This window comes from Aulonocara sp. 'chitande type north' Nkhata Bay, linkage group LG16 (genome assembly GCF_057382095.1).
Source record: "Aulonocara sp. 'chitande type north' Nkhata Bay isolate Kocher_YH1m ecotype deep benthic linkage group LG16, A_spYH_male_GT1.1, whole genome shotgun sequence".
NCBI lineage: Eukaryota > Metazoa > Chordata > Actinopteri > Cichliformes > Cichlidae > Aulonocara > Aulonocara sp. 'chitande type north' Nkhata Bay.
Window position 1 is genome coordinate 24,044,673 of NC_141359.1, and position 72,089 is coordinate 24,116,761.

The following is a 72,089-nucleotide window of genomic DNA, read 5'->3' on the forward strand; positions in this document are numbered from 1 at the left end:
TATCAAATCTTCGTAACAGCTTTCAGTTTTTTGTTTTTCTTTCGTTGTTTTTGATGCATGAAGACTTTCACAAACAGATGAATGATCGCAGGGAGAAGAGTAAAATTGTGGTCTCAACTGTTTAACATGCCTTTAGAGGGGTTGCAGTTACGCTGGTACTAGCATTTGCGTAGTGTGATGATTTTTATCGGGTGCCAAATTGAAGGCCTATTTAAGTACAATCAATACTTGGGATAGCCCTTCAGCTATCTGATTTATACTGTAGTTATCATTGTCCGCACCTAATTGACCACCATCTCAAAATCTATTATATGAACAAAGAGTATTTCAAAGAAATACTGTTTACATAATGCAAAATCCAAAGGCACATTTTTAGTTTTTGTTTTGTTTTTTGTTTTTTTTCGGGGTTCTGCTTGATTGTCCAACCAGTCAAAAGATTACATCTGGATTGCTATCATGGAAACACTTAATTGATTTTCAAGGATGACAAATGACACACAAAGCCCCAGTGCCAAGGTAATTTTGAGCAAGAGATGAAAATGTACATGGTGCTGTCCCAAGGTTCATAGTTCTTTTCATACTCATCTCTCACATGTGCATTCGAGGCCACTTGACTTAAATTTATACTGATCTTTTATTTATACCCAGAAAAAATGGCAGATAAGAAACATAAGTGTTCTTGATATTGTGTTTTGTCATATCTAGCAGCCAAAGATTGAAATCCTGCGAAACAATTTTCTGAAGAAATGAAAGAGCGTGCCCTCCTGAACCCTGGAGGAAAATAACCCCACGGTGCGAGGCAGAATATGAAACAGAGGCACAGAATAAGTAAAATAGACAAGTGCACCAGGCTTGTCACTTTTCCATTTGCTGCCCCCGAGTGTGAGCACTTCAAAATTCTCCTCATCTCAGCTAAGACCTTCATCGTTATGCTCTATCTACTGTACTGAATACGAAAAAAGTACCATATCAGGCAAAGGTAATAAGGACGGGAGTTTTAAGCATTTACCATGTTTCTGTCAGTCATGAAGTAGAAAGCAACAGGAAGAACAACAAAGTCATAAATATGCAGCACATGCCATTGTGCACTGGAGACAATGTGGAAGAAAAAAATGCTGCAATGAGTGTCACAGAAGTAGTTAACTTGGTTGTGATATTAGACATTACCAGTGGCTCTTGACAACAGCATCATTACACAGAGCACAATCTCCTTCAGAGAAGCATTAAAATCAAATTAGATTATACAAGCGCTTGGCTTGATGAGCTGCGAGGGGTGATGGTTCCTAAAGAGTGGCTCTCTGGTTATTACTGTAAAGCTCTTCAGGTGCTTGGGCTTGAATTGCCACTTGATAAAGCTTACCACGAAAGGTCATCAGCTTTCAAGAAATTAGGGTTTTCGTTTTTCTTTTATTAATAATTCAAGTCAGATTAAACTTTCACACCCAGATGGATGGGCTTCCGTTTTTTCCCCCCACATTCTATCTGTCATATCATTGCATGCTGCTGAATGCATGATGCCAGCAATAAACCGCTGTGTTGTGGTTTATACCAGAGTGACATTCAGGGATCAGAGAGCATTGTCATTCTCTGTCCTATCTTGAACTCATTATACCACTTGAACGATGGCATCTGTTCGAGCACTGATGCAGTTTGACAGTTATTACAGCAAACAATCCACTTTCCTACATATATGCTATACTGGAAGAATAATATAGAAGTAAACTTTTGGAAAGAGTGCATGCAAGTGAAGTGGATAGTATCAGAATCTTCTGTATTATAGTGCTGTAGATTATTTTGATTTTAGACTTAGTGGTTTTAATGTTCCCATGCATGCATGATTTTGTGCATGAGGACACACGTATGTATAAATGTGTATATATATTGATTCATTTAACGCAGTGTAAGGATCCAACATGCCACAGGAATCAATAACATAGAAACAAGGTTATCCTGAATTTACAAATCCTGTCGTGTGCTGGGTAACATTTCAGCAACTATAGAGCACAATCAAATCACACAAAAAATTACATAGTTTAGTATGTAATGCATTTAGAACATATTTTGATGGAAAGACAACCAAAAAGAGAAGAGAGAGGAGAAGAAATGGAGAGCTACGACAACATAGCCCTTCACTATCTCATGTGGAAATCATACAAAGCATCCTGCAGGCAGCAGGTTCATTTTATAGCTTCATCTATTACCACACTGTCATTGTTAATTGTCTTCTTTTTACCTCTGCAGGATTCTCCAAATTGGTCCTATCGAATGTGACAGGAGGAAGAGCATTAAGCATCTGACAAGATGATATCTAAGTTCAATTTCCTACTCCTCACCTGATTTATACCTGCAGCAGATCATTTTCCTTTCTGTCATAAAGACCTCTATAAATCAGTGGTGCTTATGGAAGCACTACAGAACAGGGTCCCTGGATTTGTTTCCCCTGTGTTTGCTATTAGGAAGCCATTACAGCCACATTTTCCTCCTTCAAACAAAAATGATCAAATCTAATACTGGCAAGATTAGAGAGATAAAGAGAGAAAGGGCTGGCGGAGCCGTTCAACACAGTCCCCTATCTAAACAATATGCTCTAAACTCAATAAAAACAGGGCTTTTTGCTGGTGACACCATTATCCATCTGTTTGGACAAAATTGCTGTATCATGGTATAAATCTGCGATACAAGTGACATATCCTCTAAAATAAAAGGGAACATTAACTGCTCTATCTTCTAGAGGCCATGGGACTAGCTGGCTATAAGCTCAGTCAAGTGTGATGGCAGTTATACTGTGTTTTACTAGACTGCAGACAATTATACTTTGCTCCTATCCCCTAAGAAGACAAACTGCCTTGGCTTCAACTGAAATGATTTCAAATAGATTTTCCAAAATGTCTGTCGCCAGATTGCTTCCATACATTATTTCACTTAAATGGAGAGAAAAAAAGAGGGAGCAAATCCACAAATCAATCACAAAAGCCCACTTTACCAGATGGAAAGACGGCTTTCAGTGCATGTGTGTGTGTGTTTGTGTGAGTGGGTGTCTTGTGGAACCACAGAGAAGGACAGTTATAGGATGTGCAGTCCTGTCTCTGTTATGTCTCACTCATACTGAAGGATAACATAGTGTATCTGTTTCCAGTGTTGAGCTGGCAGTGCTGTGAGAGTGAAATAATGTGCCCTATAATGAACTGACCCGCCTGAACTTTTAGATTCTTAAACAATTACTTAATTGAATTACCAATCATGTGTAATCCAATAGGAAAAAAAACCCTTTAATGCAGTTATCTCACACATGACAGACAACTCACTGTTTACTGAGGAAGGTACTTGGTATCCCAATTTGTCTTTCATAGTACTAAGCTTATGCTACAGAAAATACAAAGGTTCTGTTTTTTAAGAACAATGTGTAAGAAATGTAGACTTATATATTGACAACAATACTCAATGCAAACTTAAATTGCTGCATGATCAATGTAGAGCAAGCTCAACATTCAGTTTAGCTTTATTTGTACAATTACAAGTGTCTACAGCACTTAGGAGACAAAAACGCTTAGTCTCAGCCAATAGGAAAACTGGATTTCAGCTCGGTGGCCCGTACACCCAATCAGAGCACGACTTTCGAGGTGAAAGTCAATAGTGTTAGCATTAGCAACAAGTTTTTAGCTGTTAGGGATTTATGTTATGTCAACATTACAGAATGCTGAAAGACATAGCATTTGAAAAAATTTTCTAGTCGGGAAAAAATGTAGCTCTGTTTTAAAATTCCTATCACTACTTTGCTAACAATAGCATAAGGAGCGAAATGAGCTAACCTTTGGAGCAGCTCTTCAAAGACTGACAGGTTAGTGCTTTTAAAATAAGTCTTGTATGTTGTACTCTCTGTGGGGGATTTTGTACACTTTATAGCAACTATGGTAAAAACTCTGCTTCTAAAGTCAGTGCTTAAGTCTTGGACGAATATAAAATTAGGCATTTTAAGTAATTAAAAGTTATTGCTAGAGGTATTACTATGTTTTTTGGCCATTTATATAGGAATGTGTCTCATTAATAACAATAAAGTCAATTGTTTATTTGGAGGACAAGAGCCAGGTTTTTGTGATTTTTTCTTTAAATAGTAAGTATAATTTTATAGCTTACCATCTTTAATGTGATCCATAACAATTGAAAATAATAAAAAAGGAGATATCTTTAGGGCAGAAAAATGAATTAAAAAAATGTAATTCAGCATTTAGTCTCATTGGGTAGGAGTTCATCTCCATTGCACATCTTTGCCTGGCAATATTTGCACACTATTTTGTGTAAAATCACTCCAAATTTGTCAGATTGTGAGGATTTTGTACAGCCCTCTTTGGGGCACCATTCACATTTTTTGAAAAGTCTGGGCTCTGACTGGGCCCTTGCAAAACTTTAATCTTCTTCTACTGAAGCCATTTTTTGTCATCATTGTTGTTCTGAAAAGACAAATTTATCTTCAATTTATATATAGTGTTCAGCTTTCTATCAGATGTCTTTTTGTCTCAGAGTTGACTGGTATTTGGAGCTGTTCATAATCCCCTCCACCTTGACTAAAGCTTAAGAAAAACAACCCCAAAGTTGCCATCAGCATGCTTCTCCATAGGTATGGTCTTCTTTTGGTGTTGTGCAGAGTTGTGTTGGTGCCAAATGTACCTTAAATAACCATGTTTTTGCTAAATTTTTAATAATATGATTGTTTTATTATTATTATTGTTGTTGATTATCTTCATTGGGCTTCCTGGTACATTTTGATGACTTAGATAGTCTTTTGTACCCTTCATCTGACTGCTGACTTTCAACAATGATATCCTGTCAATGATTTCTAAGCTCTTTGCAGATCATGGCTTTTGCTATGAGATTCAACTAAATAAACCTCCAGAAAGTCCTAGAACAGCTGAACTTTACTTGATTTTAGTCATTATTTTGCAACATTTGGATTATTGGGTCAGAATTTGGTAATAAACAACATGAAAGCATTGATCCATTGTGCCTCGATCATTAACTGAACATTATTTCAAATTCACAGCATACTTTTCGTTGCTGACCGCGTCCATCCATTATCACCACAGTGTACAGTGTTTCCAGCACCTTACTGAATCTTTGCCACGAAGAATTAATGCAGTGAAGGTAAAAGAGGGTCCAATCTGGTACTAAAAAAGTGTGCTAATAAAGGAGCTATGGATAGGAGCTATCCATATTTAGCAGTTTTTAATGTAGATTAACTGTATAATGGGTTCAGTAGCCTAAACATTTGGCATAAAGTTCTATATTTGCAGAGTACAGCTACTTCATTATGTCTCCTCACTATCAAATGATTGCTAAAACGTTGCATGGTATTAGTTTTTTTTGTTTGATAATTTTATCAAGCTGCACAGCACCACTGTGCACAGCAGATTAAATATAATCGAGCCTGCTAAATACATTTTTCTGTTAGTTTTATCTCTGCTTTTTAATTCACCACGAAAACAAAAAAATAGGGGTGAAATAAAGAAGACGTTTTCTGTTTTTACTGTTTTACTTGTGCACTCATTTTATGTGTTTCACTTGGTTCCCAGTTTAATTCAGTTCAGATACTTTGTCCCTTGGGTGACAGTTTGAAACAAGCTAAACTGAAAATATGAAAGCAAGATAATTCATTCACTTTCATCTATTATTTTTAAGTAGAAACAATGCCCAATGACTTAAAATTGAAGTCAAATTTAAAAGGCAAAAAGTATCCAATACTCCAAAGTTAGATTTAATAGAGTGATTGGAACATCCGCTTGAACAGCAGCAGATGTGTTCCTGTTTTATCATCTTATGAGATCATGCTTGAGCAAAGCACCCACATTTTTAAACAAACATCTGCATGAAAACTTTGTGCCTTAATTATATCTTCCAGTCTGCTCTGTTGTCGTGTGTTGAAAAACAATTAACACCCTATAAAAGGATATAAAAGGACATTGTGACACGTTAAATTTAGTTTAAATGTCACTGACTGCACGGTTGACACATTAGCAGTATGCTTACAGAAGTCTTAGGCCTGTTTTATAGTAGGGTGATGTTTGATCCAATTCTCACCCCTGTGTAAGTAATCCTCATGTACACGCCTTACAAATACTCCACCTACTTTTTAATGTTCTCTGCTTGTACAGAGGTCCTATGTGTGATGCACTAAGACAAAGTGTTTAATATTTTATTGATATCATAATTCGTGCTCTGCTAAAATTATTTAAAAATTAAGTACAAATGTATGACCAGACTAACTATAGCATAATGTTTAGTTACTACATAATGACCTGTGTAAAAATATCTAAATTACAAATGTGTACACTGTTATCATACACAAGGAAGATCTTATCTGCCTTTAAAACTATGAAAATTATGGTTAGAGAGTATTATTGAATTCATGTGATGGTGTCAAATTTATAAATGTCTCCATTGCTAAAGTCTATTTAAGTGGCATCCATTGTTGTGTTTATATTTTGATGTCATGTTTTGTAGTTCTATGTGCAGGCATGAACATTATCTTGTAGCATCTTTTAACCTGCAAGGATGCAGTGCTGCATATTAAAGGTGCTGCAGTTCAGCATTAGCCATGAACATTCATTACATTTACTCTGAATAGCTTAAACAGCCATGCATGACTTAATCCATCTCTGTTTTTTGCAGGTAGGAGTTGTGTGAGATAAATATATGTAAAAAAAACAAACCTGCCACAAATGTGCAAAAATTTGTGCTGAATTGAAACAACAGATAAATTAAAGAGCTGCATCGGTGATTTCCATTTTCTAAATGACAGAATTACAGCCTCTCATGGTTCTTTATCATCATTTTGACAGTCTGTGCCTTTTTCATAATGTCTATATTTTATTGTAATGTCTGGAGGAAGATGCACAATCATCTTTCATTTTAACCAATCTTATGTTTGACCTGTGGTTATTCCAAATATACTACAGCTGAAATGAGCCTTGAAAAGGATTAGTTCAGGACAACATGATTACAGTGATGCGAGGATGTAATTCTGTGTATAAATTAGGCAAAATTGCAGTGATGGAAAAAAAATGTCCAGTGTTATGTTTGAGGCAGTGAGAAATATAATAATAGTCATTAATGGTATCAACAGAAGAGTCATTAATATGTAATAACTACACAGCAAAATCTCCAGTGTTAAATTAACACTGGAGAGTGTCTATATGGGTCCACACCTCTGAGTGTTAAATACAACACTGTTGAGTGTTAAATTAACACTTTTGACAGTGTTATATGTTTAAAAGTAACCTAGTCAGTTTTGAAGATTAACAATGGCTAACACTGAGCAGTGCTGATTTTCTAACACTGGAAAATAACTCAAAATGTTAGAAATATTAGAAAATCAGCACTGTTGTATTTAACACTCAGAGGTGTGGACCCATATAGACACTCTCCAGTGTTAATTTAACACTGGAGATTTTGCTGTGTACCAGTACACAGGGTTTATTATATGCACATAATTCACCTCAAAAGAGAGACTTGCATTTGCTTGAACAAGTTAAACCGTGTACTGCAATTATTTATATATTTCTGTCTGAAGTGAGTGTGGTCATTTGGCACTAGGTGATCCACTTTGTAAAACCCTCTTGAAGGAGGTCAAGCTAATGGAATCAGTGCTGAATCTTTTCTCACGACCCATAGTATTCCACAAACATGCTTTTATGTAATCATGTTTCTCTTTTCAAAAGCGGTTGTGTCTTCTTTTTCTTGTGAATGTTATCTCCTCAACTGTGACCTTTCTTTAAAACAGTCATAAAAACTTCAAAACCTTTTGAGCAAATAACAGCTGATTAGCTATCAGTTTATGACAAAGGGGGAATATTAATTTTCATTGTTATGAGCTAATATTAATAGTAAATACATACAATAGAAACAGTATTATGTATATTATCTCTATCTGCTCTGTCATTCTTATTGTTATGGATGTTTTTAAATTTGTACACTTCATAGACTGGTTGGTATTTCAATTTAGATTTGGTCTGGTAATCACAAAATGCAGTTAGTTCTTGGTAAAATTTACCCAAAAATAATTGTGTAAAAAAAGAAAGAAGAAGAGAATACTAATATTTCAAACATGATGAAAAGTAATAAGAGGCAAAGATAAGAGATTAAAAAAATTGACAAAATATTTAGTCAATATTTGAATGCCTAGCCCAATTGTGCATTGTCTTTTGAAAGGTTGGATGCACAAGTGCAGAAATGATTTGTAACACCCCTGCCCCCCCAAACTGCTTTTTGTTTTGGTTTTTAATGTTATTTTTAGAAAAAAAAATGTAAAAAACAGTATTTGGATATGTTAGCAGCACAGTGGTCAGCACTATAGCCTCTAGCAAGAAGATCTTGGGTTTGAATCCACCATCTGGCCAAGGCCCTTCAGTGTGGCGTTTGCATGTTCTCCCCGTGTCTGTGTGGGTTCTCTCTGGGTACTCCAGCATCCCACACGGTCCAGAAACATGCAGTTAGTGTGATCAGGTTAATTGGTGACTCTAAACAGCCAGTAGGTGTGAATGCAAATGGTTCTCTGTCTCGCTGTGTTAGCCCTTTGACAGATGGGATAGCCCCCCAAAAAACCCTAAAAAACCACACACAGCAAAGCAACCCTAGAGGTTATTTATGGAAAGAAGGGGAATGTTCTTCAATGGCCAATCTGAGCACGATTTTGTTTTTTTGTTTTTTTACTGAATACAAAACTGAAGAAAGATCCACAAAAATCCACAAAAAGTAAAGGCCTAGCAAAGGGCCCCCAACAAGAAGATTTCATGGGTTCCCAACGTCAGGCAGCCACTGATGGCAAAAGATTTACATCAGTGTTTAAATTTAATCTTTATTATTTTGTCCATTTACTTTTGACTCTGTGAAACAAAAATCTTCTGTATTTTCTTAACAGTTAAAGCAAATGGAAGCCAAAACCATCTATGAGGATGATAGAAGGGAGGCAACAAAATTTTAATGTCACTTTTTTTATTAGATTACCAATTGTATGACAGCCTGAGACAACATTCATGACTGTAAGTATCTCAATAAGGGATAGAAAAAAAAATCAGTGCATCTTCTTTGTGGACATTAGCCTGTTGGCACTGCTGTGCTGTGACTGTGCACCAGATAGTCCTTTACAGGGACATTCCCTGTTGCCAACTATAATTAATTACTTTACAGTCTTTGAGGCCATAATGCTCATCAGTTATTAATTAGAAATTCATTTCACTGAATAAATAATGCTCATGATTGATGATGAAACTTGTAATTAGGTTCTTGGAGTAATGCACTAGGGAGAAAGCCTTTACACTTGAATCCAGGCTATTAAATACTGCTCATTTAAGGGACCGCAATACCTCTTGTCATAAACCTGCAGCTACTATGGCAGCATCTGGATTCAGGGAGCAGGAACATTAGTTTTAATTCACATAGGTTATGTTACACTACCTGCATCAACACCAACTAATGATCTTTCATGCTACTAAGTCCTTTTGTTGTACAATACTAAACGAATAGTTCCCAAGCATCACGTTAGAGTAACAATAACCTGCTGTCTAGTGTGAATACTATGTTAAAAAAGTCGTGTGAGTCCTTCCATCATGTAGTCTACAGTCTTTTTAAATGACGAGAGAGAACTGTGAAAACTCAGCTCGTCTATGGCTCACTATTGATTCCACACAAAAGACCCAACCATTGTTGATAGCCTTTTTGATATATTTTCTTGCAGCCACCAACCCCTTTGTGGAAAATAAACCAGTCAATATACACCTATTAGGATTTCTTGATCTGAGCCTATAAAGCGTTTCTCCTGCTCGTTGTGTCATAATAGCACAGAGACCAAAAGCTATGACTTTTGGAGGACAAACCATCAACACTTTAATGGCCTGCAGTAATATTCAAGTTTTGGGCCAATTAACCCTGCTGACCAGCAGAACAGAGAAAGGTGCACCATGTGCCCCTCAACTACAGGAAAAAAAAGGAAAGAAAACAGCTGATGGCGTAGCCTCATCAAGCAAAAATACTGTAATTGGTGCTTTTCACCTGTCATTGGGGTGGGAGTGAGAAATGGTAACCTACCCTTCTCCCCCCTTTTGTTAACCAGTATCTGCTCTATTAGCAGTTTATAATGGAGATCAAGAAGTAGTCAGTGGAGAATGAAGACAACTGTCTGCACCCATTCCTAATTGGCTTTATGTTCTGTTTCTGATAAATAACTCACACCGACTATAGAGTCCCGTGGATTTTGTTGCCCTAATAGGGCTCGGTAACTGGATTTACTAACAGATAGTGGGTCAAAAAGGACATAGAGAGCAAAAATGTTAATTAATATCAATAATGGCCAATTATTATTTTGACAGAAGGATCCAAGCTAGCTGTGTGCTCTAATGACTCTGAGCTAACTTGAAGGGAAACACTGGTGAATTAGCATAACTGTGTATGCACACTCCATGGAGGTGCCCAGCAAACATCTGTTATGTTAGAAATTCAAATAGAATTCCTATTAGTAACCCTGGCTGTGGTTGCATAATCAGTCATTCTTCTCTGGCCATTTTGGAGGCGCTAACAATGCCCCTGTGACTGGTGGAACTCCTCCCTCTGGGCTTTCCAATCAAATTTGGCCCCATGTGGACCGGGTCCTAACAACAGACGAGGCAGCGTGGACTTGTGTGGGGAGCTTTGTGCTCTGACAGGAGCTCAATCCACCCATGACACATGACCCAAGAAAGGAAAACTGTTATTTATTGGAATATAGCAGATTCAAGTTAAGGAATTAATGTTAGCTTTTTGACCTCCTGGGATATATCTGCATATTTTCCTATACACTGTGTTTTTACTCACACACATATTATATTTGCATGAATTTTACTGTTAGAAGGATGAATTCTGCTTTAATATTGAATAAACAGGCAGTAAGTTGCTAAGGTGGAATTTATTAAATGATACTGAGAGCAGCTTCTCTGGGATATTGAAAATTTAATATATTCTGCTAAGGAATTGATTTTCTATCTGAAGCAAATAATTAATTCCCATAAGGAGGAGTACGTTATCTCTATCTTATGGGAATTAAACTGCATATTACTGTAATATATGGATGGTAGCGGGAATTTTGTGCTTATAGTTTAAGCCTGTCTTTGTATTCAATAGCAGCTGTTATGAGAATTATGGAATCAAAACCAATAAAGATCAAAGATCGAAGCTTAATATTGGAATTAAATGACAACCAACAAAGAAGAAATACAGTAATCATATGGATTTTATTGTTTTCTCTTGTAAGTCTGCTACAGTGAAAATAAATAGCAATCTGTTAAAATCAGTTTCAATGTACTGCTTTACAATGAAATCACTTTCTGTGTTATTTATTTATTTTTACTTATATTTTTATGCATTTGTTATGCATGGAATTTTAAAATTTTGTAGAAACTCCCATAAACTTCAGTTTAAAAAATAGATAATGTACTGACAGAAAATTATGTATAATGCTATGTTATACTCTAGTTGAAAGAGTGGACTATTCAGTACAACATTTATCGCTTTAATATATCAGTTATTCAGTTACCTTCTTCTTCAACCAATCCATATTCAAAAATCAAAAGCACCATGATTAGTTCAATCTATTGATTTTAGTATACCTATTGTACTTCTTAGTTTGAAATAGCTTTTCATTCATATGCTCCTGTTGTGTTGGACATTCACTATGAGCCTGCATTATCCTACGCTTTATCTTTGTCACCCGTTGTGGTTGCTGGATGTGTAAGGGAAAAGGTTGTAATTACTTACGCTTAAGGGTGTAAATTCTTTATATGTCAGGGACATTTTTATCCAACCTTAAATTACCAGCCTCCTTGACAAGATTTGGAACCCTGTTTTGTGCCAGGGTTAATGTCACTGCATTAATGTTTAAAGTAATATTACCCGTCGCTAACTGCAAAATAGTGTGACTGCTGTCATCATCTACAACTCGGTGTGACCTTCTCCTGTATAATCTGAGCATGTAATTCCCTCCAGTGTAATGTCATGTTGGATCAGAGGAGGTACCAGTGTCCTGATCTGAGCAGCACACAGCAGGAGGTGTGGAGAGTCAAATGGACAACCAGAGGTTCCCCTTAAGGGCAAAACTGATGTTGTCTGCATATTCTCCCTTCACTGCGGTGGCCTTTGTGGGGTGAGTTCATAGATCTAAAAATAACTGGGATCAGTTATTGCTTGTGTGCTAAATGAAAGTGCATAATCTGATTTTTTTAAAATTTTTTTTATTTGAGTAGTTACTTGAAATTACTCCAAAGAGGGGGTTTACATATTTTTTGTTTCAATTTCTGAACATTTAAGTTCAATGATTTTTTTATTTGCTTAGCTGTAGTTTTTTTTTCATATTTGAATTAATATCTGACTCCTAAATGAATGTCTGTTTGTTGCTAAAAACAACATATGTTTGGTGCACAGTGCTGCATCCAACAGATTTGGGTACAGTATACATGACTGGGTGACTCCATGGTTGTATATATGAAATAGCTTCAGCTTTACGCTCCTCTCCATTCCACGGCCTCGGGTGTATAAATTTACTTGATGGTTTTCGTTTCTCTTTCTTAATTCATTGCAGTCGGATTCCTCTTTGATGCAGTTCTGTTGTCCCCCAAACAATTGAAGTGGAGACAATGGAGGCATAATGATAGATCCGTGTACCCACCATCTGTAAGAGCAGCTGCTCCCTTGCATCTGTACAATATGCTGGAGCGGGGAGCCTCAGTAATCTGCATAATAAGGAGAGGGCTTATCTCAGTCTAGTTAATAATCACAAGCAATCGATGCACTTCATTCCCTCACTCTTGACTGATGAAAAAAAGCTGCAAAGTTTTGGTATGTTTGCTGTATCCTCAAGATAGGCAGGGGTCACGGAGTAATGCCAAGCTGTTGATTTTGCCTGCAGCTAGAGATTTAGTCTGCACTCACTTTCATCTTTTCATGAATACCATAATTACAGCAGGACATTCTGAGTTATCATACTGCATCTTCCCTCCTCAGTCCCTTATAGGGTTTGTAGCATTTGTAGCAATGCTGGAGCCCACATCAGATTTGGGTGTATGATTGTAAGTCTGCGATAAACACATAGCTTGTGAAGTGTTGATGAGAGTCATTCTGCAACAGCAGTACTCTTAAAGCAGAAGATTGTCCTTGTAAAACACTAAAAATTCATTTGGAAATTTCACCTGTCTGAAATGGCTTCTTAGATATTACTACCTCTGTGCATGTTGCCACAGACACAACTACAGCAAGTGATATTCCACAGGGCATAAAATCTCAGCTCAAGGATATGTTCGTATCTTGAATTCAGAACAGATAAACAACCTTTGTATACTGAATCTCCTCTATTTTCACCTTTTCTAACTTATCAACTCTGTGCAGATCACCACAAATATGGCTGTGAATTCTTAAATTTTATTGGAATAAGTGCTTCAAAAACAGCACTATATAAACTACAGGAAATAAAAACAATTCTTATAGTTCCTATTATTCAGCTGGAGGATTTGAAAGTCAATTTTGGCTTGTTGACACTCAAAGAGTGAACAATCTATCCATTGAGCAGGCTTTTCCCCATATATGACATTGGAAAAGTCTCCATGAAATTTAATAAATACCCCCTATTCATTACTCTTGGTAATGGCTCCTAAGCAGGCACCAAATTGATTGGCCAGAAAATATGCAATAGTATCGATCAACAAAGTCTCCCCTTGGTATTCTCTTTTTAAATATGCTCAAATGTGCTCATTAAATTAAGTCTTTTTAATACTCTGCAGTGTGAATAAAATTGAATACACAAAATATGAATATGCTTTAAATCATTCATGGTTGTTTAAAATAATAGTGGAAAAGGTGGCGATTGAGAGAGGAATACTACATACAAAAGGACAAAAAATAAGGAAAAAACATTGTTTTAAGTTTGTAGGCAAATGTGTTACCAGAGCACTTTCCTTGTGCCATAGCATTGATGCTACAAGTCGTTTGAGCTTTGCTTGTGGGAAGAAACATGAATAGTCCAACTGTTATTCCATTATGTGGTGAGGTGCAATGCCTAACACGCTGGTCCTCTACAGGTGATCAGTTGGACAGAGATCACAACAGCCCCAAAATTTTATTCTCATTGTTCTTAAATCATTTGGTAACCCCCTATGTCCTGTGTATAGGAGCATTGTCATCTTGGATGATACCACTCCAATCAAGATAGAAATCATTCATCCCAGGATAAAGACGATCCATGAAAACAACTTTCTATTGATTTGCAGTGCCTCTTTTCTCAACAAGGGAGGGTGAGTGTCATTCCAGCAAAATGCTCCCCATTGCACTTCAAATTGTTAAGAGTATATATAAGATGCATAAAAAAATTGCCTCCTCCCATGGTTCCTCGATCCTCCTAATTAAGCATGCATGATGTTTCTCTCCCAGCTGCTAGACTGCTGAAATGCACTAGGCAGGTGTATTAAGCCCCCCCAGTGAGGCTCGAGAATGAAACTGGTATATGTAGAAGTGCAGGTGTGACATGTTAGGAGGAGTCCAGGTGCTTATTGAGTTATCAGAGGCAGCCGCTGCACGTTTGATTTATCATCTGGGGCTTGGCAATGCCATGTCTGAGCTTCAATAAATCAGATAACGAAATAAAATGTTCTGAAAATTACCTTCCGGGGCGCCGCAATCGTGATAACTTACATCTAGCACAGAGTTGGATATAGTGTAGCACCTACTGACAGTGCTTATTGAACCTGTATATTGACTCCATACACTAAATCATGAATGCAAAGGTTTTAGCCAGACTGAAGATTCACCTTGAATTCACCCTTTAAGTGTTAGGATTTGTCACTGATTTGTGGTTTCTTTTTTGTTTGTTACAGCAAAGCTACACTGGGATACAGGTGTCATTAAAAATACATTAAGACGATTAGATTATGTTTGAACATCTCGTAAACTTGCCCTCAGGACCTCGTAATACAATGTTTACTCTTTGACATGAATGCCATGCTTACCTCTGCATTCTTGAAAGCTTTAAACTCAGAATGAGCCAGCCAGTCTCCATGAGCACATAAAAGGTACCCAGATTTATGGGGAGGTTTTTATCCTAGACTCAGGCACCATCTGATAAACCACCACTCTTTGCTTGAGGCTAAATAATACTCTTTGAGGTCCTGATTTACAATGCTGTGAAGGATCCATTTGTGGTTCAGCTCTGAGGCATGCAACTCTTTGATTGGTCATCCGTAAGCTCAAAATTTGGCCTCAGATCTGCAGCTCACGAGCTTGAGGATTCCTAAATGGACAAATGCATAAATGATGGTAGGTTTTTATTCAGAGTTAATAGATGAAGAGAAATGAACTTTCCAGAGATGTAAAAGGCTCTTAGATTTAACAAAATCCTCCTCAACTCCCTCTGATTGAGGCTAAGACTGTGGCAGCATGCAACCAATCTATTCGGAGCTTTTTAAAAGCAAACTCATTGGGGTATTGGTCTAGTACATAGACTCCTAAGAGATCTGATTAAAGGGAAATCCCTCAATGTTTTACCCTCACCTTCTCCATAATAAATCAGTTGCACATTGCAAATGCCTAAATTCATCTTACTGTGCCTGGCTTGACATTAGGAAGAAAGTCTCCAGTATCAGTGCTCAGAAATACTAATCGTAATTTAGCCAACATTTTTCCATAACTCGAATTGTAGATTTTACGTTGACAAAAAAAAAGGCACTTTATGTTGGGCCATTGTGACCTTCGAGACCTTAACAGGCACTGATACTTTGATACTTTACATCATCTGCAGAGTAAAAAAACATTTCCTCAACATTTTTTTCATTAGATAGTAATCAACATGCAAACATTGCCACATAACGCATAGAAGAACAGACACAAGATTGTGTGTTGACAAGTACTTGTGCATTACAGACTTCTGTAGTTTAGAAACTGTGAATTAATTCAGAGTGAATTAATTTAATTTGAAAAATCTATAATAATAATATCACAAATCATTTAAATAATTACATTTACTTAAAAAGAAGACACAATATTAGGTAACAACTTTTGCTTTTACATTTTAATTAAATAAACAGTTTAACTGCAAATGAAGTTTTGTCTAAACAAATTTCACAGAGGCCCAACCTGTTACTCTCTTAGCCTGAACAGGCCCTAACAAAGCAGCAGCAACCTTGACTGGTTTTACAAAAATGAAAACGCTGTCACTGTAGTTCGAACAAATCAAATTTAACTCGTGTTTTTTTTTTTCTTTATTTGATGCTTAGGGGGTTGTGAGAGGGTCATGACATTGTTTGGTGATATTTTGACACATTAATTGGACTAAGGGCTTTTCGTCACAGCTGTTGGGAAATTAAGAGGAGATTGAAAGCCCCTGATGTCTTGTAATTACTGTTTCATGTTGTGTAGCCACACTTACCAGAAGCCGTGCTTTCTGATGAATGGGCAGTAAAAGCAACAATAGAGTGTCTATAATGCAAAGGATTTGATCTGGAAATGAGTGCTTTTTGTATCAAAAATTAAGGTCAAGAAAAAAGAAGAAATTTAGTTTGTGTCACGTAAAAATGAATGCAAAGTTATATTTTTATGCTCCGAATAAGCAGCGGTAATGTCAGTAAAATTACGTGGTTAAATCTGGCGTGACCACAATCAAGTATTAGCACAATTAACTACACAATTTTGGCAGTGTAATTGCATGCTTGGCAAAGGAAATGTTCCGCCCAGCGTATTTCAGGCCATGCTGCACAGAGAAGGAGCGGCATTCAAAACAAACCGCTGTCCTTGATATCAGCTGGTTAATCCTCTGCTTTTAGTGGCTTTATTGGTTCATTCAAGAGAGTCTGTTGACATTCCCCCTGCCCTGTTAAAAGGCGACTGCATCTCAAGTGAAATCTGGAGTGTTCTTTACACAGGCGGGGAGCCCCATGTGGCTCCTGCCTCCCAGTGGGCCCGTGATTTTCCTGCTTTAAGTGTCTACTGTCAACACTAATTTGTCCCACTCCTCCTCCGCCCCCCTCCAGAGAGGGACGCTCTCCTAAAGTTTTAATAAAAGATCAGCTATAACTCCCTGTTTTCTGGGCGTGAGACAAGAGCTTTAAAAGCCACAGAGGCAATAAGATGCCAGGTAATGATTACAAGGCTTGAACAGAAGCAGTTACCAATACCACATACTGTTTTACACAGCACACTGCAAGTGTGTGGTACAGCTTAAGGCTGTCTCCTTTACAGGGTTCATCTACAAATCAGTGATGGAGGCTCAGCGTTATATTATCGGACTTGTAGTTTTTTTTGTTTGTTTGTTTTTAAGGACTACACTGTAATTAAATGACATTGATAAAAAACTTAAACATGGTTTAAAATGCTTAGCGTTGGGTGTGTAGTGGGATGTCTTCCAAACAAAAAATCTTAATCTCAGTGGCATGCCACTTAAATAATTTTTTCCACTTACAATGATCTCAGAAACCAATTCTCCTGTGATGTTTATGTAAGAACTTTGTTAAAAAAAAATTTCCCTTCATTTACTCTGCGTGACTGCACGTGTTTCTCAACACTGTTTACGGCCTAATACAGACTGAAAACGTGTTGTAGCCCAGTAAATCCCTTTGTGCGTTTTCATTTATCCATTTTTCCTCAGGATTAATAAGAGCAACATGATTGCAAATAATAGTTTCTGACATGTTTTTCTTGAATACCATTTCAGGGCCTGATAAAATAAATTGCTCCATTTCATTTATCTGTCTTTGAAGTCTAAAGGAAAATCAATGAAAGAAGTAATTTCTCTCCTGCCATTTAACCAAATTCCCATCTACCTGAATGATAGGTCCCAGGGAAAGCAGTCAGGAGACTTTCTTTTCAATTATCCCTGACTTGTTTACAGAGTGTTTTGTTCACTGGCCTAGATGTGAACATACAAATCTCATATGGGTTTTGCTGTTATTGAGGAAGCTTAATACAATTCCACTTCGAAGGTAGGCAAGAACCATGTAGGAAATTGCTCAATATCTCAGTCGAAGCCCAATTTTCACCGCATTGTTTTGTCGCACGGTGTATTGTAGTGTTATGGTAATGTAATATGCATAATTCATACACCTAGGGCCCCCCTCCTCATTTTTGATTCTGCTGTCCTGCCTGTTCATCTGAAGCTGAATTAATGCTACATTGTCCATTAGGTGGCCATAACACAGGGCAATACTGTCACACGTTGTGGTTAAACTGAAATTCCCTTGAGGCGAACGGTATTTGTTATTTATTTAATTTTTATATACAGTCTACACAGGAATTGTTTTGCAAAACACAGCTTTTCTCATTTTGGGTCAAGACTGATACGTTTTATTCCTGGGTTGAGACAATAATTCTGCGTAGTAATTGAAAATGTTTTTCTTAGCATCCCGAGTCCCGAGAATTTTGCTTTTCTGTGTGTTATCTTTTAGCTTCTACTATTCTCAGGTGAATCAGTGGCTGTGAGAGCACAAAGAGAAAGTGTTAGATGTGGCATGTTATCCTCTCCAGGGTTCACTTAGAGAGCCCCAGACTACTGCAGTTTTGACCTTCATAAGGCACTGTCTCCCTGCTGGGAACACACACACATACACCAAGCACATCCACTCCACAGCCGGCACTCATTGGGTCATGATGGGGCTAAGCAGCCCCATTAAAGCATGCTCATCTAGGCTGGGATCACGTGCACAAAGCGTAGAGATGGACTCTGGCCAAGAGGTCTTGGTCCTATAGTAGATAGTTCCACAGCACAAGTGTGCCGCACGTAAAGTTGCAGGAAGAAGTTGCGTAGCCATAAGAAACTGCAAATTAATATTATTTTTTCTATTCTGTATCTGTGTCAACTTTTCCTCAGGATACCACTCTTGTGATGTTTCAAGCTGTGCTCAGAGTATTATAAATCCATTTTTTGGACATGCTGTGGTCAGTTTAATGATCATTATGTGGCTCAGATGGAAAAACAAGGGAATAAGGTGAATCAATGATCGATTTTACTGCGTGACTTGATTCATGGCTACTGCTGTGATAAATGGCCATTGTATCGAGCTTGAGGGTAACTGTTTTGAGATAATATTTGTATGTCGTGAAAGAGACCTCATAGGATAATACTTTTGCCTTTGCTTTCAGTGTTTCATTAATTGATTAGTCTCAACGGCTCATAGCATCCTATGATGCACTCTGCTGCTCAGGAGAAGATACTATGTTAGCTAATAACTGTAGATTATGCAGCAGTACTGCATAAAGGTAGCTATAAATCATTTTAGATATTTATTATGGAACTGTTGCTGCAGATGTGATGTGCCCACCAAAATCTTTCCACATCCAAGCTTTAAATCCCCAAACTCCATATCACCCCGTGTTTTTCCCCTGTTTTATTTAATTAGTCAAATGAGATACAGAATTGCCTTCCTCACTGTGGTAGCTGTGTAGCTTCTGCGCCAGCTCTGTAAAAACACGGGCATGTACAATATCAAGCAGGGGATCTGTCTTTGATTCTGGCTGATGGGAGGGCGAGCTTCACCTAAAGGTACTGAAGCAAAGAAATAATGGTATACTACACTGCTTGTGAAGAGCAATAGGAGAACGAAGGGGGGTTCACATTAAAAGTGTCTCTCTAGGTAGCTGACATGACGCGACTAGTCAGACGTAAATAATGACAGACGGAAACTATCATGAGGTCTGTGAAGCATCCGCGTGCTGCCATCATTTTCTGTCTAACCTTGCATTGCCAGCAGCTCACCAGCTCTGGAAATCATTTAAAAGGCAGACTAACGATGCTGCCAGACCTAACACCAGTCACAAGGATTTGCATCAGTTCAGATCAGCTAAATAGATTTCTAGTTTAGCCATAGGTGATTTTTTTTTCTTACCACCTAGTGACTTTTGCGTTGATTTACCATCATATAATTTACAATAATTCATGTAAAGTGTGGTTTTTAAGTCTTATAATTTTAAAGGGTTTTAAAAGAAAGATGCGGCTAGTGTGGCTTTTACTGTTATATGAATGTTTACCAAACTACTGCTGATGAGGAAAATTGGATTCATTTTTCTTTTTAAGTGGATATGTCACTTTTCTAGTGAGGCTAAAATGATGATGCAAGGGGACTAAAAGTTAATATCAATTCACTGAATGACGTGGTGCTTCCATGGGCTGGCTTTTTAATTAGATTTAGCTCATATGACATGCAGTACCTGTAAATCAAATTTAGATCTGATAACATGAAGGTTCAATTGAGAAAGATGACCTAATTCTAAAATGTTTATTTTTCTGCTGCATTGGAAGAGACAAGGCGAGTGAAAGGCTTTTCTGTGGAAAATAGCTTTCCTATGCTGCTCTCTGTCTGTAATACCTTTATAGTGTTTTTATATTCCTGATTAGGTCATCTATTTGTAGCTTCAGCCAGTAAGCACATGGCCATATTTCATGCAAAGAGTATGTGTGAGATATGTTGCATTTAAATGATATAAAAAATAATTTGAATATCAGTGTACACTCTCATTTATTGTTCCAGTTAACTGGTTCCTTACTGTGGGACAATAACAATGCAAAACAGGAGACCATTCTGCTATATAATTAAAATCATCTTTGGGGACATGTTTTTGCTCTGCAGATTTGAAACTTAAAAATTGGCACAGTGTTGTATTTGCATAATACACAATGAGTCCCACTCAACAAATTTATTAGTCTAGATCCTCAAAAAGCCATGGCAAAGCAACTTTCATTCTATAATTGGCATCTTGTGGTTTGCTTTCCTGAGGAGAAAGTGAATTGTATATGCTTTTATAATAAATAGCATATTTAAGCACCCAGGAAATCACTGCAAGACATCCATCCTACACGGTTTCATTTATTCTAGTGTGTTTAATTAAAGCTGGGAAACTATAAGCAATGTGTCTGAACGGTGTCTAATGTCTAAGACTGGTTATTAGATATTAAATTGATGCATAATTCAGGCAATTAAGAAAGTAATCACACAAAGTAATGTAATGGAAGTTAATTATTACTGCATAAGCAAACAGTTCATCAATGCTAGTTAACGCTGCGACTGCATCCCTAATATGCTCACCAAGCACGGAAATTCCTCTCCCTCAATGTTTTGATGTGCTGATTAAACATTGTGGAGGCAGATTATTTGAGACAGGAAGTGGGTCTCTCACCTCTGCTTTTCTTGAGTGGCAGGATTTATTGTTCTATCTATCTATCTATCTATCTATCTATCTATCTATCTATCTATCTATCTATCTATCTATCTATCTATCTATCTATCTATCTATCTATCTATCTATCTATCTATCTATCTATCTATCTATCTATCTATCTATCTATCTATCTATCTATCTATCTATCTATCTATCTATCTATCTATCTATCTATCTATCTATCTATCTATCTATCTATGCTGCATGCATGTTGCCTTATGTGTGTACAGGACAGCTCAGTGACAACACAGCCCTTTCCTCTGTGGGTTCAAAGATCCAAAATCACGTAAAACTAACAATTGGCCAGCCAGACGTGCTCGCTTTCTCTCTCTCTTTTGAAGACATCCGATAAAACAAGACCTTCCAGCCTCGGGTTGTTTTCCTGAGTAAACATGCGTGTCACTGTTGACCTTTCCCGGGGTCAGGCTGCTTTTATATTGGCTGACATGTTTCCAACTTAATAGAACTGTTTAGCGCAGATCCCTTGGGCCCCTATATTTATTAAGCTGCAATGAGTTGCATCTGTCTGGTTGAATCAAGAGGACCAATCAACCGAGGTCAGACACATAGTAACAGAGAAATATAGACATGTAGCTACACACTGATGCATGCTTTTTATGGACACACACATGTATGCAAGCACGCACGCACGCACGCATACACATGTAAACGTGTAGACAGATGCACGTTCGCATGTGTGCGTGTGGACAGTTATTAACAGCTTTTTTTATGCACTTACACAACTATTGTGTTAATTTTAGTCTCCCTTTATTTTTTTATTACTTTATGTGTAGCACTGTGTATATGTAGTAGTATATCATGAGGGATTGCAGCATGGGGTCCATTGTAACTCTCTTTTGTCTTGTTTTGTAAGCAGTTTCTGAGGTGTATTGATTTATCTTTGTTCAGCCATTGTACAACATCCCATAATGCCGGTCATTTTCTTAGACTGATTTTAAGCCCCTGTCTGGTAATCAGGGATAATTGTCAATTATCACAAGGAACCATCAGATCAATTACTGCGAAATCAATGCAGCCACTTGGCTTGTACTGCCTCTTGTCTTCCAGCAGAACTACCACCTGGAATCGTAAAGAAGCCTGTAAATCTAAACATGCATATAAAACAACTAAAAAAGTTTCTAGCATTGTTTTGTGATGCTGGAGCATCAGTGGCAGGTAGTGTTTTACAGTCATGTCTCTGAAATGGGGAGGCACCAGATGCACTTCTCACTGCTGTTGTTTTATCGCATCTAATGGAGACAAAACTATTGTTACCTCTTAAACTGAAGGCTGTGTATTATATCTTTTCCTTTTTATGAGCAAGCCTGAGAGAGCCTCTATCGCTGGTGGATGAGATGACTTTTGTGATGAAAGTTAATGTTGGGGAGTCCTGATGTCCTTATTTTCCTCTCAGAGGCAAGATTCCACTTTCACCTCATGAAGGAAAGACGCTATCCGCTAAATGGCTTCCTCCGTGTAGGGAAACAAATGTGCTGCCGTAATGGAATAGCCCGGTCAGCAGCCTAATGTATTATCTCCTCCTCAACATATTTATTTACACTCAACTACTCCACAAATTGTCTTGTCATCTTAATGGGTGAGGATTAATCTGTTGCCATGCTGGCTTAGGTGAATGAAAGAGATTGACTTTTTTCAAACTTTGTGGGCTTATAGGGCAAGTTAACACTTTAATGGCCAGGTTTTGACATGCTATACAGTGTGTTTAGTTCCCTTTTGTTGTTTCTGTTTGATCCACACACAAGCATCCCTCATACACTTCATAGTAAATAGCCTGGTGTATGTTAAACTACAATTAGCACAGAATAACAAATGGAAGACTTGCAGTATATAGACTTAATGCTTTTTTCATTGTAACCATAAAGTGTGTTGTTCAAGGACAAACCTTATGATTCACCAGTGAGGAAGGACAGGCTTTATAAAGACAAATGGTAAGGTCATCATTAAATCTATTGCAGTATCTGTAAGGTTTATTACAGAGCATATTGTGTCTACATATTAGATATTGAATCCTTGTTTAAGACGGGGGCCCAAATCATGCTGTCCATTTCGATACATGTCAATTGTACAATAATCATTTTCAGTGAATTTAACAGAGATTGTCATTTACCAAGTGTCCAAACTGCTCATATTTCATCCCCACCTGAAAGAGGCTGCCATTGAGTATAATCACATACACACCTACTGCATCAGACCAAGAGAAAACAGAGTGTGCACTTTGTGCACAGCTATTTATATCAATAAGTCCCGTGCTGAGAGGCACAAAATGAGCGTTTAAGCTCCAGGGCCCAGAGAGCTCAGTAGCAGGTGGGCAGGCTGCTTTGAGGTGCCTGGGCGGAGGGGGTATTCACTCCTTTACAGGTGTTGCCCATCTCTCTGTGAGTCCACGGTTCTGGGAAGGTTTAGGTTTGGGGAGGGAGTGGGACAGCTGGAGCAGGAGGCGTTGGGGAGATAGAGAAAGAGCCTCTTCACACTGTCGGGGCCTCCGCAGGTCAGTGCCTCTACCCAAAGGGACGGCAGAGCGAAACGCCATCAATTCACAAACAAAGGAGCCACTTCACCCGCCACAAAGGAAACATATGTGATAGAGCTGACTCCCGAGCCGCAGCTCACTTTAACATGTCAGCCTCTCCTAATTAGCTTTGTTAACTCCCTCTGCTGTCTGCCCAACTGAGGCCTCTCCCAGTCACATGTGGGCTTTGTGTTTACAAGGGCAAATGCTCGGGCTCACCCCTGAAACAAACATTTTTCTTTTAGCTTGATATATTGGATTGTATAATCATTCCTAAAATGAGAATTATCTTGCAGACGACCCCCTAAACAACTACTCTATTATATATGGATTCTATTGATGCAGTATTGATATATTGATTTCTTCAGGGCAAACAAGCAAAACCTTATAGTCCTTTTAATGTTTTACTACAGTGCTTTCCTTCATTGTGTGTGTGAGTGTGCATGTGTTTGTGTGTGTGAGACGAGATACTTTAGATGAAAACAGCTGCCCCTCAATCTTTATCGGGATGTTTTGGAGTCATTACAGGCCAGTCTTCAGACTGTGGTCTGCCATGCGTTACATGTTGCAGTCCACACTGAGCCTCATGTGACCCCTGCTGCTTACCCACTGGCAGTGCAATTTAACCAGGCTGATGACATGCAGCATGACATCCCTTAGAGAAGCGTCCCACTCGCAGCCGTAGTGGGGGTGCGAGTGAATCTTAGGAACCCTTGCTGACCTCTCTGGAACACAAATAAAAATGGTCTTTGATTTAAGGGGAATATTGTTTGGTTCATGTAATTTTTCACACTGAAGCCATGCATAGCAGATATCCCCTTTTAAAAAAATGCTTGTACAGACAGAATGAAACTGCATCCTTCCTTTCACTAAGTTGAGGAAGTTTCAGCTTAATGAAATGAAGGGGGCATCCTGTATACATACAGCAGATCGTGCTGTGAATGAATCTTATTATCATAAGTCAACCTCAGTTTGAATTCAGCCATAACTAGATGTCTCGGGCCTGAACACTAGGTGGGTCTGACAACTGACACGGCTGAAATATTTATAGCTTTCGTGATGTTTACAATTTGCTCCACTCTGTTTACCTCCAAACAGTGGTGGTAGATTTCTTTTGGTATAAAAAAGGACACCGCAAGCCTAGATGTTTGGACTTGAATTGAATCCTTGCTTAATAATTACTAAAATGACAATTCCTTAATTACAAATGGATATTACTGGATTATATGAACATAGCTTTCATGTTTGTTGCAGTACATTAAGAGGATTCCTCTGGACTTGTGAAACTCAGTCTCTGGCTCTGCTGGCTGCTACATAGTCCAGCACTTGAGAAGCACCCGGCCCAGAGCTGTGTGACTGCTGCTGACTGAGTGTCATGATCCCAAGATCTCTGCTTTCTCTTTGACAGGAAGGTTTGAAATTCTTGGGTTAAAAGTTCTCTGAGATTATATCTCAGAAGGCTTTTGTGATGATGGTTCATGACAGGTATTGCTTTCAAGTGGGTGAAGGAATACTACTGAATGTCTTTACTGCAGAGAACTTCAAAGAACTACATCAGTTGAATATATTATTAGTAAACAATACATGTTATTCAGTTTCTCTTTTACTTTTTATTTTATTTTAAAGCATGATTGGACTGGTGTATTGATTAAAATTGAAGTTTACATTTGCTTAAACCCATTTCCTGACTTCACTCAGTAAAATCAGTGTTTACATAAATTTCAGGTCTTCTGAGAAGTGTTTTTCTTCTCAGCAATAAAGATTATTGTGCTCCTAAGAGATGAGCCACTAAGTAAATTATTTCTCCATGGATCCAAAAATAATAGGCATTACTGTGACCTAATGCACTGCAACTGCATTTGTCTCACACTGCTTATATTATTTATCACTCAGGTATGTATTCATTAATATGCATGCTTATATATAGTAATGTTCTATATCACGATTGCAGAAGCTGAGGGTCTTGCTAGAGAAATGTAATTAAATACATTTATTTTACAGATTATTTGGAGGTTTTTTTAAACTGTGCTTTTCTGCAGTCAAATCCATTTTATAAAGAGTAAAAATAAGAATATTTACCAAGCAAATGTGTATCGAAATATGGCATTATTCTCTGATAGGTGAAGCATACTTACTTTGACATGCCTCAGCAACCCAATGTATTCTACACACTCACTGCCAGCCATGACAGCAGGCTGCTTTTTGTTCTTTTTCTCCTTTTTCCTGAACACTTAGAATAAAAATCAGAAGTACTGTTGTGGAGGAATACCAAGGTAACAGTCTGGAGATGTCTGGCCAAAAGGGATTTGTCCCTCTCGGTACAAGGCAGGGGATGGTGTGCCCTACTATTTTGCATTTCTGAATTGCTTAGCTGCCCAAGCATGCTTTATGTGGGCCGGGCTCCTGAAGTGTGTCATAGCATCCTATGACCGCTGTATGGGAGGCTTGCTGTTGGACTTTACCCAACAAATATGGATTATGTTAAAGCGGGCTGTGAATTGACGAGGATATGCTAATATGTCCCAGATGGGTATGTGAGAAGCGGACGGCGGGGACATGCAGACAGTATATAGCAGAGGCAGTGTTTGGCAGGTCCATCATTCCGTCATTAAAGGCCACATTATTACTTACAACAAGGCTTGCATGACAATTGCTGGAATAAATGCAGTCCCTCTGAGAGCACCCTGTTGTGCCCTTCAATTCCTCTTTGCGTTTCTTTTTTTTTTTTTTTCTTTTTTTTTTTCCTGTTGTTTTCTTCATCCTTGCAAATCTCCTCTCAGCTGCTGATGCTGTGGATCCCGGTGCTGTGTAAGGGGGTTTGTGCTTACCTTGTTCAAACATCAATAAGACAGGCTATTACTAGCTGAGGCCATTCATTAATATAATGAGATGGTTTTTGCTTTAATTGATAACCGATTTGTGTTGATGAGGCATTATGCACTTGTGGATACAATATTTTTGTGTATTTTTTCAAGTTGAACCGAAGCACCTGCATATTTGTTTTAGAGAGGCAGCACTCCTTTGGAGCCATTATTCTGTTGTACCACTGGGCTACCAATGAGCTGTCCCCTCTGCATTATTATTGAACTAAGGTATTAGGTTTTCAGCTGCACAAGCAGAAAGATAATGGTGGCTTATGTGTAAGTACGCTTTTGGGACAGTCTTTGTGCTTTTGATATAAGCAACCACCTAAATGACAAGATTAAAGAAAGCAGTTAAATGATAAAAAAAATAATAATAATAACGCTGTAGTTTACTGCTGAGATTTTCACAGGATTCATTGTAAAATTTTTCACTGAACAGGAGACAGAGGTTTAACTTAACAGTTTAACAGTTTGACTTTCTAATAAGCCTAAGTTACAGTGACAATTTTCAGCATCCACACAGAGATTAAATGTTTAACTTTATCTACTTTTTATAATTTAGTAATTAGTAAGTAAAAATACCAAAAATATCATGTCTTCCAGCTTCTCAAATGTAAAGAGTTTTTTAGTAAACCAACGCACTGACACAAAAGATGTGATGACTTTGCATCAAACGCAGTTGAAATTTATCAAATTTTATAGACTGAAAGCTGAACAGAAAACATTTGTTAGTTGTCTTCTTATTTCTCTAAAATGTTTTTTTTTTTCATGCACTTTTTGACAAAACACACACAGATTTAATCTTTTATTAATCGACAGTATTTTTTTGTGCACCACAAGCCTGTGTAAAGATGTACTTTGGTGGGGAGCAAATGACTGCAGACAGCACATCCAAGCACATCAAGGATTATCATCACAAAAATTACAGAATTAAAGATGTCAAGACTGGCTTTGAACCTCCCTCTGGAGACATAGCTGGGTGGGTAGAGAATGAGGGGCTGGTTAGGGGGTGTTGACATTTGTTATACACTTCTACATGTTGTATTTGCTGGGGGCATTGTTAGCACACACCGCCTCCAGCATAGGATTTAGGCAGGCCCCCAGCAGATGCAGACTGCCCTGCACACACACACACACACACACAGACACGGTCTCTACCACCACCTCACCCCTGGAAGATGAAGAATAGATGCCCTGGGGCAATTCAGCTAGTGTGGATCAGTTCAGATGAGGCACATTAAGTGGCTAGTGATAAATTTGGCATGACAATTGCAAACACCATCGCTTTTGTCTGTAATTAATTCCAGTGGTGCCTGAGGCCTTCCCTGTGTTACTACTGGTGTGGGCCAGCAGTGCTTTCCTAACGAGGGCACATTACAGCCAGGATTATAGCCCAGATAAAGGTGCTCTTAGAGGGAGGTTAGTGAGATGTATTTCTGTGTTGTTAAGTTAAGCGAAGATCTGGAAGTAATTTTTTGAATGCCTTGTGCAGGAACAGAAACAGTAGCACGAAGCTGGAATCAAACAGCAGTGATCGTTAGCTGTTCACTTACTTTCAACTTCATGCACTCTTAAAAGCAACCTATGCATAATAATAAAAGGTAAACCAATATGATAATTTAAACCCTTCCTAAATCCAGTCTGAGTCTAATAAGGAATGATTTGCAGCGCAGTAAGTTTCACAATACTGGTTTAGAATTTTTAGTACAGGCATCTTACTTAAAGGCTGAAATGATGAATAGGCACAGAGCAGTGGAAATTATGACTCCACAGATTGCACCTTTAATATTTGGTCCAATGGGTCCCACAACTCAGTTATTTTCATTCAGTGGTAATGTGGATGCATTAATTAACGGCTTGTACTTCTGAGTAGTTTTATTACAGCTAATGTCCCTCATTAAGTGAAATATAGTTACTGAAGGACATAAAAGAATCCCTCAGCAGCACCATTAATCTTGATTTCACTTGTGAGAGCACTTGGATATCTTCTGTAACTTGCTCTGCAACGTGGTATCTCTTGTCGTGGCTCAGGCAGTCTCGTGTGTTTACCATCTCCTCTGTTGCCTCCAGCAGAGGGGAAGCTGAACACACCACCAATCTGTGTCATTACTCTGTCATTGCATCAAATCACATGATTAGCTTCATGGGGCAGTGGAGGAGGCCCGGTTGGAGCGGCTGGCCGTTACAGTCCCTGGGTAATGGTCCGGTGGCACTGTGATGGAGGGTTGTGTGCTGTCCCCCATGCAGGGCCAAGGATGCACCATCATTCAGACTGCTGGAGATGGCCTCAGGGTGAATCGTCTTCTTTACTGCTCAGTCCTTTCACTTATGTTATGACTGTAGCAGTGCAGTTTCCTTCTAAAAAATACTGTTTTGGGGTAACAGTTCTTTTCTTGGACATGCTATCGTAAATAAAGGAACAGAGCTGTTTGGAAATGGCTGATACTTTGAATCATTTGCTTGGATCTGCTACATCTGTGCATAGAAAGGCTTTCCAGTTGATGTTAAAATAAATTACGAAACCATTAAATGGGATAAGTGGTAACCTATGTAGGAGTACCTAACAGGGCTAGGTGCCTCTGTGGAAGGCCAATCCGACAGTTTGTCGATGCAGCCTTTTATAATGCAAAGGCTTATAATTATCTCACGCACGCTCATTTCACACTGACATATCGCTTTCCTAAATGTCAGTAGGAACAGCCAATGCACTTCTCTTCCCCCAACTCAAGAGAGCCTTCTCTGCACCCTGCACACAGCCATGATGATGGCAGTGCTTTAGCCCTGAACGTGTAGTCCTCCGCCAGGGAATAGCAGTTCAGGCATCACCGATCGTTGACCTGGCTATTGTTGTTTGTGATACTTACTGGTAAACTTTTGCAATCAATACAACATCAGCAAGCAGAACCCCTGGGAATGAAAACCTGAAACAGCGCACTTAATCTTGGAGCCGGCCCCTGCTCCCTGCTCTGCCGCTAAACTAGGTAGTTGGCCTACTTGATGCGGCATTATTGCCGCAGAGGTCAGATGTGAGCTGTCTTGCACAGCGCCTGATGAATGGCTGTTTTTGATAAAGCGCCTCTCCCATCCAACAAGAGACATTTAATAATGATGGACCATAACTGCACACAAAAAAATCCTTGTAGAAGGAAGAAAAAAAAATCCCCTCCTGCCTACCTTTCCCCATATCAGACAGCAGCTAGCTATAGTCAGTGCACTTCTGGGCTTTGATATAAAGTACTGCAGAAATGTGGAGTTTACAGTCTCTGTTCAGTGGAATTTGCATGGGCAGCTGTGCACAGATACACAGCAAAATATCTGTTTTAATTGACTATATATATTTACTATTTTTTAAATAGTACAAAAATAAATTGTGAATCATTTATTCGCTTAAATGTTAAAATTAAACTAAGCTTTTATTTGATTGTATTTTATTGCAGATATACCGACTTAATTGAGAATTAATATGCATTGTACTAAAAAATATCAGTGTGCAGTGCCACAGAAAAGTATGGGCGTATGCACTGTTTTACTTTGGAAACAAAGCTCACAAAGCTAACAATGTTAAGTGCTAGCATTATATCCACAGTCATGCAATTTAGCATCCACTCAGACTGTAGGATCCTCCTCTCAGCACTCATCTCTAGAGGCACACATAGGATAATTGAATGTCTTTTAAACTGTGGATGATCATAGCTCAGTGGTCAAGGTAACAGCTAGCAATTTTGCAATCTGCCATTGTGATGAGCAATCAAATCAAATTTAAGTGTCTCCAAATAAAATGCACACCTTTTAAATGAGTATAGTTATGAAAGTATACAGCGAAATTAAATGCCATTCTCCAGAAAACAAAGCCCAAAGCGCTGTGACAGTTTTGACATAGACAATGCCTTTAGTGACAGGAATAACAAATTAATTGGAACCATAACACATTCTCTCTAAAGGTGAGGTAAACACACCTGACTGTGTATTTTTCACCATCAGTTAAATCTCAATTGAATCTAAAAATAAACCCCAAGACATTGAACAGTTTAATGGATTTTGACGTCTCTGCATTATGCTGTCACTCCAGTATAAATGAATCATAACTTTGCTCTGCACCAAGGAATTACCATGCATTTTGAGAAAATGCATTGTGCGCCAAGCTGTGAATTATGATGCAAGATCAAAATAAATGTGTAATGACTCTGGAGATGCCCAGAATAATTTATTGGGTGGAGATAGTTCCATATTGAAAAGAGAGCCTAAGTGGGATACAGAAGCACTGTGCACTGACACTGCACCGAATGTGTTTGAATTCTGAAATGTCAGCGTTAGATAGGCAAAGGATCTAGCCTGTTTACTGAAGCTTGGTAAATGAGGGCTTCATTTGAGATGCAGCAGTATTCAATTATATGGTTATTTATTGATCAGAAACAATATATGTCTGTCTGCCACATGTAAGGATGAATTCAGAAGATAAAAAGAAAGTGTCAGTGAAATTGGCCGATGAAGGATTGCATTTGATCTGGGTGGGAATTCAAGAATGGAGACAGAATACCCTGGTGTTAAAAATGGGCAAGGAGTGTATTTGCAATTAAAGTTTTCAACAAAGAACTGTCAAGTGGGATTTAAAATGAGAAAGAAAAAACGCATAACAATACCAAAATAAACCAGCGGGAAAACTTTCTAAGAAGAAAAAAAAATACTATCCATCTACTATAATCCGTGTTTACTTTATTGTAGAAGTAAAAAAGAAAATGTTTGTGTTTTTTTTAATTAACAGATCGTTTAAATTAGCTCAGGCTTAATTTTCCCACTTTGTCATCAGTTTTATTACTAACTAACATTTTTTTTATTTGCTAAATACCCCTGTTAATATCAGAATACCACCTTCCAACTAAAAAAAAAAAACTGATCAATTTTTAAAGCAGTTGCAACTCAATATTTCTTTCATTCTCCACCCTTTGCTTTCCTTTCTTTTGCTGTTTGATGATCAAGAAAAAAGTTATGAAACAATTCATGGAGAAAACCCTCTGCATATTAATCTATGATTATGTTTTATTAGCGGCAATAATAATGACAATAATAATAATAATTCAAAATAATAATCATCAAGAGAAAAATGAACTAAACACCTTGTGAGGGTCATCTTTGACTGTCCGTGGCCAACCCGTTCTCACTCCCAAAGCGTAACATTTTACGCTAGGTGACAAATCGTCACCATATTACGTTTTCGGCTACCCACCACGTTCCTAAATGACGACCTCGGAAAAAAGAGGACATATGAGAACCGTCTGGACTGAATCTACACATGTTCGCTCTTTTTCTTCAAATCGCTTAGAAACATGCTATTTAACATCATTAAAGACCTGGTTAAGGTCAGGAATAAGGTTATGGTTAGGGCTAGGGATAAGGTTAGGTTTAGGGCTGGAATACAGGGCTGGAACGTCTATTACCGCGGGAGTGTCATTAACTGGATTTCAGCCATAACCCGCCGCGTACCATAAGAACGCCGAAGGTCTCCTTTCGCGTTCCCCAGGAACGCCGCGGGACGTGACAAAACGTCGACATGTTACGCCTCGGGAGTGAGAACGCTCTGCCGTGGCACTGGGCCATCCCAGAGCTTTTTGTCGAATAAACTGTGAAACTTTACATCCTCTGCCCCTCTGTTAGCTCATTTACAGGGCTCAGCTGAAGTGTGCTGGGGTGTGTGATGCACCAGCGCACTCACTTTACATCCCCACTGTAAACACTGCCTATTATTCACAACACTGTCCTCCAGAGAGATGGATCCCGGTGAGGCCTCTCTGAATATGGAACACCAGCTATTGTGCTTACCTGCTGCCCCATATCAGCGTGGCCCACAGTGGCCCTTAGATGGTTCTCGTTCAGATCTCTTTAGCTGGGCTGGAGGGTAATCCCTGGGCAGCCAGGGCTTCTCTGTTGTCTCCTGGTTGTTTTCTGTGTAGTTCATAAATTATAGATGGGCCATGTCGAGGGCCATCATGCTGCCTGATCCCTGTCTGTGCTGACAGCTGTATGATGCGCACTGAGTGCAGCAGATTGGGAGCTCAGAGTTTCATCAATAAATATCACTCTGACCCTCACACTTGGCCTCGTGTCAGCGGTCAAGGTAATGGCTTTTTATTATCGTGAAGGGCAGCCCAGCGTGGGGTAGTCTTAAGGTTGCTCGTCCATCTCAGGTTTGGAGATGCAGCAAAGACAGACAGAGAGGGAGAGAGAGGAGAAGAGTTGCTAGCCTGAAGTTAAATGGACTGGGTTGTTATCGTGTGAAGCCCGAGGATAAGTGTGGATGCGTTGTGTGGTTCACTGTGAACAGTGGGGAGCTTTTTGTGTGATGCTCTAGAGGAAATAGTGATTTTCATGGACACATTATTGGATTAAATTAACCTTATTAACCAGCTGTGATGAATTCTATTGAACTAACAGCTTCACACACATCTTCAAAGAAATCGTGTGTGTGTGTGTGTGTGTGTGTAATAGTGTGCAGCCCGTTCTGCTTTTAGTGTGTTTGTGTTTGATTGTGGAGCCTATCTGTCTATGTGTGCGTTAGCTGATGGTTACCTCTAACTGCCTGGCTTATGGATGACAGGGCTTGAAATGCCATGATTGTGTACTGAAAGCTCAGGCAGCTGTACATGCTGCATGATGTCTTCAGAATACAGGTTTTTAGACAAAACAATATAGAACAGAACATCATTTTGTCTAAAGTTCATTCATCAAAAAAGCTGCATATTTTGAAAAGGGTAAAAGCCACACACAGCCCTGTCAGGGAAGCGCAAAGGCTAGATACTATAGATTACCTTAATCCCCTGCCAGATATAAAAAGGATAATTACATATTTGTGGTGGAGGCTGTGTGGTGAAAAAATCAATACAGCCTTTTTTGTATGACACTTCATTAGTGTGAAAAAATCTTGGAGCTGAGAAGAACTGCACTGCAATTAAATGGTTCTGCTACCTTAGACTTTGTAATGGCTCTATATTATTATCCAGTTTATTTGAAATAGTGGTTGCACTTGTGGAGTAATTGGAAACCATTGATTATGTACTTTTATGTCTACACTCTTGCACATCATTATGGAGAGAAGCAATAGTTAGTTAGCCTCTCTAATGAAGCACTAATTGCACTAAGTAGGTTAAGATGTTAGTCAAACTGCACTCAACTGAAATCACAACACAAAGACTTCCAATTAATCTGCATACTCCGACAACCAGATGTTGTTTTGGACTGCATATCTTGCAGATTTTATTTGCTTTGTGTCTGATCCTGTTGCGTAAATAGAAATTGTATTTGTATCAGTCCATTGGCAGCAGATGGAATTTATTGGAAAACGGGGAGATAAGGGGTGGCTGGAGGAAAAAAAAAACTAAGGTGATGGGATATAAAGTGGCCGCTTTGCTGCCGTTTTCAAGAGGAGTACCATTTGTAATGTAGATTTCCTTCTGATAATGTCAGCGGTGTAACCCTGGCTGGTAATTGTACAGGAGTGTCTGTTAACTCATATCACTGTGTTAACATTTATTTAAGGATGTGAGACCCTTGCACTTAGTTTAGCCGGAGACATAACTCCAGTGTATCCTGATGTAATATAATATATTGTATGGATGTCTGTATATAATAGAATGTGAGATAGCATCACATCAGACAGCACAGAACAGACTCACAGCATAGTAAGGACATAGAGAAGACGGCAGGGATGAAAGCCAACACAGGCCACAAGCCAGACCTAAAACCACAACATGACAACTTTTCCCTGAGCCTTGTAAATATAAAAATAATAATAATCATTTTCTTTACGACATCCTAACCTCGGCTACCTCGTGCAATTCCTGGGTTTAGTGTATTGTGGCTATAGTAACCCATAAATAATGCAATACAATTAAAGCTGTTAGCAATGTTAGTTTTATAAGTTGATTGAGCTCGTCCTTTTCCGTTGATAATAATTTAGATTATGTTTTTCTCTCACCTTTAAACCATCTCACTGTCAAATGAGGCTATTATATGCCTCAGCAGGGCATCTTGCTTCTTTAAGTATCACTTATAGAAATTCCACTGTAGCCCTATTGATTTCTTTTTTTGAAAATACCCAATTATTTTTCAGGATTGTATCGAAAACTAAATACGGCATTCATTCAGCGTGGGCCAGAATTTATTGTGTGCAAAAATGTGATTGATTGTCCATTTGTGCAAATGAATTACCCCGTCGAAATCTGAGCGCAGCGCATTAGCTATTGAGGTCATTACAGGAGACACCGGACACCTCTGCTAGTGGTGTGGGGGTCCACATCAACTGCCCACACTCTGTCCCCCCATCGTGGTCCTCTGTGAAGGGGAGTGACGCTGACAGTACACTCCTGGCAATCAGTCAGCTCGCCACCCACCACTATGCGCTATTTGAGATGTGGAGAGCAGGGTCTGTGCTGGTTACAGCTTAAACCCAGCAGCAGCAGCAGGACTTGCCGCCTTTGATCTTTTTTCTTTCAAAGGGCTCAAATGCTCACGCTATTGTACGCTTGAGAGACATGTCAGCCTTCACTACCCAGGAAGAAAAAAATATATAAAAGTCCCGTCTGCTTGTTACAGATACAGAATAATTCAAATTCAAATTAAAAGGCTAAGTGGAATTTTAAAAAATCACAGTATTGTTGATTTTATTAATAAGAACCATCTGTTGAACACGTTGAGCAGGGTAGGTTGGCGTAAACTGGAGTATAAAATGTGGGGTGGAGACCTCTATCAGGATCTCTTATTAACAGAAGCTTGTTCTTGGTGGGATGTTAAGAAATCTCCTGGCTTTATATGGCTGTCTGGGGAGAGGGTCAAACCCTGTAAGCTGTCATTGCACATGAAAGGATTAATGTCATCTTATAAGAAGGGGGGGAAAGCCGTCTTATAGTTATTTATTCTGTTTCATTCACATTCTGCTGGCTCTGTAAAAGAAAAAGGCTAATGTCAGGTCTAATTTGTAGCCCTTTAAATTCCAGACAGAGATTCTTTACATATCTCTGGAGCTCATGGCTCCTCTTGGCGCAGCCCCTCTCCTCCTCTCCATCTGGGATTCCTCTTAAACCCGACCAATTTACTATTTGAAGCAAAGTGAAGATTTACATGAGTTTGTACTTGAATGGCTCCAACTCTGGCTTCATGCACTAAACACTCCCACTGTAATTACCATTCGTGGATCTTGCTCTCTGATACCTCTCTCTCTCTCCTCTGCACCTAGGCCAATTGAAGGGGAGAGAAAAGGAAAATACTTATTCCCCAATGCTGATTCTTAGTGCTCCTTGTTCAGGATCTGTAATTGGATCTGTGTTTTCGACTCCCTGCTAATAAGCAGCTTACTTTGGCTCCCTCTAGACTTGACCCACCACATTTTTGTTTTATGAATTTTACAAGGGGATTTTAATAGATGCTTTAGGCTATGCAAAACATAGGCTGAAAGGGAGGCATAATGTGGGAGCCTTGACACAGAGTACGCCTGAGTGGCTGCTTATCATTGAGGACAGGTCTCATAACTTTCATTAAGATTGATGTAAGACAAAAGGGAATGTGTAAGAAGAGGGACATGAGAGAATATTAACCTGTGCTCCTGTAACTAACTATAATTGTTTTGCATTCAGTCTCTCCTCAGGCAGCCGCCCTCATTATCTTTACCCGTACATGACGGCACAGCTGATTTTAGTAGCCGGGCTTGTTAGAGGAGATTGGAGGTCAGGGCAAACTGTAATCTGCCTTTGGTTATTTTTATGGTAGAATCCGACGGCCGGAGGCTGAAGCAGTGTATCAGTGTATTTTACAAACATAAGACCTCATTTCTTTTCATTTTACATCCATGTAATTGTTTCTGAAGTTCACCGCTTGTGGCTGTCGGAAGTTCAAGCAGGTTAGAGTGTGTTATTTCACAGTGGAGTTTGTTTTTCTATATGCTTTGCCTTTTCTTTCACAACTCGGTAGAGTAAAATGTTTCATTTTTTTTTTTAAAAATCCCCCCTTTTGTGCTATTCGTTTAAACAGACCCCAGATAGAGAGGTGTAGTCTTCATCTCTCTTGCTAATACGGAGTCTGGTGTTAGTCCAGTGCTCATTTGGAAAAGGCAGAATGACAGTGTCACCCATTCAGGGTCAGTGAAATGAGAGGGAATAAAAAAAATGTAAAGACAGGTGCTGACCCGTAGCCTACCCACAGTTTCTTCAATCATTAAAATACTTCCAGAAACCATGAAGGATTCCATTATTCATTATAGGTTATCGTATTATAAGTGATTTTTATCGTGGCTGTCTACATCTCTACATTGAGCCAGTTCATTTGTCTCAAAAAGGAAGAGAAATTAAAGAACATTTCCAACATATCTCCCGATGAATGAGGCAGGTGCAGTCACAGAGGTGAATATTCGGTGAAGATGAAGCTTCCCTCAAAGGTACTAACTAAGACACTCTGTTGGGTATAGGAGCACTAATGACCAACACAATCACCTATCTTGACATGAATACCAAAGATAACAAGGAGAGGTGGGAATAGGTGTAATGCTCTCTTTCATCCTCTCTCTCCTTCCTTCTCTCTCTATGGGAATCTACCAAGCACGCTTTACTTCATCACAAAACTAACGTGGCATAGAACTTTTAAAACCCGCCTCAGCTTTTGTATCCACACCCCCACACCCCACCCCCATGCTCCCTATCTCTCTCTTCTCCCTCTCTCTTCTGGTTGGTAATTCTCCCATCTGGAGGATGTTTGAGAGAAACAAAGAAACAATAAAAGGAAGTTGGGAGAGGGGGTGTCAGGCTGTCAGTAATCTGACAGCTATGGTAACTACCCTCTAATCCAGACGGCTCCAGCCACGCTCCGGCCTGACACCCGCGCCTCTGACTGACAGCTGAAGACCGGGCACATTCCACAGGCAGAAGTGACATCCAGTCTATTAAGGCAGACAAGCACAAAGCAGAGATTTGCCCTGACTGCCTAGTACTGAAGCCTACTATGGGGGTGATTGGAGAGGTCCTGGAGAAGGTGTCAGACTCAAGCTCAGATGATAACCATATTGTAATGATGCTGCTGGACAATGAAGTGCCATGATTGCCCATGCTGACAGCAGAAGTTTATGTCTGGATATCCCCCGTCTGCATTCGCAGGCAGCTCACAACACACACAGTCTCCAGGTCCCAACTGCCAGTCAAAAGCCTGGCCGCAAACGGGTGCACTTCTTATTCCAGCACAAGAGTGCACCAAACAGTGATCTCTAATGGACTGACCCAAGGCATGCTGTGCTGACAGGGAGAGCAGTATAATTGTTGTTTATCTTCTTCCTCTTTAGATATCTCTCTGAGCATAAAGAGGCTTCTCAGTGTCCATTTGTTGCTACAGAATAGCCCCGAATCCTCTACTTAGTTTCTTTATCAGCAAAACATTCCTGGGGAAAGCCATACATGATTGCTTTTGGAGGCTTTCACGATGGCAGAAAAGTATGTAATTGGTTTCACTTAAGGTTAATTATTTGCACTGGCAGGTCACATTGTTGTAAGCCATTCATTAGAATACACATCCAACACACCGAGCAAATGAGATGAGCTGGCTGTGCTTTATTGTAGGTTTGCTTTTAAAAGATTCCCAAAACCAAGCCAAACCTTAATGATGCTCTCAGCAGCCTATATAATGGAACAAGTTTACATAAATTAGACCACAGAGCTGCAGTGGCATCAGACAGGCTGGACTGTTTGTATTCAAATACTTTGGTTAATTATAAGTGGTTTTTAAAAAAAGTGAACTGAAAACATATACTCTGCTTCACATTCTAGTCCAAGTCTGTACTGCATACATAAAACATTTTCCCCTTGCTTTCCTTTATCAGATGGCTATGGTTTCAACTTTATTTTTGTATGAAGCCTGATGGTTTAAGACATAGATGATTTGATTTCCTCTCCTTCTGGTGTAGTTTGCAATGCCAATGCATGGTAGGAGATTTAAACAGGGAAAAGATGAGCTACAATAGGGATTTTCCTGTGAGTGCTTCCAGCATGAAGTAAATCCCTCAAACAGCCATACCCTAACATTTCTACAATAGAAAGTGAAAGACACACGCTCTGTAGCCTCTCACCCTTAGCACAACATTCAAATAAGTCTGAGAGATTTGGGTCCCAGGCGAGTTCACCAAAGGTGGCATTTCTCGTCTCCTTTCCAGCCAAAGCCTGCTCGTCTTCCATCTTACTTAGCTCGTCTTGATGGAGACTCAGGGTGCATGCCTTTCTAAGTGACAGGGAGTTAAGTATACATTCACACCATCTTGGGCTGCTAGTTAAGCTGACAGAGAGGTTCTGCAACCAGTCGGTCACCGTGAAGCACATTCACACTCCAATCAGACCAATGATAGAGAACAGGGTTGTTTTAGAATTTCATTTAGAATTTTGTGTTAAAGTGTCTTATTTGCTTATCACACTTTACGGTGCTTTCATGTTTTCTCGCACAAAAGCAATCACTGCATATTTGTGCTATTCTTGCTGTAACTCTAATGAATTTGATTTTTTCCCCATTAACTTTAACTACTTAAATGTAAATAGATAAAGTCAACGTTAAAAAAACAGAAACTTGTTTTTGTTGGTCATTGTCTTTGCTCTTTACACATGCAGGCCAACATAGCCATAATGAGACAGATAATTGAGGATATTTTTTATTCAATGGCTAGTTAATTGGTTGCCACCAGTGTCCCGGGAAAGGTTAAATTTATGGTAGCATGTCGCTAATTACAATCCCAGCTGGCTTTGTTCATCTGGAAATATTTATGGCAAAAAGTCAATGTTTTGGGCGACAAATGACAGGCTGGACGTGAACACAATGCACAACCGCGAGCCGCGTGTTACATTCTCTCGCAGCATCTTACGGTCTGAGCTGCGCATAATCTTTCCTTTTTGAGTGTAGAATCAATGTGCGCATAATCAAATTCCTATTGACAGCGCTCATATCCTTCTCCCTGTGGCAGAAAAGAAGATCTTGAGGTGGAGAAGGATGAATGCATTAACATCCTTTCAGTCAGTCTAGCAGATAACAAAGCTCCTTGCCTCTGTGTTAACACTGCAGATTAGGTCAAGTTTTTACCCCTCTGAGTTTCTCTCCTGTAAATGACGAGTTTTGATGTGAAACAAGCAGCATGTCAAGGCGAGTTGAAAGATGTAGGCATTTTCTGCCATGTCACAATGACAGGCTGCTGAATATTTGGGCCATTAGGGGCTTATTAGTGAATAAATGACCAGATGGTTCAGTGATGCACAGAGATGGACAGAACTGGATGCTACTAATCAGCAGTGCCTGTAGCTCGGTGTCAAATCACACGACATGGTAACCCATGGCAACGGAATAAAAGTTAACATTAGCAAGTCAATTTGAGATCTGGGCGCTGTAAACAGGGCTTCGCATAGCCCTGCTTTGCTTGCTTGAAAAATAGAGAATAAGTATGTTCCCAGACAGCAAATTCCATTTGAAACAACTGAAATCTGTGTTTTTCTTTTTATCCTTTTCCTTCTTGCAGGTCTCCATTTCAATATTTTTTCCTTTCCAGTGAGACTTTTCATAATCTTGCAGTAGATATTATATTGCAAATGCTCATCTTTACCTGGCTTTACAGTTATCAGTGACCAGTGAAACACTAGTAACATTTGCTGTATAGAAAGCCTTTTCGGTGATGCTTTTTTCAAAATAAAAGGGCCATTTTTAAAACTTCACCATTCGCATTTAATGCACAAAGACAGTAGGATGTCTCGCAACATCTCACACTTGTTTAATTTGGCTGCACCTCACTTTTGCGTTTGTCAATACATCCATTCAGTTTCTACTTTTGAGGTGCTTTGATTAGTTTGATTCCAAGATGCCCCACCATCTTCTTTACAGGAGGTAACCGACAAATTTCAAAAGCGGCCGTGTTTGTGCTTCAGTATAATTGGTGATGGGTTGTTTTGTGACAGATGTGGAAACTAAAAAAATAAATAAAAAATGCATCGTGTGCTGCATTACGCAAAACACAATACAAGATGCTCCATGTTGGAGCTGCATATGAATGTGTGTGGGTAAACATGCGGGGTCTCTTTAATTGTATGGTTTTCTTCCAGACCCACAGCTGACACAAACAGGCAGCCTGTTTAATGGATGAGGAGAGCCGTTTGAAGACGGTCTGTCACTTCTGATTGCTTTGCCTCTGTTCTACAGTATAATTGATCACTTGTCTACTAATACCCCTCCGTTTAACTTGAGTTCTTGCAGTCATTATTTTTAATAGATGAATTAGGAATATACAGTAGGTAGGAGGAGCTAAAAAAAAGACTCAGTAATTGCCTATTTGACCCATTAACTCGGCTGCTATACAGGTTTGTGTACATATTGCACTTAAAGGTTTAGCAAAAAAAAAAATCTCTGTTTTTCACACATACACAACAAGGCTGAAGCTCTCAAAATTAGATCAAAATTTGCTTCTTTTGCCGCGGAGTATAATTAAACTACGGTCAGGCTTTTTGCAGATTAAGCACTTTGATGTATTGTAATTGTGATATTTCCCGATAAACATATTAATTTGAATAATTTATGCACACGCAGTACACACCACTCCATTATACCTATGAACAACAGCGTAGGCAATAAAACATAGATATCGTGAGCTTTATGTAGGCTTGAAACAGTGGGATTCCATGTTATTATCCTACCCCCCCTCCATTACATTGAATGGGTGTGCATTGTTATTATTTGTCATCATATGCTAATTACACATCATTAATGTTAGACCTTAATGGCCCCAAGAGTGGGTAATAGTCTGTTAGGCTGAGCTGGCTGCTTGCAGGGAATCTGAGTCTAGGGGGAGAGAACACATGCTAATGAAGCTGAGACCTTTTATCTTTGCAGATTAAAAGGGAAAAGATCACAACCCTCAAAATAAGCGTTTTGACATCTGTAATTGGAAGAGACAACAAGCTTTTGTTCTATTATAGGGAGCAGGAGGCGTCAGACTGGATGTATAAATCTCTCCAGCGAGCTTTACTCCCTCAGTGCCTTCAGTCAGTTAGCCAAATGAAATCTCACTGCTGCTTTCATGCTTTTAGCTGCAGTTAGACAGAAGATGGAGTGCTGCTGCTTCCAAAGCAGTGCGGAGTCTGTGATCTAGGTGCGTACATGTGTGAGCATGGTAGCTTAGCCTTTTCAAATTAATGGATGCCCTTGTATGCTGAATGGGAACACAGAACTGTGACCGTGTCAATTATTGGAGGTATACTGGAACTGCGTTCACACTCTGTGCTGTTATGCAGAGAACCAAAGTTGGCAATGATCATAACAAATATGTCTGATTATTTGTTGCAATGATTTTGGCAAAATAATGCCAAAGCACTCTGGTCAGATAGCAAAACCTATTTTGCAGTGAGCTGTAGAAGAGTGACTGAGTTGCGCATCTGGCCCCCTCCAACGGGCTTAGCTCAGAGCTGGGGCAAACAGCAAAGCGACAGCTGGTCCAGCATGGCTCCATGTTTGACCCCCAGCACCATGTGTAGTCCCGGGCAGCCAGCAGCACTCCATACCCTGAAGACATGTATGCCATCCTGAACACCTGGTGGGAGGGAGTCCACCTCAGAGCCTAGAGTCTAGTTGTGCTTACATCGGGTTAGGAATGGTGTTGAAGTGTGTGAGGCTGGATTTCAGGGTCCACGACCCCCTCTTACCTTGACACCTCAACGACCCAAAAGGCCCAGAAAGCAGGGGGCCTGCTGACTGCCCATTTGCTCTGTCTCTGAGGTCCAAGCCCAGAGGTCCTGTCATCATGGAATGGCTCGGCTGGAGGCCATAAGTGTAATGACCTACATCTATCCTTATAGAACAATATGTATGGCATCATCAGTCTGTTAGCTTGACTTGACCTTTGCCAATTGTACTTGCATTTCATATCACAGTTCTAGACTGAACATGCAAATATCTAAAAGATTTAAACTGGAAAAAGTCTGATTTACTCAGAGGAACTTTGCAAGCTGCTGTGTGCTGGAAATATGATGTTGAGAAATGTTCTTACTTAATTTATGAAATCCTGACTTTGATAGCCCCCGTGACTTTCCTCCTTGTGTCTGTTTATGATAAATGTTTTATGCATGAAAGCAGAAAATGTTGATCAGGGAAATTGTATAGAATTTGTCTCCATTATGCATGCTTATCATAATCAAGGCAAGATTATGCAGTAACAAAAAAGCAATGGTAATACAATAAATCTCCTTGATAAGACAAAACAATGAGGAGAAAATGATGGTGTGTGTGATAGGCACACCGTCTCCATTCTTTCTGTTTTCACCCTTAAATACACATACAGCTTTTATAATTATTCTTTAGCGTAATGCAAAAAGAAGAGAAGTATTAGGGAAATGATGGTGCTAAGATGTCAGTTTGTTTAATTATTGCTAGTTATCACAATTGCCTTCTCTTTGACTTATGCATGTATGTAATAAGAATGTTTCAGAGTGCCTCAGAGAAATGTGAAAGGTCAGATGTCAGTTTTAATATGACTAGAGCACCTCTAATGAAACACTGTTGCAATATGTGTTGAATACGAATGCATTAATTTCTTAAATGTCTTTCATATTTGCAGGTGCCTCAGCCTTTTTAACTGGGATAATTTGACAGCAGCCCCCTGCCTTCCTCTGACAGCTTTGAGAAGCTGGGGCTCAGCACCTGCGTCCACCCAAGCATTAAACCTCAGATCCTGAACTCTCCTCACAAATGAACTGTCAGATCATTACTGCGCGTGATGCAATATAATCTGTCTCAGAATTAGCATTTGGCCAAGTCCACACTGAGTTTTTTTTCCTCCCATCTCTCTCTTCGTAAATCTATCCCCCTCAGAAGGTACTGGTTTGAATATGCATCTCTTCACATTTCCATGAGGGACCCACGGGAAGTACAGGCAGAGAGCAGCTTTCAGCATTAGCATGTCAGGAGGGAAGGGTCCTTTTTGTTCAGGGTCCCACTGCAGATGCTCTGCCTCACTTGTTCATTACAATTGCATTTCATCAGCTTGATGATGTCCACATGTCAATTGAGTGTGAGGATTTTGCACACAAAGGAGCCTCTGGGAGAAGGACTTCGCTGGCTAATCAGCTGATTATCATACCTCAAATGGGGCTGTACTGTTCTGTTACAAACGGCAGCCAGAGAGAACGAGGTGCAGGAGACAGACATACGATGGGTGAGTCCAGCTAGGAGGGCAGCAAGCAAAGCTGATTAAACATGCTCTCTTATGAACACAGATAGAGGAATGCAAAGTAAGCAAACAAAGCGCAACTCAAGCAGAAGAGAGCATTAGAATATTTATAGTTATATTTTTTCATTCTTATGACCTTAAAACCCTAAAGTGTAAATCTGAGTATGACTATGTTATCCTGACATTCATTTTGATGCCTCAGACATTGAAACTTTTGGTTTTAAAACTGCCTTTTTGACCTACAGCAGGAAGGAAGTGCATAAATCAAAGCAGGATGAATATATACAAATGTAAGTCTGGCATCACCGGCACCTGGAGAGGGCATCACATGGGGATCACATAGTTCTTCTGGGGGACCTCTGTGCTTATGTGACTAATGAAGGAGAAATCTAGAGAGTTGCGACTGGGAAGTCGTGACTGTAACAATATCATTCCTATGGTGAGGCTGAGGCTATTTCTAAACCTGAAACCAAGCTTGAATCTCAGGGCCAGCTCTTGTTTCACTGATAATATTTAAAGAAGCATGTGAGTAAGTGCTTTTCTTTCTAGTCTAATTTTCTTACCAATACTTACACCGATCAGGCATAACACTATAACCAGCTACCTAATATTGCGTTGGTCCTTACCCATCGAGGCATGGACTCCACCAGATCAGAATCAGAATCAGAATCAGAATCAGAAAGGGGTTTATTGCCAAATGTTGAGCAGGTTTACAACATTAGGAAATTGCTGCGGTGCTTCAGTGCAAACATAGTGTCATAAATAGCACTTAAATAGACATGAAAAAATAAAAGTAGGAATAAGAATTAAAGTGCTACGTAGAAAGATATGTGCATGAGATATACATGAGATATATACATGAGAATAAGAATTAAGAGTGCTACGTAGAAAGATATATACATGAGTGCAGGTGGTGATCAGTGCCAAACATGGAATGATGCAGTGAACACAGCGTAGGGTCATGTGTTAGTGGTGGGGACAGTCATATGGTTATTGTTCATGTGTCCAACAGCAGAGGGGAAGAAACTGTTCTTATGGCGACAGGTTCTGGTGCGAATGGACCGGAGCCTCCTGCCTGAGGGTAGCAGGTCAAACAGACTGTGTCCAGGGTGAGAAGGGTCAGCTGAGATCCGAGCTGCACGCCGCAATGTCCTGGAGGTGTACAGGTCCTGCAAAGATGGGAGTCTGCAGCCAATCACCTTCTCAGCAGAGCGCACAACACGCTGCAGTCTCTGTTTGTCCCTGATAGTGGCTCCAGCGTACCACACGGTGATGGAGGAGGTGAGGATGGACTCGATGATTGCGGTGTAGAATTGCATCATCGTCCGTGTTGGCAGGTTGAATTTCTTCAGCTGCCTCAGGAAGTACATCCTCTGCTGGGCTTTCTTGATGACGGAGGTGATGGTGGGCTCCCACTTCAGGTCCTGGGTGATGGTGGTACCCAGGAAGCGGAATGAGTCCACAGAGGTGATGGGGGTGTCAGTCAGGATGATGGGGGGGAGTGGGGCTGTGTGCTTCCTGAAGTCCACAATAATCTCCACTGTCTTCTGGGCATTCAGCACCAGGTTGTTGTGGCTGCACCAGGACACCAGACGTTCAACCTCCCTCCTGTAGGCAGACTCATCCCCGTCCGAGATGAGCCCAATAACGGTGGTGTCATCTGCAAACTTGATTAGCTTGACAGACTGGTGGGTGGAGGTGCAGCAGTTGGTGTACAGGGAGAAGAGCAGAGGAGAAAGAACACAGCCCTGAGGGGAGCCGGTGCTGATGGTCCGGGAGTCCGAGACATTCTTTCCCAGCCTCACATGCTGCTTCCTGTCCGTCAGGAAGTCAGTGATCCACCGGCAGATGGGATCAGGCACATTCATCTGGGAAAGCTTGCCTCGGAGATGGTCTGGAAGGATGGTGTTGAAGGCAGAGCTGAAGTCCACAAACAGGATCCTGGCGTAGGTTCCTGGGGAGTCCAGATGCTGCAGGATGAAGTGTAGGGCCATGTTGATGGCGTCGTCTACAGACCTGTTGGCTCTATATGCAAACTGCAGGGGGTCCAGGAGGGGGGCCGTGAGGGTCTTGAGATGGGAGAGAACTAGGCGCTCAAATGACTTCATGACCACAGATGTCAGAGCCAGATCCCTGAATGTGTGCTTTTGTATCTGGCACCAAGATGTTAGCAAAAGAATTTCCTTTTGCTAACATCTAATTTTTCTTATCAATGGCTTTTGTTGGTCTTTTAAGTTGCGAGGTTGGGCCTCCATAGATAGAGTTATTTGTTGCGCACGTCTTACAGATATAAATTGGATAAAGGCCTGGGAAATTGGGAAACCAAGTCACACCTCAAACATTGTTGTGCTCCTCAAGCAATTTCTGAACCATTTTGCTTTGTACCAGGGCACATTATCCTGCTGAAAGAGGCCACAGCCATCAGGAAAAAAAATGTTTCCCTAATGCCTTAAACCATACATGGTCTGTAAGAATGCTTGGGTAGGTAATACATATCAAAGTAACATCAATGTGGATGGCAGGATCCAAGGTTTCCCAGAAAAACAGTGCTCAAAGTATCACACTGCCTCCCCCAGGTTGCCAATTTTCCATAGTTCATCCTGGTACCAGGTGTTCCTCAGGTAAGCGACACACCCAGCCATCCATGTGATGTAAAAGAAAATGTGATTCATCAGACAGGCCACCTTCTTCTATTGCTCTGTGGTCCAGTTCTGATGCTCAGATGCCCATTGTTGGCACTTTTGGCAGTTGACAGGGTCAGCATGGACACCCTTACTAGTCTGCACCCATACAGCTCCATACACAACAAACTGCGAGCCAGCATGAACTTTTTAGACAATTTGAGCTACAGTAGCTCGTTTCTTGGATCGAACCACATTGTCCAGTCTCCACTCTAGCCATCACAATCTGGGTTTTATCAGACTCGCTTAAATCCTTACACTTGCCCATTTTTCCTACTCCCAACAGCTTTGAGGACAAAATGGTCACTTGATCCATGATATAGCCCAACCACTAACAGGTGCCATGATTAAAAACAATATATCAGTGTTACTCACTTTACCAGTCAGTGGTCATAATATTATGCCTGATTATAATAGTGTTATAAAGTGTATTATAACTTTACAATAGTATTATAAAGTCATAATATTATGCCTGATTGGTGTACAACAAAATGTCCTTAATAAACTACAGTCAAACTGCATTTGAATGTACTTAGTGTTGTGTATTTGGAGTACTAGTGTTTGTACTCTACTTGTAATCTGAATTCTATTAAGCAATCAATGAGCAAGCATTGGTTGCTTGTAAGTAAATAGTCTATGTGGAGAACAAGAGTGATTCTGGCTAATGATGTTAGCTTTTTAAAAATTGACTATTAGATTGAACAGGAAGTCTTGGAAAAGACTGCCAAAAATTTATGATTGCATGGTATTTTCATACTTGTATTTAGTAATTTTGGTGTCATTTTATTTTATTGTTTTTTTATTCATATATTATCTATTATATATTCTCTGTATTTCTTTATTCATAAATTGATGTCCTATGAAATTTGTTCACTGTTGATCATGGTGTTCAGTACATTAGGGCATGTATAGCATAATCACAATCTGGTGGAGGAACAGCTTTCTAGATTTAAATTTGGGGCAAATGTTGTAAGGATTTTGGCTAATGTTTCTATGCATGTACCTTTATGTTACAGTAATTAAAGTTATGTTTTGCTGCCATTCATTTAGATAGGGGTGTCAAAATAACTGCCTAGAAGTGGTACAAAGATTGCTGCTAAGTTTTGAGACATACTTGTGGAAGGATTTTGGTAAACTTAATTTTCAACAACTATCTATGTATTTATTTAGTTATTTACTGCATATTTGAGTATATATCCCTCTGCTTGCCTTGCTTTGTCTTCTGGGATTCATAGAGTATATGGTTTCCATTTCAATGACTTTAACAATTTTTTTGGAGATTTTGTTTTGCTTACTTCATACTGAAATCACCCACACCAGTTTTGAAGCTATAATAGTCTCTTAGAATATAGTGAATTTCCTCCATTGAGCTGGGACTCAGTTGCAGTGAAGGTTTTCAAGTACCACATGATCCTGTGAAGTAAAAGTAAAATGAACTTTGACAGCAGTGAAGTATTGGCAGTGATTTACACATTGCAGCTGACAGCTGAGTTTAAAAAAGAGAGCTTAGATTAGAAGCATATCTCTTCATTTGCCACTCAGTCTATATTCTACCCAATCATAAGCTCTTGGTAGTTGGGAACGGCAAGAGTTTTAATATCTGGGTCAGACCTAGACCACTAGTGAGCTCAAAACACCTCGGGATTCCTCCAGAGGATTAACTTTTTAAACAAACATCTCAACAATTCGCCATCCATCCATTCTCTTCCGCTTATTCAATTTTGAATAGTAGGGGGGCTGGAGAGTACAACAATTCTTTAGTCAACTTTAGTCACCCTCTTTACTAAATGAGAGGTAGTGATTTGGACATCATCTCTTTGTCTCCAGTGACCTCTCGGTCTGCTGACACGATCAGCTCACATTCACCTTTTTTCTCTAAGTTACCTTTACATTCTATCATGTGGTAACTAGTGGTAATACATAAAAATATATTTATATTGAGTATTATTGGTATAGATTGAAAAATGCATTTTTTTTTCATTCAAGATTGAATTAAGTCAAGCAGCACCAATGTCATTGTGCTAAGAATATCTGACTTCATCTGTTTCTGTTGAATAGTTATGCTGTTCTTTGAGTTTTATGGTGTGCCTTACAATCCATGGACATTCTACTAATTCCATGAGCTTGGTGGGAATGTGTTTTTGTTATCAGCTTCTTTTGTTTGAATAGAGATCATCAGCCACACATAGTAGAAGTGAAGTCACAAGTGACCTGAAAGCCCAATTATAAAGTCTGCAATCTGCATTGTTCTTGGAGCGAAAAACAATCAATGTGCTGAAGGCATATCCCCATCAGAAGACCTAATGATGTCTTTCTGGACCACAGCCTTGCACACTGCATAGTAATCTTCTGCTAATTAGGTTTATAATGCCTAGGCAGGCCTCCGCATCAGCACAATTCCAGGGAGGACAGTGAAGTTATTTATTTATCTAACTGTGGCTCATTGTTATAATTAAAGCAAAATTATTTAGATAGGAAAAGGGCTTATTGGAATTAGCGATGCACTTTGCAAATGCATAGACTTCAACTGTGTTTTCAATCATAAAGTCACATTAATTCAGATTGATTGTCTATTAGTCATGCAAATCCACAGAAAGATATCCTCTTACAAAACCTTGCTCTTAAAGTGACACTCTTAAATAGAGTATCATTGAAGTTAAGAAGCTGGAGCTACTGGAGAGATCTATCAGTTAATCTCGAAATATAACACTCAAGCACTTGAGATCAGTTTCTCCATGAGGCTCGATACAAACAGATCAATAAGTCAGATTCATTATTTTAGTCATGAAATCATAGTGATTAAGTGGCATATATTTTGGGTCACGATAGGTTCTCATCAAGAACAGCAGCACTTGCAAAAGTATGACTTCATGTTCCTTGTTAAATTCCATATCACTGACGTGTTAGGGCTTATTTTCTTTGTGTTTGATTGTCAAACCGCATCATTGGCTTATGGCTTATGTTACTAACAGGTCTCCAGAGAACCCTTTTATACTAACATTGTTTGAAATAAAATAAATGTAGCATGTCTTGATTGAGCGATTTATGCAATGCGTAAATGCAAACAAAGCTTGTCATCGCCTCTGTAGATATACTTTAAAACTTTGTAGATATACTTTAAAACAAGATCCAGAAATGCCTTCTCTGGATATGAGCTCATTTTAGATCGACTGAGGTGTGCAAATTGTCCTGTGGTCTGACGAATCAAAAATTGAAAATAGGAGAGGGACCTTCCGGCTTGCTATCAGCACACAGTTCAAAATCCAGCATGCGTGATAATGTAGGGGAGTGTTAGTGCACACGGTATGAGTAATTTATAAATCTGTGAAGGTAACTTTAATGCCAAATGATATTTACATGTTTTGGAGCAACTCTGGTGCCTTTCCAGATGATGCTAGTTCAGCTAAGCAAATCGAGACCACATTCTGCACTCTTAACATCAGCATGGCTCAATAATAAAAGAGTCTGGTTGCTCCACTATCCTTCCAGCAGTTCAGATATGTCAACTATTTTTAAATACTTAGAATTAAAATGACGAACACAATAAGGCCTTGAAATGTTGAGCAGCTGAAATCCTTTCAGCCGATCGAGTTAGTTCTTGAATGCTTATGGATGCTTTTAAAATTATAGGTGATGAATGTAGACCTACTCTTATCAGTTTTTGATGTCACATCCAAAATAACCATATATTTTTCAATGTTTTATACTTTGTCTTCATAAAATTTTCAGTTAGATATGCCAATCATGTTTTATAAAGTGTCTTAATGTGTTTCAAAACAAGGTTGTAACTTCCATATGTCTTGTAGATTGTTAAAAACATTGATGAAAAACTTTTAAAAACTCTCCTTGGATCTTTTCTTTTAAAACCATCAAACCATTTTATCTTGAATTTAATCAGTGTAAAATACTGCTAATTATTTTTCTCAAGAAAGTCTAAACTTTCTTTTTATTGTTCAAAACTTACCTTCGGCCTTTGTCTTTTCTTTGAGAGGTTAGTAACTGTCCACCTTTTTTTTCTGGCAGACTGTTAACTGACAAGCTTCGAGCATTTGGCAAGATGTTATCCAGCAGCAGAGCTCATCTACAGCTCTGACAGCCCAAAGCACCTGCCAAAGGATCTCCTTACCTTTGCTATGTGCTGTGAGTGAGCAATGCTCAATGCTGAGGGAACTATTTCAGGCTCCCTCATGTTGGAATTTTTCAGCTTGTTCCTGTGTTTCCTTTCTCTTTGATTAGACCGAGGAAGCCAAGAAGATAGTTTCATGGATAATGAGACACTGGACAGAGGTTTTATTTGTTTCCCAAGCTAAGGTCTCCATTGGTGTGTTGGCAGATGTGCTGAGTCTAGAATGACAAAAAGCTGCAGTTTGGTTGCTTTGCTAATAATTAAATGGAGATAGATAAAATATATAACAAGAATTTCTTTTTATTATGGGGAGCAAACATAAGACAAAGACTTACCCCTGAACTGCTAGGTGCCAGTTTTATCCTCAAGAGATCCTCTTTTTTTTGACTGATGCAATCTGGACACAGCTGAGGAGGTAGATGAGAAGAATTTAATTTGCTCTTCTTTGTGCTTCAGTGCCTACAAACTTAAGGTCTTATGTCTAATGCAGTCGTGACCATGATAGATAAGCCTGCATAAGTCTACAAAGCCAGCTTCAATGCATCAGAGATTAGCACATCGTCTCTGTCTGTATCTTCGGCAGCAGTGGAGATGACCCTGGCCTTGGTGACAGGACAGCTGGACATAAAAGTCTCCAAGAACCCAGGCAGTTCTTCATAAGATAAGATAAGATAAGATAAGATAACTCTTTATTGTCATTGCACAGTCATACATAGTACAGTAGTACAATGAAATTGGAAAAACTGTCCTACGTCGGCACTACATATAACACAACACGACACGATATGACACATCACAACGTAACAAACAACACAACACAGTATATTAACTTAGTATAAAAAAGAAGAATAAGTGTATGTGTATTGCACACTGTTATTATTGCACATTAATTATTATTGCACCTTGTTATAAATATAAATATTATTGTTATCGTTTTAAACATTGTTACCTCCCCCTAAAAAGTCCAGGGAGGTATCCAGTCAGGTCAGCTATTTACATTGATCAGGGCTATTCATAAGAGCATGCGCCATAATTAGAGCCATAATGGCATCTGAATGCAGTGCAGGTTAATGAAACTCTGTCTCTGCGAGGGAACAAGGGGCTTTTGGGTAAAGAAAACAGCAGGGTTCTGCCAGGAGCCCGATGATAGCAATTTGCAGAGTGAGTTATGTCCTATAACCTAGAAGCAGCCAGTACTTTGAGCATGTTTTGTTCTTAAATGGGGTATAGTTTTCCATTTCCCACCCATTAATATGCATAGAACAGCTAATGAGGCTGAACCAACTAAGATAATAAGATTCTGAGGCTGCAGCACCACTGACTGCATTAATGGTGTATGACTTTATGGTGAGGCATTTGTCTCAGATGCCTTTAGACATAAGCACAAAACGGAAACCTAAAGAAAGTGAGTGATGAATACAGTGAAGATTTGATCTGCATTTTGCAGTTATTGCCCTGCTGGCATGCTCCAGACAAAAAAGGAGTTTTATCAATTAAGATGATCTTTTAATGAGTATTAAAGGACTCATTTAATTAGTTCTCTTTTTTTTTACATTTTAATTTGTCCCTGCTCATTATGTGTGCAAACTGCAATCACACATTTAAGTTATGTTCCTATATGTATATCATTGAATTTGAAATTATAGGCCTTCTAAGTATTTTGTATCTTTAACCTTTAAAATCCTGTCTTTTCTTTTTTTAACCTGGTCGTAAAAGGTATGTAGGTTTTACCACCTTGAAGACATGTCTTTACTTTCATATGTCACTGATTGACCTCATCAGTGTCAATGCACTCCTATTGTAGAAATGGAGGGAAAAAAAGTATTGATCTCCTCAGATCCAACACCTTGTAGTTGAACCGGCAATGAGAAAGCGACTGTGGAGGTTGTCTGGAGGTGTATTGACAGACTGTGGGATGCTATTAAACATAACTATAAATATAAAAGAAGTGCAACGTCCTCTAGGAGGGAAAACCTATGATTTTTGCCCTCTTCCTGTCAGCAGTTTTCTGCAGCCGTGTATTAGCGTTGTCTCCTCTCGGTAAATAATGTGTCCTCATTCAGTCACAGTGAAGAGAAAGAGCATTTGACTACAATGGGCTATTATTGGCTATAATAGGGATGAAGCAGACTCTCAGGAGAGACTGGGAGTCTTGTGAACTGGAAATGTCTGCTGTTCATCACAGCATTTTACAGCCAACGTTTTCTCTGCAAGAGCAGCATCACTGCCCCAGGATAGCTTACACTGATGCCTCACTTCATTTACACAGTGCAGTTTTGCTTCTGCTTGAACAGAAACTGCTGTTAGATGTTGGAAAAACTAGACAACTAGACCATTTGACCAACTCCCTGTATAGATCCATATATAATGCTGGAAAGAAATCCCTCCCCCTCCCCCCCAAATTTGAGCCATCCATCTTTGTGAATGAGGATCCCCATCACTCTCTTACACAGACTGGACCTTCCTCTTCTTCTCATACAACTTAACCCAAGAGCTGTCTTCTTCTCTTCTCAGCTCTGTTTTTCTTCTACGGTGTACCACCCAGTAAGGTAGCCTCACTCACTTTATCAACTCCTGTTTCCTTTCTTTCATGCTGTACGTTTAGCAGCCTTAATACAGCCGTGACCATCACTATTGCGCCCTCTTTAGCTATGTCTCATCCCTCCCTGCCTTTGAAGCCCCCAACCTCCCCCCTTTTCAGAACCCTCTCCTTGTTTTTTCTCCCTCCCCCCATACTGACCCACCTCTCTCCACCCCCTTAGCTGGACCCCTCTCTCTGGTGCGGGGCCTGGCTGTCAGGCCCTCTCCTGTGAGTGCGGCTGCTGTGATTTCCTCTGGGCCATCAGGTGGGCTGCTGCTAACTAGCCAAGCCTGAGACAGGGTGACCTCAAGCCTCAACATGATGGGTCTGAATCAACAATGTGTTCGCCTAAACAGGGAGGGAGAGACCAAACAACTTAGAGGGCTGCCTGCCAGCAAGTAAACCAACAACGCTGCATCTCAAACTTGTCTACCTATGGACATTTTTTTAGTGCAAGTAAGCATTTAATTCTTTTCCCTAAGAGCGCCTATTAGATCTAACTTATGTCGTTTTAATCTATACTAAACTGTTTTCACTTGAGTCTGTTTGCTGCAGTGGCTGTCGCAGTGGTGCCTCGCAGTAGGTGTATTGTAAATCAACTGGGTGCTGCGTGAACTGTCATTAAAGTGATCATTAACACTCGTGATATCATCAGCGCATGGCAGATACTTAATTATCAGATCCCCTCTTCTGTTTCAGAGGCCCTGGTGTATTTTTCTTTTTCAGAACAATTTCTGATGTCTGCAAAATCCATATAAGCCTGTCTGATTAGAACAAGCTCAGTTTAATGAGTTTCTCCTGTGCCACTGTTTCAGATGGATCTCATTAAGGGTAATCATACTGTAGTATGAGTTCTAAGGAGGACTTTATACACAAGCCAAGGCTATCTAAATTGATTTCCCTTCTCAGTATTGAGTATTTAACAGGTGTGATTCTGTTGGTCATGAGAAAAATGTCATTCTACTAATCAGATATAAAGAGTGATCAAGTAAATGTTTCTGTCAAACTCCACTGTGGTGTGACTGCAGAGCATTTGCCAGCATTTAGGTAATAATCAAATTTAATGATGGCATTACTGAATAGCTGAGGCTTGCTGCAGTCGCTCTTTTCTCTCCTGGGTCCTCTTCTGCTCCTCAAAATGTTTCAAAGTTTTTCTTTTCCACAATTCCCTGGAGCTAGCCTCCCATCATATCTGAAATGCGCTTACAGCAGTGGCCGTCTTTTGCTTGAGAGCTCTTTGCCTTATGCTTCCATCAGAGGAGACTGAGTCTCACAGATGCACTGCTTAACAATGCCATCCCCTGCTCCCATCAGAGGGGGGAAGGTTGCGGAGCTGCGCCCCGCAGAATAAGGGGGGCAGGTCCCCTGTGATTGGCGAGAGCTGAACATCGATGCCAGCTTCCATCTGTCATGATAGCCTATCTCTGAACCTTCAATCTGTCAAAAGCTTGCTGCCTAGCTGAAGGCTCCAGGAGATTTGGCGTGCTAAACAGATTTGACAACAGGCATTATCACTGTGAGGGGCCCGGCGAAAAACGCCATCAACGTGTTAATTGTGGCTGGAAATGTAAACTGTCACTTCTCATCTCATTTAACACTACCTTTGCCAGTTTTTTTCTCACCTCCTTTTCCCTTATGTTAGCAAACATATGGAAATATTTAGGCAGATGCTTTAATCCTTGAACTATATCAGCTTTAGGATATTGACTTGTACTCCTCACCTACAGGCGGTGAGACCTAGAACCACACGCTCTGTTGTCCTTGGTGAAGAAGACCGTTCGCTCTGTGCTCAAAGAAATGCAGTCTGAATACAGCTGTGTTATTTAACTAAGTACAAGAATCTGTTGCAGTTTCTGAAAGATAGAAGCAAAGCTACATTTTAGCCAGTTGGGTTTTAGCTGAACCAAATCTTACCTCAGCCCATTTTCCCCTGTTAGCATCTAGAATGTACATATTTGAAGAGCTAGAGGTTAAGAAAGGAATGGGTTTATTTTTCGGATCATTGGGCACAAACAGTAGTAAAGATTTGGTGTATGTATTATGGTGCTTACATCATTATCTTGCAAAAAATTAAGTAAAATAGCATTTTAGAGTGAGTAATGTGACAATTAGTTGATTATCCAAGTGACAGAAAAATTATCTGCTACTATTATGATAATCAGTAAGTAACTTTCAAAGTAAAAAATGTCAGCAGCTTTTCGTTTGTGAGGATTTGCTTCTTTTCTCAGTCTAATGGGTCACTAAATTTAATATCTGGGACTGTTCAAACATGGCAGTTACATGAGTGTGCCTTGGGCTTCGGGATACTGCTACAGACCATTTATTATTGTTTTCAAGAACACATCAAATTAATAATTAGTCTAGAAAATAATTGCTGACTGATTGACCATGTAATACTCTTTCTTAGATTTCAATCTGTACTTCTTTAAAAATAAGGTTTATTGTCTTTAATAAAAACCTTAAATCTAATTTCTCATCAACATTTTTTTGCTGTCTTTCTTACTATTTCCCTCTTTCTGGTACATCTCAGAATGTCAAGCCTGTTCCTATTATCTCTAATTGATTATCCTCTATCAAAGCACCTAATTATTTGTCAGTTGTAGCGATCAGCCCTATTATTTGTGGGCTTTCCCCTGACAGGCCTTTAATGGTGATGGTTGGTTTAACCCCCAGGCCTTGCTAATAGGATTTAGCAGCAGGTGACTGGTAACACAGACACACACACCCCTCTAACCCCTTCACCCCTAGGAATATCAGACCCTCCCACTGCCTGTTCACTGAAAAGGCGTACAAACACTGCACTAATACAGCCTTGTCATTCCCTCTGAGCTGAATGTATCTGTATGTAGCAAGGCAGGACTGTAGTGTCACGCCTGGTTCTCCCCCTTTGTTTTGATGCTGCATAGTCACACCGTAAAAAAAAAAACCTAAACAAACAGTAATATTCCGGCAGCTGGGGCAACAAAATAATACCAGAAAATAACAGAAAACAACTTTCCCATGAAAATACGGTTATTTTCAGTAATGACAATGCAGTTTGTTGCCCTAATCTTACATGGGATTTTGCCTTTTTCAAGTGCTTTTAAACATTAAATTAGGAACAATTTAATGTGATTAAACAATGAAATTACCTATTAAAAAGGTCAATGAATGCAGCAATATGAATAATAATACTTAAATGTACAGAAATACACAGTTAACTTAAATAATAATGGATTGCATTCATATAGCGCTTTATGAGACCCTCAAAGCGCTTTACAATTCCATGTTATAATTCCCCTTTGGCCGTCACCAGTAGGTGGTAGGTGAAGTGTCTTGCCCAAGGACACAACGACCGAGAGTGTCCAAGCCGGGGCTCAAACCGGCAACCTTCTGATTACAAGGCGAACTGCCAACTCTTGAGCCACGATTGCCCTGAATAACAATAATAGTTCAAGTTCAATCTTTCAAATAACGGACAAATATTTGTGAAATTATGATGCATTTGTGAATGTATTTTAACAATCTAAATAAGCATATGTACAGACAGATACATTTAAAAAACATGAAAATTATGTTGTATTACATTTACAGTGATTTTACGTTAATTTACATTTGAAATGTAAAATCACTGTCTATATATGTGAATTTAATGATATTCTAGAAGAAGAGTACAAAACTGTGAAATAGACAGTAAAATACTTTTATATCACGATTTTTTTTTACAGTGCAGGATTCATGCAGCAACGCATACGTATGCAAAATGCCAATGCAAATAAAGCCGAAGCAGACACGGCGCCATCTTGGAGGTGACAGACGACGGCTAGACGGAGAGGCCACGGCCTCTATGTGCTGGTCGTTTCCTGACGGTGATGTCCTTACAAGCTGCGCTGTTTGCAGTGTCATACAGTAAAGATTTGAATGTTTATTAAATATAATTTCTGGACACTTGAAGCAAGAGAGCATAGATTTAGTGTTGCAAAAATATTGCTGTGATGATGTAAGGAATGATTTAGTATTATTGACAGTTTATTAGGATGATTTACCTGTAAACTGCTCCTTTATCCCGGTGAGGCCTTTCTGTGACTATAATGTCTGCCAGTCAAGCACAGAGCTGCTAACTCAGACAGTCGTTCCTTCAGCTTTTGTCACTTTATTTGGTGTCCATCCATCCACTCATGGCAAACAGCAGCAAATGCCATTCATTTATACTGATTGGAAGGAAGAGCGTAGGAAGCCTGGGAAGTGATGGCGTTGCCCAAGGAGTGGGGGTACTGTGAGGAGAACAGGACAATGAGGAGCAGGGAGGGGATGGGTTTGTTATCCTGGTAATTAAGGACAGAGTGGCTTCCATGCCTGGTGTGCGGACAGGATGTGGCAAATTACTAGAATCTTTGTGAGGAAAAGCTGCTCCCTCTCTACTCTGTCCATTCTCAGGGGACCTCATCATCTTCTCTAACAGTCAGGATGGGATTTTGTACCCTCTATTCCCTCACCTTCTCCTTCTCTCTTTCTGTCTCCGTTCATTTCCTTTCACTTCTCTCTGTCAGCTTCCTCCTGAAGTGCAAGTCAAAGTCTGAAGTAACATTGCGGGTTTAGAATTGTAGATTAGTATGCCGACTTCTTGGTAATGAAAACTTCTGGCAATTATTCATGTTTATCTTTTTCGGTATTTACATGCTGAGGAAGAGCTAGGCAATTTTTCTAACATCTTGAGACAGATTTTGATAATTAACTGTGTGTGTTTCACAATGCAATTCCCCTGACATGCAGAGAAGGATAGAGAAATAGACAAACCATAAACAGTACTGTATGTTCTGTTCCCTCTGTGAAACTCTGCGTGCGTGTCTCTCACTGACACTGCTGTTACTTTGATATCATATATTAGGGAAAAGAGGATATTATTTCTTCGTTTCTCTTGGCATTTTGCATTGGGATCCTCGGGCTGTGGTGCTCAGGTGGGGTTAGAGAAAACAGTGGCCCTCACAACGACAGGATAAGCTAGCAGCAGCATGGCAAGACAGCAAGAGAACACTCTGGGGTTTAAAAGTACCCAAAGCATCCTGGGTAATTAGCCATTACAGTGCTGTCACAGAGGGTTCTGCAGTCAATACAGAGATAATTTGGGCAATGGTGAATGACAGTGCTGTCCAGGCTTTTGGGATGATCAAGGACAGATCCAGCTGCACCAGGCATCTGTCAGGCCCATGAATCACTCCTCCAGCCAGCAGCTGGGTGAGTGGAGCAGAGAGAATCGCTGGAGAAGCATGTGCAGACACACAAATAAACATGTTCCCCCTCTCTCCCCTCGCCACACCGGGAAATGGCTATTAAAGGTCTGCCGTTACAGAGCACCGAGTGGAAAAGGCTTGTTACCTTCAGTGGCAAATGAATGACATTGGGAATAAGGTGAGGAATAAAAGTCAGACCAAGGGGACATTTTTCACAGTTATTTCAGCTGTGTAGCTAAATCCAGGGAATGCAGTTAGGATGCATTTTTTCATGTTATAGTGATATAAGTAATATGTTTTACACAAAATAACAACAAGGCTTTATGTTATTACAAAGGAAATCTGGAAACTATACCTTGTTCTCTCCATTGCTCATTGGTAGTTGAAGACTGTTTGCTGTATTCAGGTTGCAGATTCGAGATATTATGTAAAGTGTCGACCAAATCCATAGTAAAGCACTTAAATTCTTCCCCGTTTTTCCTGTAATCCCCACCAAAACAGGGAAGAATATAAAAGGGACTGAGCAGCATGACAGATCAGGGCTTGTGTAGCAAAGTATACACATCACTATATAAAGCCCAAACCTGCCAGGATTGAACAAAGTATTTCAGGTAGCATGAGTTTCTAGTTGCTATTTTTCATTTTTACTTCAAACGGTTTCTTTTAGCACACCTGCTGTCATTAGGTTGTGCAAATTACAGGTACATTTTAATATATTTTAATCCTCTGCAAAAGATTTTGCAGGAGGTTCAGTATGATGATACTTGATGGACCATACTGGTGTGAGTTTTACATACAGTATCAGTTCTCATGCAGTAGCTTATAAGAGTTTATTCTTAGGCGGTGACACAACCTTTGTTGGCTTGATCAGATCACAATAACCAAACTTTCATATTTATTTATTAAAACTCTTTGCTTCAATTTAAGATTTTATACACCAGTGTTAGATGTATATTGGTGTGTTGTACATAATAGTAGAACATAATTATATTTTGATTATGAAGCTGAGCCTCAACCATTTCAGCACAACAAATATGCATGTATGCAAACGTTTAGGAAGATCGTACTGATGGCATTTATAGGTCTCTGAAAATATCATTCCAAAATATGTAATATAATATTAGATGTCAGTCTGAGATAAATGATCATATACAAGCTCTACTAAATGAAAAGTTTGGTAACATAAACATTTTTGTGAATTGAGGTCATTTCAGAAACCGAACAGCAGAGTGATGCTTTTGCTGCAGTCTTTAATATGCCTGGAAATTCTTCTCTCTGTTGCTAATTATTATGCAGATGCTCACAATCTGTAACACAACACTAGTTTATTAACAGTTATTTTAAATGTCAGAGTAGTATGTTAGTATACTAACTTTTTAGAAACCTTTTCAAGGGTTTGGATTTCATCATTTCAGTTGTTGTCTTATTCCACAGACAAGTTACGACCCAAAGTTGAACCCAAAGTAAGGTGCTATAATAGACGCTATTTTCTTTAATGTGAAAACAGCTATTTTTAGGATTAGCTCATATGCTGTATATAGATGCACAAGGTTGGCTTGTGTGTGAGATATAGGTCCTATCTCTGTGCACCCTATTTAATCATAACTGTGGAGACTCTGCCCTGGGACTGGAGCTTTTTCTTATCATACTTTAATCAATATCTTTCTCGCTATGTTAACACAAAGCAGTCCTCTCAACACTGTGGAGCTGCAGTGTCCTTATTTTGTAGTTGATGAGCCTATGGAAATGCATGTGTATATTAAGCATGATTCTGCGACCTGTGCCAATGCTGAAGCACTTAATTTGTTTAATGACACTCAGAGTACAATGAGCTAGTTTTGAGAGTGCATTTAAAAGGCAGACATTTCTGTATTCGTCTTGTTAATACACAGATTGTCTCTGTTTTAATTTCAGATGATTTTCAGAGCACATCCTGTAAAACCACAAGAATAAAAGCAGCGTATTATGAAAAAGGGAAGCTGATTTCGAGTAAGTCACCTTTCTTCAGCGTTATCACTCCAATTCATCTCAGAATGGAATTAACTTCATGATAGGCAGTGAAAGTACCTATCCATCTTTGATACAATGAATTCAAAGATGCACAGCACTGACAGTCAATTAAAAATGAAAGATAATCCACCCCTCCCTCACAGAGGAATATTCAGTTTGGCATATGCACTATAAATACCTGCCATCATTTTACATCAGTTTGCTATTTATCTGTCATTTTAATTTTTTTCCAAAGTGGATGAGCACACATCTGAATGTTTACCTGCTTTTCAGCAGGGCTAGTAGCTTCTTGGTGACTGCTGTATTACCACATTTTAGTATTCCCACGGGATCCATTACCATATATGTCTATAAAGGGAATTTGCAGAGAGCAAAGTGAACATGTTATGTCGGTCATTTGCTGTGCAAGGATATTTTCCTACAAACTGCATTTTAAATGCTATGTTTCTCCCCATTACTCTACACCGAGAAACATTTAAATGCCCTTTAATTAGTGTGTCCTTCCTGCTATCGATAGGCCACTGGTAATCACTCAGAGGACTAATGACTCCTAATTGAATTGCTTTAAAGAGGAACACAATTGGTCCTGTCATCAGTACCCAGACAGCAAGATTTGGGAGCAAACCCAAAACGGGGGTCATTTTGTTAAGCATCGCGCTAATCGAAGTTACATATTTTCACAGTGGCAGAGAAAAGCCTGATGCTACTGTGGTGATGTCAGATCATGTTCTCTCAATAGAGCCTGGGGAAGGAGGGACTGGGGGGGAATGGGGAGGTGGGAGTGACTTGTGGATCATCAAAATTTCAGTAGATATTGATTTGATCTTTTCATATTGTCAAGGAGAAATCTAATCATAATAGAGCAACATATGATATCTCCCTCAAACACCTTTTAACAAGCTATTGCAGCTTATTATCCAGTTTGCCTGCACCAAACCCTCATATCATATTACGAGCACTGCAGGACCTGCGAGGATGTCCTTTTCATCCGCATGTCCTGAAATTCAAGCGCTGCAAAACTTTCATCCTGTACTTACATTTCAAAACAAGACTAATGGCTTTGCAAAATAACTAAGACCGGGCAGGTGTGCCAAAAAAAAAGGATGAAAAGCAGCCTTGTATTTGTCCAGGAGGTCAAAGCAGAAATTATGCTAAATATATTCACAGGTAGTTATAAAGATAGTTAAAGTGCCTACATTCTGACATTTTTCTAAAACAGAGGTAAGGGCTGCACCTTAAGTTAAACAGAGCCTGGTTGCAATGAAATGAAAAGTTGTAATAAAAAGGATGACTATGACGAGCAATTTTAAATAGATACACCGTACAGTGATTTTATATAGAACTTAATGATCCTATATCCTGTAGAGTGTCATTGGCATTGCAGAAACTTTCTGTCCTAATTATCCATTTCAGCCTGCCTGTTTCACATCTCCGCAGTCCCTCATTATCCCCACATCCACCTCACAGTCTGCTCAGTGTTACATTAGTAAAATAGAGCCTTTGATTTGTCCTCAACAGCGCAGACGTTTGAAAAACAGAAGAGCGAATGAGAGCGAGAAAGTAAAACAAAGAAGGAGAAGAGTAAAGTCCTCTATATTAGCCTGGAAGTGGCCTTGAGTGTTGAATATATTGACCGTGTCACCCTCCAGTTTTGGGGGGAGAAACTAAATTCAAGGCCACACCAGGGATTTGATGCATCATAGACATAATAGAGGATATTTTGGTTTGCTCTCTGAAGTATGAGAAACATTTTTTTCCCTCCCACCCGATGTAGGGAGTGTGAATTGCTGGAAGGCATTTGTAAAACAAAATACTTTACTTGACTGTGGAAACAATGAGTGCCCACACCCCCTGCGGTTGTAATGATGCAGTGAAAACCAATTCAACGGTTCTTAAAACAAAACCGCCCTTATTCAGAGAGCCTGGCGCTCGCCTTATTCAGATGTTATGTTGAACACATTAACCTGTGTTTCTGAAACCAAGTTGTGCTGCACTGAAATATCCCTGGGCTTCATTTGCACTACATTAATAGTATTGGACTGACTTGCTATGACATTACGTTGGAGTTTTTAAAGCGCTGCCTGTACCTTCCTGGCCATATTTCAGCACAAAATGACAGCAATAAGAATCTGATCATGTTGGGTCACTCTGTTTGAAAGCAGACCCTGCCTCTGTTTCCCTTAATTAAACCCACACAGCGCTCTTTCATCTTTGCATATTCCGCGGCTGGGACATTGATACTCATTATTTCTTAAGTCTAAACACCAAGACTCTGTCAAGAATGCATCCATCACCGGCAGGCTGCTCGGCGTCAGCAGAAATTTTTCGCACTCTGTCAGCAAATTTAGCAATTTGCAATTTTCTTACTAGAGGGTTGTGACGTATTTTTATCTCCGAAGATGACTTTCAAATGCACAGATCATGAGGAAGTTGGCTTGTTAGTCCTTTCTTCTAACCTCGGCTCTAATGACAGTAATTAACAGGGCCACATTAGAGAGCCACCTCAGGAAGCATCTGACTGTTCATTTGCATGGCGTTAATACAGGAGGATGCCGTGCTGTGAAAGGCTTGCCACGAGTGCAGCAGTGCAGCTCTGCCTGTTTGGCAAGCCCTCCTGTTCTTAACAGCGCCAGGGCCCATTCTCCCATTCATTATGTGCCTAAAGCTTGAGTTATCCTCTCCTTGGTACGGGGATGAATGTTATTAAAGGCATAGCTGTCTGACACAACTCTAATGAAAAATAGGATGTTTCTGAAGGTTATGTTGCCAGCGAGCTCAGAAATGCCTGCTTCATTTTCCCACCCCAGCACAGGGCAAAGTAATTCCCACCTCTTGATAGATATTTTTTCTTAAGTTTTTTTTTGTGGCTCTGCACACAGGAGCCTCATCATAAAGAGACCTTTATTATCCGTGTTTCTTCCTCTGGTGATGCTCAACAAAGGGCGAGGCTGGACTTTTTGGCAGATCATACAATTGTGAAAAACTACATCTGTGTTTTCTGAAGCGACGGCTGCTACTGTGTGGATTTAATTAAAAGGCATTGCTTGTATATGGTTTTTGCACAGATATTTGTTTTCATTTGCTGTAGCTTAGAGATATCATCGCGATCTCATGTTTTACTTCTTGCACAACATTGTACAAAAGCTCATGATTTACAAGTTACACAATCACACACCAAAAAATAAAGGATCATTACCAAATTAAAGTAAAAGCTCTCTCTTCAGATGACGCAGGCTTGTGACAGTGAGAGATGGCTGCTCAGCAGCAGGGTCACATTGCACTTTTCAGAGCTCCATCAGAGGTGGCAGGTCATGCTGAAGATGACCCGATCCGCCCACACTGACGGATCCCAGCTCTGGCCTTAAGTGTAAATCCTGCTCTCCCCCTCACTCTCTGCCCTGTTTTGGCCTTGCCAGTCCCTAACAGCCCCATCAGAGCCACATGGGAGGCCGCTGACAGACACGCAAGATACCAGGCTACTCCAATTTGCCCCAATATTCAAATAAAAGACTGCAAAGTCGCCATGTCGACATCTTCGTAAGCTCACGATGCTTGGTCCATTTCCATGAGCAACTGAGGATGTTGCAGAATTATAAACTGCACCTAGCTGCATGGTGTGCTGTTCACTATTGATTTTTTTTTAAAAAACAAACATTTTGAGGGCATTTTAGTGCTACATACGTGCTTGAATTTTAATTTACGCCTTCCCTATAAGTGGATATAGCGACTGTCTTTTCTTAAAGTGGAAATTTACCTCAAGGTAAAAATTGTGTGTAAATATCAAAATTCAAAAGAAAAGAAAAGAAAAGCTGCTATCAAATTAAAACATAAACTATGTTTTTTAAGATCCACATTTGCAAGCTGAATTAAACACATTGTCACAGTAAACCACTATATTGAAATAATTTCACAAATATTGGAAATCTTTAATTTAATCTTGGTTGAAATGGTAAACTCTTATGGAAAAATAAGCTGTTTGAAAAAAGTGAATTAATGGGGAGAAAGCGGGGAAAGCACAACCACAGATATAAGAAATAAACAAAAATATTATTAATAACAATTTCCTATAAAGAGTGCTAATTAAAAAACTCTGAACCCTTTTTAAAATAAATTACAGATTTATATTTAGTTTTTTTTTTTTTTATCCTTAAACTGAGTTTGAGGATAGTGGCTAAAAATAGGCCAATCACATCAGTCCATCATTTTAAACTGGAAAATAAGTGTACACTATTCCCTATACAAAACAACAAAAATCATTTGTTACACACAGCTGTGCTTTAAGCCTGGAAACTCACTGTGGCAGTCCTGGCTGAGAGATTTATATCATTAGCATCAGAAAAAGTGTTAGCGTCAAAGAACGGGGAAATTCACCTTCAGGCATAAAGATTTACCAGCAATTATTAATCTTTGAAAAATTATTTTTGACAAGACAGCAGACAGCATGATGTAGTCGCTTCAGTATATGTGTGTATGTAGATCTTTTCATAAAGACTTTTTCTCTATTTTTTAAAATAATGTTAACATGTGTCAGCTTCACTGAAAATGACATTAAAAATCATATTATTTCTTGCTGCCATTTAAGGAAAATACTTTTAACTGCTGTCTTATCTGTTGTGTAACAAGCAACAGACCCTGAACACAGATGTTTCAGGGTCAGCCAGAAAGCCCTCTAACAATTGGTTACCACCTCTTACTGTGTGTAAATCACAGCCAAATTCAGTGTTCCTAAAAAACCACAGGCATGCTGGTGTTCCCCTTGCCAAAAGTTAAAAAAACAAAAAAAAACAAAACCCCAAAACACGAGTCATGAGCTGATATTGGTGTCAGGTCACTTTTCTTTCTGACTTGAGATTTTCGTACGGTGACCCTTGTTAGCCTTTAACATACGATATCCACTGGAGAATGAAGAGAAAGTTCAGTCGTGAAAAATATATTTAGTTTTTTTGTTTTTTGGGGTTTCTAATCCTCTTTCATTAGTTACATACCTGGCTAATTTTGTTGACTTTCAGGTGGCTGATATTATAACTCGATCACCTGTGGAGCATTTAAAAACATGCAACCATGGTCGCTGTTGTCTGGATTCGTGGTTTGTTAGGGATGTTTTTGAAGCGGCAACTCACCGTGTCAGATTATGCCACATATCCATTTGACTTTCATAAGCTGTTTACGCTTCAGAAATTGTGGCAATGGCTTCTCTCTTGTGCAAAGGTTTTTACATATGTTGTGTGTCTCAGAAATGCCGCCCCAGTTATAGCTATCATTCTGAAAAAAAAGAAAAACAACCCCTGAAGGCTACATGAGGCTTGTCATTTTGTGATTTCTCCACTTAATTTGCATTTTGTTTGGCTTTTGGATGAAACATGTGACGATAATTTCAGTGCAAGGCAAAAATAAAAGTAGCAATGAATTCCTAAGTTGTGCCATAAAACATTTATTTTAACTTTATTATTGTTAACCTAATGACAGCCCCATTAGTCCTCCTTTCCCATAAAGAACTATGGTCTTGGGTTTATTTCAGTGAATGTATTTATGGCTTATGTCTTACACAAAGCTCACTAATAATGTGTTTAATGTGGACAATATTGCTTACACATGGGCTCTTATTAGTGAGTGGTAGTCTGGTCTCAGGATCAGTGGCAGTATCCTTAAGGGATGGCCTCTCTTAGGAAAGGATGAAACAAGTGCATGTGAAAAAAACCCAGCGTGAGTCCTGTTCAAAGGCACAGACGAGTTCTGACTGGATTAACATTTATTGACCGCTCAAGCTTTCCTTTTTTTTCCACCCACTTTTTTATTTTCCTTTTTTTCTTTTCTTTTCTTTTTTTTTTTTTTGCTCCAGGACAAAGATTCAAACTTAATTGCAGTGGCTGTTCCACCAACTGATCACCAATGTGCCAACAAAAGCCTCCCTAATAGGCGCTTCATTAAGGATTAGAAAGTCTCTATTACAAAACAAATTAAGCATGCTCTGATCTTAACCTATAGGTCGAACGGCATTACAGCAAAGTTTAAGCTGTTAGATGGCTGAAAAACTTATTACGGGTTAGCGCTGAGGTAGCAGTTTGGTATTGATTTTACGATAGCTAGGTATGATGATTTATGGAGTGCTTGTGTCAGTATAACAAGCTGAAGGACACACAATATCATCTCCAACATCATTAAAATTCAGAGGTCTCCAGAGCTAGCTCATCAAGTACTGTTCACCTCCTTGGAATTTCATACGCACACACATGCACGCACACATGCACACACACAGCTATATATATATTTATATATAAAAGATCGGGGGAAAGGTATGTATCTACTCAGAAATTTAAGTTTTTTGCACCTCTTTGACATTGCATGATATTACATTATGATTTTTTTTTCTGTTTTAACTATTGTTTACCCCATTTTGGATTTAATTTGCACTGGTTAATGCTTGTATCGATTGTATAGCGTAGCAGTTCAAAAGGTCTACCCTTAACACAATCACTGCCTTGGTCTCTGAGCTGCACTTAACAGATTCTGAGCAGTAAAATCTGTGGTACACTAGAGCCCCCTGTGGGCACATGAAAGTAATACCAGCTGGTTATAATGAGTTCTACTTATTTATATTTGGATGAGGATTTATTGTTGAAAATTTTGCCCAGGGCTAATGATTAATATAATGCGAAACACTTTTTTTTAATTGTTTCCAGCCAGTTGTTACAAATATTCTGCTACAGTTTAACATCAGTCAGGTTTCTTAACACGCGACTTGCTGTCTAACTGAAAACGTGGATGTAAAATGTGGTCCTCTTTGCTTTGTAAGTTAGGGCTCGCTCAGACAAGACATGTAGCAGAACGTGGTGCTTCTCAAACTTTGCTCGTTTGGTAAATCTTCTCCATAAATAACTATGAAAAGATTACACTGTGTTAATGGTATTCCTAATAATAATTCATTAGAAATGCATTCTCAGCATGAATACCATCTTACAGTTTTTGTGCTAAGAAAGATGCCTGTAGACTCAGTAGCACAGAAATACGTGAAAGTGATCATACAGAACCAAGTAAGTCAGCTGTCATTTCACACCCCTTTTGCTCCCTCGCAAAGAAACCCAACAAGGAGAGATTCAGACTACCATTTAAGGTCGGGCTGTCCGAGGATCGGCCTGTGGGATGAAGGTAAGCTTCTGGGCTTCTGTCTGTCTTTCTCTGTCTCTCAGATTCCTTTGGATCCACCACCCCCCTCCAGGATCCCAGATTCTCTCCATCATCTCCTCCAACCGTGAGGTCTAACTGGCAGGGCAGGGGCGTGTGGGCGGACATGCTGGGTGCTGGCAGCATGCTCCATCTGCTAGTGAGTAATGCGAGTACAGCAAGGACCCCCTCCACCCCCCCTAAAAAACACACACACACACACACATACACACACCTCACACTTCTAGAAAGAGATGGGCCATAGATGGAGAGGCAGGCACTCCTGCTGTGACTTGGCGCACCCCACTGGACAGCTGGAGACTTAGGGAAAGAAGACGCTGCCAAACATGCCCGACAGAACAGGGGAGTGGTGGAGGTGCAAGGCTGGGCAAGGCCTGAGGTGGCTCCCATACCTACAGCTGATCACCAGCCCATCATCTGTAATTATCTGCACTTATATACCAGTGAGATAAACAGTAAGACACACGTGCACTCAGACACACAGTCATAACCACATTAAAAAGGTATGATAGGGAAGGGCTAGATTGTTATGCTATGATTATGCTTCATATACTTGTGCAGGTGTAATAGCCATAACGAGCTCCTGTGTTGTTTAGCTGATGAAAATGATATTGTGTGACGAATACGGTTCGCTCAAAATGAGATACTTAGTATTTATTTAAACTAAGGCAACAGCTAGATCTAGTACCGTCTCATTTGGGTCATAAATATTATATATATTAAACAATTTTAAAATTTTGTTTTTTGGTTAATAGCAGCATAGCACCCCCAGATATGTTGTGAAACATGAGTAACATGAGTACTTGATATATTATTGTTATTGTTATTTTCTCAAGAATATAATCCAGAAAAAGGTGCTTGGGTTAATCTGGGTTAATAGAAATGGTTTCATCACATGGTTTCTCCAACAGAGCTGCCTTTGTTTAAGATACTGTCATCGCTTGTGTGCAGCGCATGTAACAGAGTAGCGTAGCAGCTCCAGACACGGGGATGCAGAGTCAAGCAATGGCTTCACTTTGAATTGATAATTGTGGAATACATTGGTGGATAATTAATGCACAATTTAGATATAACTCCAACATACTATATTTATATAGTAAAATATGTATAAAGAAAATAATTTGCAGAGCAGGAAATCTTCATGGAACCTGATGTGACAACACATTTTCTCATAAAAAAGAAATTTCTAGAGAAAATATAGCGACATTATTGTATGACAATATATGAGGATTCTTTATCGGTACTGCAGATCCATGCACAGTGCTGATACTCTTTATGCTGCAGTCGGGCTGAAGCTGTTTTCCACTCCAGATTTCCAAACTGCATTAATCCCTCTCTGTGAGGAATATCACCACTTTAATGTTATGAATATTAGACTAAAGCCCCCTGCAACATGGCTGAAGCCCATTTTCTCCTCCTTCATTCTCAATCTAGTGCTTAATCTTGATTCATCAGTTACTGCAGCTTATTATGGAGCCTTGACAGCATGCTCAGGTTCTTGATAAATGACACCACTCAGGCCAGATTCAAAATGTGAGGCTCAAGTGCCAATTATCTATGCAGACCTGGTTAATAAGGGGATCTCTTGTTAACTATCTGATCTCAGCATGAGCATCATTTGTCATGAGGGCCCATGTTTACCTCTGAGACAGGAGTTCCCGAGACCTCCCCTGCCTAACATATGTAAAACCTGGATCTTTGTTCCTTTAATAACCTTTTATTAACAGCCTGACATCATGATTAAGTTTGGTCCAAACACGTGCACAATGAGGTACACAATTACCCACACCCGCTCGCAGAACTGCAGCAGATCACAGTCAGAGAGAGTAATGAATATTGAGCCGACGTTTGAGCCATTCCACATTGGAAGCCCAATTTGCTCGAGCACCTGGAGCTGTGCCACTGCATGCAGTTTTTTGAGGTGATGATGGATACTCATGGGAGCTTATTTCCATGCGCACATCTTCTCCTGATTTGTAAAGATGATAAGTGCTTTGACCTTAGCTCATCATTACAGCTCATTAAAGCTTTTGTTTGTACCACCTTGGAAGAAGAAGATGGTTTTAAATCAGCTCACAAAGCATTATGGCTCTTGACTGTTAAGAAGTTGGATTTGCTGCATGTCTCTGTTTTAGTTTTTATTTAGCAACTTCTCGGAGGTCTCAAGGTCTCAGATTAATAAACACTCGCTGTGGTCAGAAGTGCAGAGCAGCCCAGGGAGGCGAGATGCCGCCTGTCCTCTCTGAAACCCAGCATTTCTCGTGGCTATCCTGTCAGCCACATCTTGACGTCTGGCTCACAGGCTCGCTGCTCTGTCTTAGTATGTATTCACTTCCTGGGAAAGTAGCAAATAAAACCTTTTGCAAGGCTGCCTAGCCAAGGGACTTTGTCTTCCATCAAGAAACACCTCTACCTCTTAAGCACAGAAGTTGTAAAATACTTCCAGACAGCACTTGGAACATTCCTTTTAACCTTAGTTGTCGAGCATGAGATACAGAAAAAAAAACAATATCTTGAAATAAATAATTAATCAGTGTGTTTTCTATTATTGCTTGGATATGGAGTCAGTAGGAAGCCAGGTGGAGCGATCAGATCTTCACAGCATCCCCACTTCCTGTCCCCCACAGAACGCTAGACTGTCTAGGTAGCATCTGCTGAGGAAAATAAAGCCCCTTTTCCTTCTCATGTAGAGAAGATGATTTGCATAATATCCCCCTCTGTAAGGTGAAAACAGAATAATAATTGGTTTGCCCTTTTCTCTCTGTGTGTTGTAAAACAGTTAGGAATTAATTTGAGGATAACTGTGCAATTAATTCTAAATGCTAAAGATGGTGTGGGGGCTTTGATTCAAAGGAGGGGAAAGGATACACAGACTGAGGTCATGAAACAAAGACTTTGTGTTTCTGTTGCTGCCAGAAAGTACTCTAACTGCATTTAAAGAGCGCATAGGGGGTCTTTGAATATTTCATTGACAAACAGGGGCAACATGCACACACACTTATCCCTCCACATTTACTATTCCACTTTAGTCCCTGCTACTATATATATATTCAGCTGTGTAGTTGGATATACTTGTCTTAATGATGAATAATAGTACTGCAGGGGGGGAAAAAAATGTTGCGTGAATACTAGAATTCATGAGGTTGTTTTAACCTTGTTACACAATGCTGTAAATTCCACATGTATCCCCATTATAGCTAATGAGCAGCACTGTAATCAGTACTGTTTTTATAGTGAGGGAACATGTTCTGGCTTCCTCAGACAGATGCCAATAACGGCCCCTGTGTGCACACCCTTGAAGGTCAACATCAAAAAGGGTAGTCTGACATGACAATAGACTTGGTTTGACATTAGAGTTAAGGGGATTTGACACATGCACAGATCTCGCTGAGCTTCCATTTAGGCCAGAAGTGTGATATCAGGACACAGTGTTACTGCTGTAGCAGTGGCCTGGACGTGTCTCCCTTCTGTAGCTTTTTTCTGTACCTATTAGAGGAGTAGCAGCTCCATTCCTGATACTTCCACAGCAGAAAAAAGAACATGCCTCGCCATGAGTCCCAATTACACCTAATGATAGCAAAAGGATGGAGCACATGCAGATTGTGCTGCAGTTCCTTTGTCATGCCAGGCACAAGGTGTGATCATTTATCACACTAGTCATATCCTGCACTCCTCCCTGAGCACAGACAATGGATCCCAGCACATCATCCATGCTGTTATTTGTGTTTAACTGCCAGGAAAAGGAAAATAAAAGCCCAGTTAGAAGGCATTGCAAGAACACGTTTGTATCCTGTAAGCAGTCGTGAGAGTCGGGGAGGAAATGCTGCCATCCTCTAGTCCTCAGAATAGATCTGTGCTGACAAAGGCACACAACCGGCCACCCTCACCCCTCGTGTTTAGATAATTTTGTTTGCAATCAATTTTGGCTTTGAAATGTAAATGAGATGACAGCGAGGTCTGCGTGTTACACGTTGCAGGGTGAGAGTGAGAGCTTAGTGTGAGATTTGAGCGGTGCCGTGTGAGCGTGTGCGCTGCGGCAGCAGAGAGGCGGCTCTGCGCTTGTCAGTGGCTTTCTCCTAATCCTGGCCTGATCTTTGTGTTTGATCCGCAGCGTGGTCCTGAGACAGCATGAGCAGCAGCTATTGCTGTAATTTAAAGTCAATATTGTACTCATGATCCCTCTCCCTGGGCTAACAGAACAGCCTCTCACCGCGATAGAAAAAGTCATCTCTGCTGCTTTAGAGGGAATCCTCAGCTTGAGCAGTTCACTTCTCTGTGATTCTCAAAAGAAACCTCGCATGTGGGTTGTGTTAGTTTGTGGAAAAGACAGAGCTGAGATTATAGCTGATGTTTTTCTATTTGCTAGCGTCCTACCACACCACTGACATTCTTTTTAACACAAACAATGCACTGAACTAAATCTCAAACCTTTCACATTTTAAAGCTTTACCATCTTGCATAATCAAGTGTGTGTTACTCTTTTAGA

At 39.6% G+C, this 72,089-nt stretch overlaps 1 long non-coding RNA gene across 1 annotated transcript; it reads left to right on the forward strand.

Moving 5' to 3' along the window:
- Positions 1-3,615: 3,615 nt before the first annotated feature.
- LOC147311570 (uncharacterized) lies at positions 3,616-60,400 on the forward strand. The gene is made up of 3 exons (XR_015125516.1): positions 3,616-3,838; positions 14,181-14,303; positions 60,326-60,400. It is a non-coding gene; the product is annotated as an uncharacterized LOC147311570 (long non-coding RNA).
- The last annotated feature ends 11,689 nt before the right edge of the window (positions 60,401-72,089 follow it).